The sequence below is a fragment of the Malurus melanocephalus genome, unplaced genomic scaffold (genome assembly GCF_030028575.1).
Source record: "Malurus melanocephalus ecotype Western Australia unplaced genomic scaffold, MMel_1.1 scaffold_512, whole genome shotgun sequence".
Taxonomy (NCBI): Eukaryota; Metazoa; Chordata; class Aves; order Passeriformes; family Maluridae; genus Malurus; species Malurus melanocephalus.
In genome coordinates this window covers 243,512-315,600 of record NW_026623744.1, presented here as the reverse complement: position 1 = coordinate 315,600, position 72,089 = coordinate 243,512, and the positions used below count along the sequence as shown (strand labels likewise).

The window sequence follows — 72,089 nt, the reverse complement described above, 5'->3', positions numbered from 1 at the left end:
TTATGCTARCTTCTGTTGACAAACTTTTCTGTCAACAGTATATTTAGTGTACTGAATTTTAATTGCCACTGATGGATCTTAGCTTGCCAACATCTCTTCAATTAAAAACCTTYAAAGAGTGCAATGAAATTTTAGTTGTGAAAGTATCACCCTGCCAGTTTTGCCATACGATTAATTGAAAACCACCCCATATATAAACAGAAGTTTATAGGCAGATCCCAACAATATAAACACTAATTACTTGCGTATTTTCACACTAGTCAAAAACCTATTTTTTTTCAGTAGCTATTCTGATTGTACTTAAATTGGATGAAGTCATGCATGTCTTAGACTTTATATGCATGTATCATATCAAAGCAAGTAAGTGTCAGCTAGAAGCATGCAATGGATTGTACATTCCATCCTTTGTCTGAAATTAAGTTGTTTTTCCAGGTAGACATAAAAGACCTTCCAGAAGCTTTTTCTGTTCTCTTATTTTGCCATTATAAATCTTACCTACCATAACTATCTCCCATAAATCTTTCTTCATTTGGACATCATGTTCTCTACTCAGTACTGTACATTCTCCTGTATTTGTCATCATTAAGAAGTTCATTTGCTTTATCACTCACAGATCATTAGCTTCCAAAAATAGCAATCATACATCAAAGCCTGTTTGATGCAGATACAAGGCTGTCCATCATTTTTGCATCAGAGTTRTTTCTCAGTGTTTATATCACCATGCCAATAAACACTGGGACAACAGTCCTTTTCCATGCAACATGATATGGATTGTTTTTATGTAAATTTTWAGTGGAACTGAGCTCTCATCAGCAGTTTCTACAGGGCAAAGATTAGATTACAGAAGAGAAAAAAAAAGTAACTTTATTACTGGCACTTGCCTTGTAGCTCTTTAATCATTGAAAGAAGGTGGTTTCAGGGTAGGAGTTGGCTTATCATTAAAGGAAAGGGAGCAGGTGCATTTAGGTTTATCCGGTGATGAGGTAGGAACTGTCTGTGGTTGTTTATAGTGGTGGGTAATTAGTTTGTCTATGTACAGACGTCAGAGTTTATAGACAGTAGAAGGTCATGCTTCTTTGCTTTCACAAAGACCTTGTGAACTTAATTTCTGATGTGTTTTTAATTAAAAATATGTTCTTTAGCATGTGCTTCTGGGTGTATACAGTCTAATTCTTCTCTTGGAAAAAAAAAACCAGCTAACTTGGCAGTGTTTCTTCTAAGGCAGTGTATGGAAGATGAGTGCTTGTTGCCTGCCACTGAGCTCTGAAGAGAAAAGGGTTCTGCTCACACTCAGCCTGTGGTGGTACTGACAGACTGCTGTCCTCTGTGTCATGCAGGACATTAACTGCTGTACAGTACTTGGCTGTCAGCCTTAGTATTTATAGTTGTGACAAAAGCAGAGCAAAAATGAGGAAAAAACTTAATAATGAGGACTGGCACTGAACTGTTACTAAAGAATTGAAAATAGGATCGAATTATGGAAATGTTTCAGGCAAATATTTATTGCAGTAGCAAAGCTGCATTTCAGATTTGTCAGGACAAAAGTGAAATCATCAATGTCTAACAACACATAGACCAGYTCTCCCTGTCTTGTGTGAAGATTTAATGAATGGTCATTGCCTCACAGCCCAGCTGTTCCACTCTTGGTTTCAGATGTGTGTTGCTGGCATAACCAGTCTTTGACTGGAGAATATAGCCAACACACATTGTAATAAGGACCTGCAGAGTTCTCACTGTGCRCAAAGTGAAGGTTGAAGTCTTTTGCTAGAGGAGTCACAGATCTCTTGTCCAGTGCCCTGCACAGCTGGAATGCATCAGTTCTCTTGTCCTCTGAGGTCCTGGTTCATAACAGCAAGCTCTGGCTTTGGCCTGTTAAATGTAGTATATATCCAGCAATGCACAGTTCGTTTTTGTTTCAGAAGCCTAGAACTGCCTTTCTGAAATTGTAGGTGCTAATGAACAGAATGTGTCCAGTTTGTTTAAGCCCAAAACACTAAAGGACATCCACTTGAACCMTGGAAATCTTTGTTGGAAGGCAGTAGAATGAAGGCTGTACATGCCAGAATTGTAACACACTCTTAGAAAAAGCTGCTTTGTTTGCCAACTATGCATACACTGGAAGAGAGTCTACAATCACAAGAAAGATGGAAATTCAGTCAAAAAATGTAATGTATCCAAAGTATTAAAGATACAGTCTTCTCTTTACTACAAGATTTATGGTTCTGTGTTATTAAAGAGAGGAGAGAGTTTATGCAAAAGRGTCAGGAAGGGAGACCATTTAATGACCCATTTTATTGCAGTGAAACATCCATTCATGGACTTTGTCACTTAAGGAAGATGGTTTTATCTGTACCAAAGCATTTCTTTGMATTGCTGCTCATCCTCAAGTCAGCAAATCTCCCTCAAGATTATATTTCTCCATCATTCAGCTTTGGGTTTTGGTAAGGTCAGGTCCTCTCAGTTTATGTGCCAATACTTGCACCAATTCCTTCCCAGTGCATTCTCAGTGTGGTACTGCAGCCTTTCTTGCTCCATTACTACCCATGAAGAGGATTAAGCTAAGACAGTTTATTAAATCATCTCATTTAGTAATTAATGGAAAGATCATCCTGATGCAGTATCAAATTTGATTAACTTTTTGGAGGTAGATGTGGCTAAACAGTGCAATATAAGAGGCAAGAGGATGTCTGGCTGCTCTGAAATAAGTTTAAAGTGGAAAGTTTTGAAATTAAACGTAAAAGTAAACAATGCAATCCGTACAGGAATTTTGGACTACTCCATTTTTTCTGGTGTCTATAAAGAGTGCACATAGTGGGTTGTAGAATTCTGAGTGTAAAATGCCTACATCTGTTTGATGAGTTATAACAGGATGAAACTAAAAGCCTTGGCAGCTTAAAGCCAGGCAACTGGATCTGTTGGCACCTGGGAAAATACAGACTGGTCTGGGAGAAGAGTGTAAATGTATTAGTAGATATTTCTGTGAAAATGATCAGCAGTGATGTTTCTAGTGAAGCTCAGACTTAAATAATCATTGTCTTAATTTCACGAGTGCCATTTTACTCTGTTCACACCTTTTTCAAGTCCTGTTACTCCTGATGCCTGTACTCTATATAGTCTCAGAGAGAGCCAACAGAATTCCTCTTGGCAGTAACAGCTTATCCAGTAGTTGCAGGAATTCAACAGGAAAGGGTCTTGGAACCCTTTAAACAGCAGATGGTGTATCTGCTTTTGTACAGCACTTTTGAAATGTATCTTGGGAGCAAATTCCACTGTACACATTGGTGATGCCCTAAATTCTGACAAATTTTGAAATAACTCAAGAGGAAGATTAAATCAATGACTTGGAGAAATGTGCATCAAAACAGGTATAAGAGCTGAGGTGGGACTTTTTAGCAGTTTATCACCGTTGACTCTTCGTGACCTTGAATGAATCTAGTCAAGTGCAATTACAAGAGTATTTACTTAGGGCAAATGGTTTTTTTTAGCCAGTCTGTTGATGTCCAAAGAGAATGAGATAAAACAGGACACTGATTTCTTTGGTATTTCTTCCAGTGTATTTTGTTTCTCGTAATTCTCAGGCACGTGGTTCTCCACACTCCCAGCTGCTTCAGAGCAGACTTCATCAGTCAGCTCCACAAGTATGGAAAACACACACATGTATAAGCTGGCACATACATTCAGTGCTGTCCTCTACCAGCTGGTTTTCTGGTGAAGTTTATTGCTAAGTTAAGACAAAGTAGCTTTGAAGAGTCCTTCAAGGAAAATTTCTCGACAGCACAGCAGCACAACTTTTTCTTTTATGGAAACATGATTTTAGGGATAAGGTCTGAGTTTATAGGCAAGACACTCCTGAGAGTACACAATTATAAAAAGTTCTTCAGCTTGCACTGCTRATCTACAGTCCCTGTAAACAGTTTGTTTGTTCTGTGGATAAAAATATATAATAGCTCTGCTTATATATTTTTTTAATAGCAAAGGAGTTCACTTTTAAAAAAATCAATTTATTTTTAATGGCATTGTTTAATATTGCATCCCTGAAAAGCAAAAAATTCAGTGTGTTTTGTTTTGTTTTGTTTGTTTTTTTATCTGCAACACATACAAATTCTTTGTATCTGAAAGTGGTGAGTGAGATGGGAAGATTACACAGTTCTTCATATCATTCTTCTTTTATCACATCAGCTTTGGCAACTCTGCTATTTAAAGAAAAGTAGAATAACAAAGGAACTGCTTCATCTTCTAACTCATTGTCTAATACAATGCAATCAGCTGCCTGTATTTTAGAATTATGGGTTTGTTTGATTCTACGCTTGAGTAGATTTCTTTCCTTCCTAAAATGGAAAATATTCTAGAACTGAACAAAGAAGCTATAAATACAACTTAACTCGGAACTTGAAGGACTCACGGCATTGTGTGCCATCAAAWTTAGTAGCTCCTTTAATCTTACTGCTGTGGCATTCTTTCCTTAATACTGGAATCAGTACCACTAAGGTTTTTTCAAGGTATTGGAGARCTGGGCAGGTGCAGGGGCTGCACTGTGTCAGCTGACTGTGGAAACATGCAARAGTTTCCATAGGTACTTGGACAAACTGGAGGTTAAGGAGGGACAGACATGTGGCCTGTCTATCTGTCCTTCCAACTAATTCCGTTCCTAGAAGAAGAACAAATTGCTAATTTCTGCAGCTACAGACATTTTGAGTTGGTGTAATGTTTAATACATCACCATTGAGTTGACGGTTTTATAGCTAGGAACGCTGTGCAAAACATCCCTATGGCTTAGGTCTGGRCTGGTAAGAATACAAAACAGAGGGGTTCCAGATTCACATCCCTTTTTGTGTTGCTCTGCAGTGAAAGGCATGTATGTCTGGTCTATTCGAGGTCTGATTTTTGTTTAATGATAGGTTAGCTTAAGAAAATTATAGTACAGAAAAACATTGTGGCAGGAAGAGAATTATTGTCACTGCTTAGTGGTCCTAATCAGAGGACAGAAGTAGAACATGAATGAAGTATATGTAGGAATATCTGCTGAGAGTTCTTCATTAGGCCTCAAATTTCAGATCTGGTTTCCATCMCTRCCTTCTGCACTGTAGGCTGGTTGTRTAGTGTGTTCATGCATGCTCTCTGGTGTTTGGAAGTAACCACTCCTGCTGGTTTGGTAGATGCTCATCTCAGAGTCATCCATTCATCTCAGATCTTCTGACAGCAGAGTTTTCATCAGAGAACATCAGAGCAGCCAAAGCTTGGGACATTTCTTAGTGTGGCTGGAAATCACAGAGGAACGATGGCAAAAGTGTATCTTCCCCAAATGTTTTATTTGATGTTTTTCTTGTTGGGTGGGGTAATGTTGAAAGTTTTACCAAAGAATAAAAAATGCAATTTTTAGAAATTTAAATGCAAATAAAAAATKTGCTGAGGTAGTGTGGTGTTCAGAAAGACTATAGGTGGCAGCATCATAATAAAATAGAGTTTACTTGATCTCTTAAGCCAGACAGAAATCAGCCCTTAGTTTCTTCAAMAGCATGTCATGAACAAATCTATAAGACATAAGAATCTATAAGTGGGAAACAAAAAAAGCAGATGAGAAACCAYGAGTTGATCATCATTTAAGCAAGCAGTTAAAATACATCTATCAGTCTCTTGAATCGGTGTGTTGTCAATTTTGTAAAAATGAGTGAACATGCAGACTTGCAGAGATCCTTTTTCATATCGTGCTTGGTGCTTTCAAGCTATCAGTGGTGGCTGGATTTTGCCACACTGGCAAATAATCCAAGCATGAAAAAGAAGGTGCTGTTCTCATCAGCACTGTTCTCTCAGGATTTTAAAAAGGAATATTTGAAGAAAGATGAGTTAGCCTATTTCAGTGAAGTGCCCTGAATTTTCCTAGGTGGCTAATGTCTTTGCAAAACTGAAGGTGGATGAACTAAAGGTTGATCTTTTATGGAGAGGAGTGCTCAACCATTTATGAAAATGGTACCCATTTCAGGGATTTTAGATTTAGCTTCTAAACATGAATACTTYCAAGTTAACTCTGAAAAAGACATCTCTTGTTTAAATAAGGATAACATTTTTTACTTTTGTCCTTCTTACTTGCTATTTCATAGTAAGTTTCATAGGAACAGTTAATGAGAGTATTTTCTTGCATTAGTGTGTGCTATAATTTTCTTCTAGTATCGGTTTATGGGAGGAATGAGAATCTTTTTCCCTGCAGTCCAGGGAGAACYGTCAGACCCACTTGGCAGGACACAGATTCACTTTCTTTCTTATTCCAATGCATTCMCCACAAATCACTCAGTCTAAAATTATTAAAGTCATTGACTCTATCTGGTTGATGGRTTTCTTGTTCCTCAGCAGCCTCCTTTACAAGATAAGGAAGAGGTTATTGCTCTTGAATATTCACTTAAATATATACCTCTATTAAAGCTATTCAATACCAAATCATGGGAGCACAGGTATAGATTTTTTTTTTTAAAAAAAATCTTGTAGCCTAGCTCTTTTTCAAAACTTACTGTGAGATGAAAATATGGTGCAGACTGTAAACTCAGTCTAATTGCTGCTGAACTGACTGATTAAGAGTGTTATGTTTTTTTACTGGCTTATTTTGTTAAAGTGAGGTGCTAACTGTRCACACTGTTTTAAATTGTGCAGATTACAGAGTTCTGGATAACTTGCATCAATAAAGGATTCGGGGGCAGGGGAGAAGTCAAGTGTCACTGTGAAAATTATTTGTTCTTTCTAATGATTTAAGGTTCCCTTTTTTCAATTACTTCCGTGAAACCTCTTTGATCAAATGCCAAACCACTGTGAATTAAACTACTTAACTATTTCTGCCTGTCTTGCRTCTACCAGGCAGTGTTGAAATTTACCTGCACAGCCTCCACACGACTTCAATTTATTTTCTCAGAGATAGACATGAAGCAAGATTGCAAAGCTGAAATATACAGGTGATTTTTTTTACCCAGGAGAAGAAAGAAAACACTTTCCTGTAGTATTGCTCCTGTATTTCTTTCATGAGCCAGTTAAATGGATTAGAGACATTGTATTTTCATATTAAGGGATAACAAAGGCATCACTCTCAACACAGAGGCTTTTAACATCTTCAGGAATATAATTCCAGTCAATTGCAAAAGGAATGCGGCACCTAGCCTGAAAATCCTACTGTGCATCTTATTGGATAATGGTTCCTGTTCACTGCAAGAAGTGATGGCTCCCATCTCATGCCCATTTAGGCATTTAATGACTATGAAAACTTGACCCTCTATAACCRCTTACAGAAAGAGTGTATGCTCACAGGCAACAATTCTGAACTTGTGAGCACTGGGTGTGCTATGTCTGTAGTATATCTCTGTCTGGGTAGTCTGTCTCTCAGTTGTGTGAGTGTCTCTTTCCTTGTTCAAATATCTTGATTTCAAGGAAAGGAAATTTGGTTCTGTGAGCAAAGAAGGCAGCTGTCATGTACCTTGGATATGCCTAAGATCAGAACACTTTGGGTAGCTGGACTGAGAAGATGCATCTAAACACTGGAAGTGCAGGAAATGTTCGTGGGTCAGGCTATCATTGATCTCGGGTTGTTGAAACAGCCCTGGACACAACCCTGGTTGGATAAGCTGGTGACGATTTTCAGCAAGCAGAGTGGATGTAGTCAGCCTCTTTTGACGAGCATGGGAGTTTAGCAGTCTGGTTACAAGTGTTGTCTCTGGTGCTACAGAACAGGCCTGAGAGTTTATMAGTGCAGATGCAGCCAGAGGCAGAGGTTCCTCTGTATGGGCTAGGCTGCATTAACACACTGAGCAAAGTGATTTTGTCCTTACCTGACACGTGTCAGTAGGAGAGCATTTAGATATGTTGAAGGGGAGGGAAAATTGCTTCTTCTGTTTTGATGATTCTTTTAAAGCACAGTTCTATTTTCTGTGCTAGTCTGTGGATTTTTTGAAGCATGGTATGAATGATTTGTGTTTGATCCTACAGCTAGAGAGAGCACTTCCAGCCTGTAGGGCAGAGGAGATCATTTATGTGTTGCTGAGAAAGGCTGTGGGAACAAATGCCGAGTTTCTCACAGTCACAGCTCACACTTTTCYTAACACTTCTGAGCTAGAGGTAAGGTCAGTGGGCAGCAGGGTGTTGATAAGAGTAGGAGTTTACTGGAACAATTGAGTATTCACCCAGCTAACACTTATTTCTGTCATTTTTTTTTGCCTTAAGATTATAGCCCCTAACTCAAAGATGGTCTCACACAATGCTGTCTCAACAGCTGCTGTAAGCAGAAGATATTCTGGGTATAATYGGGCTCTGTACACTGATGACTGATCACACAAATCTGATAAATTCTTATGACAGGATCTGTGGCTTTGAGGTTCATTGTAGAAGCCAGATTGTGCCTTATTTGCTGTTAAGGCTTAATAGAATTGCCCATTGATTTCTCTGCAGCCACGTCCCCCAAGGGATTTATTCATTCAGGGATTAAAATTGTTCCACGGTTGTCTGATTTGTTTAAAGCTCATGCGTTTCTCTTAATTGGAGACAGTGACCTCAAAAATAGCCAAAACCTTCCATTATCCTTATGTGGAAGAAAAAGGTGTACAAAACAAAAAGTCATATTCTAATTATTGAAGACTCCTATATCTCTACTTTTGTACCTCCCTAATTCTGCTTGCTTGAGTCAAAAATGAGTTGAAATATCTGTCTGATGAATTTGTTTGGAGTGGAAGGAAGCCAAGAATTATTTTAACAAATGTTTTAGCTTGACACTGAGTAGGAGGCTTAGTTTGCCAAGCTGAAAAAGTGAATAACTAGGCAGTTTTTGTGAGGCTTATATAGGGTGTGGGTCATCTTGAATGTCAGTTCCAATCTGTGTTACATATTTGTAGAAAAGCGTATATCATGAATGAATTGACACGTTCTCCTCATAAGTTTCATGTTTCTCTGAAACAGCAGATTAGTTTTGAGCTGTGGCACATAGTGGAGTCAGCTGAGAAGTTGAAAGAACTTCAGGAAATCATCTCCTGTGTGCTGGACAGAATTTCTGAGGTACCTGCTTCCCCTGCAAAYGTGTCTGAAGGAGCGTCGTGTTGGGTGCTGTGATGGGGTGAAGGTAACRTGTCTGGTAAGCTGGGATGCAGAATACTGTGAGGAACATTATGGCTTCTGTGAAAGGTGGATGGATTTCAGCACAGAGAAGGGAGCCTTCTAGCACAGCTCCTGTGAGTGTGTGATCCCATGGATTGGTGTGGTGTGTCCTGTCTGTGGCCTCTTGGCTGCAGAACAAGCTCATTTGCTTCTTTTGACAAGTGTGCCAGTGTTCATTCTTGCCACAGCTGTGAAGGAAATCAACAAAAGCTGCCTCAAATTTGATTTGATGCTACATCTTCCACTTCTACACGAGCATTTGAGATSAATGTAGTGTCTATGAATAAAAACCATATTTGCGCAAGACAAAATGAAGATCTGCCGCAAGGTCAGAATTGGGGTTGTGTCCCTGGGTTCACTTGAGATCCAAGGCTGTCAAAACTTAGGTTAGAGCCAGGCTTTCAGCTGWTGTTAATCTGGTGATGAAGACAGATCTAATCCTGGTAATTAAAAAAACCCCAAATAAATCTTGGTTCCATGGATGAAGTAGAATTCAATGAAGAGGAGGGAGGAYTCTCTGAGCATCACTCATTGCTTTGTTCTGCCACCAGTGAAGTGATGCTCTGTCATTAGACCTTTTTAGGAATATTTTTTCAATAACTGTTCTTGTTTTCCCTCAGACATTCTGCTGCCTTTACTACTGCTTTTCCTTCAGTAGTAGTTCTCCTTTCCCACAGAAATATCTCTGCCATACAGATATCTGCATTTATGATAGAAATCTTAAGAACATCTCTTCTGTCTCAGAAGAGATGCTTCTTTAGACTTGCCATGCATGTATGGGTTGATGGTTCTGTGCTCTTAATATGTTTTTGGATAAAGAAGCCCTGTTGCATTTTACATTGCCTTTGAATTGCTTCAGTAATGCTTAACTCAGTCACAATAACGGGTTATTAACTTGAAATTTAACAGTGGAAGATGATAGAAGAAAAAGAAATGTATTTCCTTCCYAGAAGCAAGTTGAAACCATGGGTTTGTAATAATATACTGCTGCATATCTGATGTTCTGGGATCCCCAAGTGGGCTTCAACCCTTGAACAGGCAAAGTTCAAGGTTTTATGGGACTGAAGGTTAGTCCATTTCAGAGATTACTGAATCAAGTAAATGGTCTGGCTCCTCTGACATTTGCATAGAATCTGCACTATACAGAGGGATAATTGTAGCTGGCCTGCTTTTTTGAGAAAATTACACTCTTTAAACTGGTTACCAACTCTTGTGTAACTCAACATTGTTAGCACAAGCGTGTGAGTGTTTCTATTTGGACTCTGATGGAGTGCTTTAAGGAAGTGGTATATGCCCTAGAGTAAAGAGGTTGTTTCCATGACCTTTCTCATGGTGAGAGGATTTTTTTAGTAAAAGCTAGTCCTGTGAGTCTGATATGAAATGGCTCTGTGAGCAGAGAGCACTGTAAATTGTCATGTRTATACAAAAGATTTTTGGTCAGTTTTCTTGCAAATTTCTGTGCAACTCTTGCAATGAGCCTGAGCAAATTTCTTATTCAAAGCAAAATACTGGCAATTAGACTGTAACTTTTACATCAAATTCTGAAGTTTTTACTTACGTTACTTCAACAGTCTGGTTTAATAACCAGTTCAGCTGCTTTGCTGTCTTACTCTGATTGAAAGTCATAAGCTGTAGCTCAATCACAACAAGATAAGAGGACTATGTGTGCAGGTAGGCACATCTCAACTTCCTGTTGGACTCATAGGTACTTTGGATCTGTGGATGATAGGGTGAGAATTCCCAGTAAGGGCTTCCTGGTTCCATCTCCACAAAACAAACTGGCAAATTCTGCCAAGTATTTGTGGGGTTTTTTTGTTTGTTTGTTTTTTGTTTTTTTTTTTCAATTACATCTGCTCCTACAGCACTGCATTTGTCAGCTGTATTTCCATAATATAAAGTCTTATTTCCTGCTAGCTTTTCTTATCTGACTAGTTGTTATTTTRATAGCCTGTATTTTGGAAGCATGGGGCAAAATAAAAGTGACCAATCTAGTTTTCTTCATAATGTTTTTAAGTGATTACACAATTTTGTTTTCTCYGACCACTCTACAGTATGGAATGTGGCTGGAATTTACAATATCACTGAGCATCATCCTAACTCTGTTTGTTTTGCCATTAGAATTAGACTAAAGCTGAGTGCTTGTATTAGCTCAGCCCAAGAGTCTGCTGTGATGTTATTAAAACTTTTTACTCCACAGCAGTCTATACAGTTTGTAGTGATCTGGAGACAATATCTGCTTTAAAAGGTTAGGGTAAGGAAGCAAAAGCCATTTGCTAGTGCAGGTAAGAGTGCTACTGTGATAGGAACATGCAAGCGGTGTACTTACATTAGAAGGTTTGTAATCAAAATGGTCATCAACTTTTARCTAGTTTTTGTGATGTTTCTTATTAAACTCTCAGCCACTTTGCTTAGGAACAGCAGATTGCTGTTCACCAGGTGAAACCAGTTCAGTTTTTAAATGTCTTAATGAATTATATTGAATGTGTAATGCCTGATAACATGCTGCGTGTTAAACCAGAACGCCCTGACAATTTTGTGCAGGCTGCTTGTAAAGAGCATTATTTACCTTGCTGAGTCAAAGCACAAGGTTGAGTGTGTCAGAACCAAAGTTCATTGTGCAGCTGTAACCTGCCTCTTGTATATGGGGTGGACTCCAATTACACCATCACGAGTTATTCATCCTTTTGGCCCCCCACCCAAAGGACCTAAAAGTTACACCACCTGCCAAAGTTATRAGTGAAGGAATATAGCGAAGGAAATTAATACAGGTATCACTGTTATCTCATCTCTAATAAAATATCACTGACTTACAGTGAAAGCCTGAAGGGTAGTTAATCAAGAAATAAAGACATTGTGCGCTGCATAAATCAATGATGATCTCATGTAGCTGTAAAMGTGAAGGTATAAATTGTTTACATGCAGCTGTCAATTCTAAGACTTTCAAAACCAACTAAAATAGAGAGAAAATTAGTTTTTCCTGGGCTTACATGTAATTGGAAAAAATAAAAGTTATTTAAACCCCATTTTCTTCAAGGCACTGTAGAATTTCAGATCTTATTCCAGACTAGGAAAGTACTTTGCTCTACTGTGTAATTATCAAATCATATAATATTTAGTAACTAGATCATGCCAAACTTATTTTTAAAAGAACTATTAAAAACATACCATGTAGTTAGTATAGCATGGAAACAGAATATATATTTAAAAAGAAGGAGCTTTTTTGCTCTTATTTGGATGTTCAGATGACTTTTGGGGTATGGTAAGGCTTGATTTTCCTCAGTTTTCTTTCTATCCCCCATTSTTTTTGATATCACCTCTGGTAAAATCCAGGGAAAACCTGGACCAGAAATAAACCAGAGAATTGGACATGGGCAGAGAGTTGCCAGACTCACATATCTAAAACTAAAAACCATAGCAGGGGCAGAAGAATAAGAAAAGGAGATTATTAAAAGAAACTGTATTTGTAGTAATTTTTCATTCTTTTGCTTCAGAGGTTACATACAGTGGAACATGGAAAATGGTGCCTATTTCTTCTGTTGTGTCTGACTTCCTGCCTGGCAGCTCAGCATGCAGGCACCCGGAATCCAGTCCAGATGGGCTCAGCTCATGCCAGTGGTAGCACTGCCCTCCTGCCTCAAAAATGGCTGTAAGGAAACAGAGAGAGGTGGTGGTTCTGTGACTGCTGTTTGGGGAACACAGAGCAGTTGGGCACTCAAGGGGCTGCCCTTTGAATCATTAGAGTAATGGAGTAGGCATATGTGTGAGGACAGTGGCATCACTCTGTGTTGCATGGAGTTTTTAACTTTTTAAATATTTCTGAAATCACTCATACTTTCTCTGAACATTGTCCTTCAATAGTAATAGGACTTTTATGASTAGTCATGAAACAGTAAAGATTGTTAAAGCGGGCCTAGAGCGGATGCAACTGCATCATCATAAATGTATTCAGAACATACTCATACATACAGAGAGAAATGAGCTRCACTGGTACTTCCCAGTCCTAGGTTAAAGGTTGAACTTGGTGGCCTGAAAGATGTTTGCARCCTAAATGGTTCTATGATTTGTGCCTAAGTACTGTACACTGAGAGCTGCATAGAAGGCCATTGTTTCTTAAGCCTGCACGTCCCAACCAGTCAGTGTATGTCTTGGGTACTGTGCTGTATTATGTATACTATAATGGGTCGTTTGTAAGGCCACTGGGTGTGTTTGCATCAACTTCAGCCTAGGTGGAACAAGGGCTGTGAACGTGCAGAGACATGGACTGCAGTGCAAGCTAGACAAGCCCCCTGAGGACTGAAGATGCCATATTGTTCTCTTTTCCTTGTTGCTTTTATAATCCAGACATGCACACCTTCCCAGCCTAAATAACCTCACTAGATAGGGTGAGCTATTTAGCCCTCAAAGGGGAAAAGAATAAAGCCCCTTTGTTCCCCATCTCACAGCTTCTTTTCTCAGGAGATCCTCTCTTAGTTACCATGGATATGCAAACTGGTGGTAGAGTTTTTTGTCCTTTATCTGTACACCTACTAACATCTGCACCAGTGCAGCTTTCARATATAGACCTGGCTTGTGCTGGATCTGGCTAAATCTGGAGCTGTTTTACACATTTCTTCGACACATTGGTTTTGGCTKGTTGTTCTACCTTTTTGAGCAGATGTAGCATTTCATAACTTGTCACTGAATTTTTATCCTTCCATTCATGATGGTGACAACCAGAAATCTGATTGTGAACTACCAACATGAAGCACATAAAGCAGCTTGGGAATTTCAAGAAATCTGTTTCTCAGCACCACTCCCTTGAATGCTGGGTGGTGTATGAACTGTCAGATTACATGAAGACCTGGGGCAGGTGGGTCAGTTCCATACAGTTCAGCAGCAAAGGAATTTGCATTGCAAAATAATTTATACATCTTGTTCTTCTGTGGCACTTGAGCCTAATTGTGCTTGATTTGACACTAACTGACTAATTAAGGAATATTTCTTTTGGCTTCAGTGGGCATTGGATCAGAGCTGCAGAGACCAAGGACACTACTGGGTTACGTTTATCAACTTCATAACTGAGGTAGGAAGCTCGGGAAAACTAGCACCAGCTCTGTAGTATCAGCATTTCTCTAAACATTAAGAGATCAAGACACTGCAAACCTCTCGCTGTTCTCACTTACTTGACCACTAATGCATGGAGGGGGTGGAGAGCAGGCAGGCTATTGGATGTCAGCTGAGCCACCAAAACCACAGGAGAAACAGAAAAAGGCAAATGTATGTGCACATTTCARTATATGGAGAAACATTGAAGTAAGAGTTCTCAAGCTTTTGTTCCCTTGGACTGTTTGGATAGACTGTTAGTCTTTTGTGGCATTCAAATATGAAATGTAGTTACTATTTTTTTCATGACTTTTTTTCTGTCTTTAGAATGCCTTTAAAAGAAAGCCACAGTATTAATGAGAGGATTAGAAAATGTGTTTGTTGAGAGTGTGTGTTGCTGTGGCTATGATTTGTCCAGAGCCATRTGAGATCTTCTCGAGTATGAATAGCATCAAGGTTTTTACTGCTCTTACTATTTAATTTATTCTTCAGCATTCAAAGGACTCAGCCAGCACAAGAAGCTATTGTGCTTGTAAGTGTGCAAACACTCGAGAGACAGAATAGTCTCTAAAAAATTCTGAGTTTAACATAACAAGACAGGTAAAACAGACACATTCAGGCCACTCAGTAATACCTGGCTGTTAGGTATTTAGGTGGGGTCATAACAAGACTTTTTGGCATCTTTCTCTTCCTCCTCCTCCTCTTGTGCTGCTTCTGTCCTCCTCCTGACACYGTTCCCAGGCAGCTGCTGTTGCAGTTTTGCAAGCCCTTGCTCTGGCACTGCCCCTGCAGCGCTGCCCAGGCTGAGTTCCCTGCAGGGCACAAGCATGGTCCCATATCCACATCAGCTATTTCACAAGTCTCCTCATACACTTTCACTGAAAAGAGCAAGCCAGTTGCTGAAGACTGAAAAATGATTTGAAGGTTTCAAGTGAAGATTTTTTTTCCTCTCAGCATTTGTTTCTTTTGGAAGTCCACATGCAATTCTCTGCCATTAGCTGCTGCACAACTTGCTGTCTTCTCTTTGTACAAGAACATACAATGACAGTTGCTGGGCTGCAAGCCCTGCTTCCAAGAAATAACCACACACAGACCACTTTCTGTCATTGAGACAACACGATTCACTTGTTCTTGGTACCTGTCTTTCACTCTGTCATTGTACTTTGTTACCTCTTAAAAACTTTGCTCCTCAGTAATGGCTCTCAAAGGGACGAGGAGAAAATTCCTGTTGGTGGAGCAAGGCCTTACCCAGACCTGCCAGTCTGCCTGCCATACTATGCTGGATGCCAAGTTGACAGCAAGAATGAATTAATGCCATGAGATTGAAGAGGAAGTGTATCATTCAGCTGTTTGAACCAGCAGATGGCAAATGTAAAGGGAAAAAAAAACCTAAGAGCCAATCCAGAGAACAGACATTAAATAAAGCCATCTGGCAAACATATGAGGGGAAAGAAAAGGATGAGACCAAGTTATGCTTTAAATATCTGCTCACACTGAGAGGAAGCTGGTGGGAACTCATAGCATGGGAGAGCAGACTTGGAGCCTATAAGGAGTMGTGTAGTGTTAAAGCCTGTGTCAGTGTTGAGAACTTACAAGAAGGAGTCGAAACTATCAAGCAGACAGAGCCTAAGCAGCAGCATTCCTGCCTGTGTGAGATCCTGGTGATACTCCAGACAGAATAGTGAATACAGGGCTGCTTGATCCCCCATGATGGGATTGGGAAGACCACACCCAGGAACTTGGTTTGTGGAGAAAGACTAGAAAAAAGAGCATGGAAGTATGCAAAGAGGACGTTCTAATATAAGTTGTGGATGGATACCCAATCAAAGCCAGGTTGGATGGGGTTTTGATCAGCCTGGTCTCATGGAAGGTGACCCTCCCCATGGCAGGGGGGTTGGAACAGGATGATTTTTAGGGTCCTTTCTAACCCAAGCCATCCCATGATTCTGTGATATCACAGATTCTGAAAGACATTAATAAATCTATTTTTATGCCAATGCCATGGCATTTTGTTAGTTTGCCCTACCACAATAATTCCTGGAGAAGAAAGATGTTTGTGGTTTTGCAGGCTTTAAAGTAAAATTTAAAAAGAGAAGCACAATCCACTGAAAAGGGAATTGGTATCTTACATAAGTGCCCAGCCTTTCTTTTGGAAACTTGCTCTCAGGGAATGTGATTTSAGAGCCCAGAAGTCTAGCAGATGTTATTACTATTTCTGTTTTACAGGTCAGTGCTTTTGGTTTTTATGAGCAATGCCTACAGCTGCTAGCCAGTCTTTTATGTTATAAAAACAAGTCAATTCTGTATCTTATTCTTAATTTATACTTCTTTTTTCCTGGTGAAATGGGGATACTGTTGATCACAAAAACATCTAGTAACCAACAGTTTTGCTGCCAGACTGTATAGTCTTGTTGTTTCCATAAAGGGCAACAATGGATAATTTTGCAGTGAATTTTGTTCTTGATATCAAGACCCAGGGCACTTAATAGAACAAATGATCCCACCACTCAGACTTAACTGCAATGAAAGAAAAAGATTTCTGTATGATAACCTAATTTTTTATTGCCTCTGTTGATTATAAGGTTCACATGAATGGTGACGTGGTAGCAGTATTTTGTGCATTAACTGTTGATTTCAGATATTTACATGGGAAAAGGTTGCCAGTTCTCACTGAACAAAATTTCCAAATGTCTACTTCCTTTCCATCTTATCTGTGTTGTTACTGGTCAGTTACTGTATYTGAGAAAGTTTTCTTTAGTTTCCCTCAGCATCTAATAGCCAGACTAAATAAAAGGCAGTATTTCTGTCCTGCTCAGATGAATAATTCATTGCCCTGCATTTTTTGTGTAAATTTCAACTTTTTCTTTGTAGAGATGATTTACAAGAGGTCCTGGGCACACAGAAATTAATTTGCTATCTTCAGACGTGTCAATATCTTTTTACTGAGAGGAAAGTAACAGTTTATTTCTGCTGAATTTTGGTTAAAGAATTTACTATACCTAGTGTTAGAGGGATGGTATCCTTTAATTGAAGTCAGAGTTTGGCAGGTTTTCAGTGCTGTTCTGCTGCTATTCTCCCCAGCTCAGTTGAACAATGGGCTGGAGAGATGCTGGCAGTGTTGCTTGGTTACAATTCATCAGCATGAATCAGTGCTTCACGCAGCTCCTTCTGCGGCTGAACAACCGGGACACTTCTCGGCACTGTGTTACTGATATGCACGGAGATGAGAGCGGATTGTGGACCATCTCAATTACTGAAATACTACACCTTTGCAAAGAGATTTGGACAGCAGTGTTTGACTTTCAGTGATTGAAGTCAAGCGATTTGGAGCTGTCTGTTTTACATGGCTTTACAAATTTATAGCCAAGTAAAGCAAATTTTTAACAGTGTGTGTTTTGTTGCAAGGCGTGTTTGACAAGTTTGGTACTTTGGCATCCTTCTGTATTCATCAGGAAGATTAAATCCTTCATTTAATGTCTTCCCCTGGAATAGACAGGTGCTCTGCTGAAATCTGCCTGCAGGCAAAGTGAAACATGTAAGAGGAACTGCTACCTTCTTCTTATTGCATTGGACCAAGTCTTACACTGGCATAGCTGAAGCTGGTGGAGTTACGCCAGTTTAGACGTTAGGAAGATGTGACAGGTTGTTTTCAACACTATGGAGTAGGTTTTCTGTACCCCACATAGATCCATTTTGCTACTTACCTGTTCTTGCTCTTTAAGACATGACTGGAGGAAATGTTAAAAYAGAGGTGTCCAGTCTCTTGTCTCCCCAGGAGTAGCATTTCAGACGGCATTGTTCCCATCCACATATTTTTCCTAACTTTTATATGGATCATGAAAGGATTTCCTTCTTCCTCTCTCTTGTGGGCCCACCAATTCTCCATTTCTTCTCAAATCTACCCCACTTGTGTCTTTTAATTTTTCTTTGTCTCTGTTAAGTGCCTTACTAGTAGAAGCTTATATTTGCCACACCTTTCATCTTGCCAAAGCTTTCTCAGTTATTTCTAATATCTGCTATTTAATGCAGCTTGTTGCATGGCTGAACATTAAGACATTTGGAAGAATTTGTAGGAAAAGATGCACTGAAGTGCCATCCATTTCACTTGGTTTGCAAAGCTGAATCTAAAGTAAAAAAATTAGTCTAGAGCTATCTAAAACACAAATATTTCTATGAATAGATTCTCTGCRCTGTTTTGCCTCCTGGTGATGGTATCTGTAAGATGGCCTTTCATCAGAAAATTGTTTCAGACTATCTGCACTGCTTAAAAATCAGATGCACTGCACAGAGCTGTGATTTGGTTTGTGCTGTGTTGTTACATGATCAGATTTTCTTTAGCAGAAGGTGACTATATATTTAATACCTTAAATTTTCAGTATGTTTCCTCCAAACGTCTACTGGTTATYTATAGGGTTTTTATATTTTTATTCTATTTAAAACCTGGATTAATTTAGCCTGCTGAATTCAGATCGTGACATCCGTAACTGTTTTATCTGGAAATTTAAGTGTTTATGGGATGGGACTTAACTCTGAGCTTTTCCTGTTCCTGAAAWAAAATGAGAAAGGGAAATGAAAAAAAGAACTGTAATTTTCCTATCAATATGATGAGCTTTGGCTCTTGTTGAGAAGGGTACTTGAAGCACCGTATGCTCATGTGGTTTTGGGCAGTTATAATTGCTGCAGTGATAGACTGATTCCCTGGATAAATAGGGACRTTTATGGGGAGGGAGAGATCTCAAGCGTGGCTAAGAGACTGCTTACTGACCTTGATCCTGTGCTGAACACAGATTTATTGGGCCTCTGAACCTCGCTACATTGAAAGGAGAGCCTTTTTCAGATACACTACATGCATTAGCAGTAAGCATCAGGTGTGCCATTRCACAGCTGAGCTGGGCTGATATTCTGCAAAGACACTTGTGTGCCTTTCCCTTCCAGTAAAGCATTGCTTTGTTTCTACCAGATAAAAGGCTGTTGTGGAGTAATTCCCTTTTAAGGTCATAGCTGGACTTCTCTAGACATGACAGGCCAGTTGTCCTGTCCCTGAAAGCCTTMTTTAAATGAGCTGTTGCCTGCATGGTGGTTGGGTGGTAGATATGCCTGCTGCAAACCTCTCATGCAGAGATATGGGAGCTGCTGGCCTGGCTGAGCTGGAGTCCTCACAGATATTCCTGTCTGGGACTGGCAGAATCTACTTGAGCAGGGAGGGAGCTGCTCACATGTGAGAATGTGCTCAGATGTGAAGGGGAAGCAGCTGGCTGGAATGAAAGGATCTGCTTCTGCCCCGATACCTCTCAGCCCTCCTGGCCTCGTGAGCCTCTCCAGCCTGTGGGAACCATGCCACACGTGGTGTGCACAGCATTGCTTTCATGCCATTTTCCCAAGATGTTCCTTGGAGCCAGTAGAAAGCAAACAGGCATCTTTTCCAGATAATTGGGTTTTTGACATTCATGTTATGCTGCATATGAGGAGGCATTATTTCCTTTTGCTATACGGATGATAGTGTTGGATATACCCCATCTGAGGGATGCAGAGGTAYTTTAGCTCTTCAGGTCTGGCTCAGCTCTTACTTTTAATCTTTTAGAAAATGCATCCTGAGGAATCAGCAAGCTAAATAGAGTAATTAATAATGGCATGGCAATAACTTAAAATATATGCATGTCTAGAAAATGCGGAGTTCTTGTTCATCATAAACTTCCCTGATGTGCTTCCTTTCAGTTTTCTGTGTTGAGTTTGACTTTTGATTATGCTTCATAGCATATGTGTATGGGATAACATTTTTAAAATTTTCATATGCTTAATATTCTCTTGTGGCATTTGTTCATGTTGAGGCTGTGCATGTGGTGGTTGGTTTCTTCTGCTTTATTTAATGGCCAGATTTGAAATAGAACTTATTTTAAGGTTAATAACTTTCTGGTTTCATTGGTTTGGAGAGCAGAAAATTCACTYTCCATTTTCGTTTATGTGCTTCCTATTTTCACAACAGGTGCCTTTTTATCATAAAAATAGMTCAGCAGCTGTCCCTTTGTCCTGGGTGCTACGCAGTGGCCTTAAAAAAAACAGGAGTAACTTTTTGGCATGGCCCTCCTATTCCAGGAAGGACCCAGCTAAGCTTCCTGAGTAACATCAGCCTCTGCTATGAATTCAGGTCAGGATCTCCCTGCTTGTTACCTAGCAACTGGGGGATACTGGTGCTTTCTCCTCTGACCGACTCCTTCCGCGTTAGATACAGGGATCACTTGGTGAAAGGAGCAGGGCAGTGCTAATAACTCATGCTTCGGGCAGGCAGAGTAGCCCCATGCTGGGTAACTGATGAGACCTAGGGTGCACTGTTCAAGTCGAACCGAATCGAGACTTTCAGAATTCTCTGCGCAAACTTGAAAGTGCCTCTGCTGGTTTTGCTACCACTTAAATGTCTGGCAAGGTGACAGATCCCTTTTGAAACACCAGTAGCCTTTTGTGGTGCATTGAATCTGACAAATAAGAACCTGCGCAGGTAAGCAGCTGAAGAAAGTTTATGTCTGAGGTGCTTTAAAAGTTGTTTTCCTACTGGTGAAATGTGTTTCTTGGTTGCACAGGTGCACAATATTCAATTCTGGGACTATTGACCTGCCTTTGTACTTATTAAAGTTTCATCGGATGGTAAGTAAAAAAGTTAAGTAGAAAGATGAACTGTCTTCCCTTGATCTTTGCGGTGTGTGTTTATAAATTGTTGAAAACAACCTTTAAACTTCTCTAGTTAATTTATTGTAGAATTGGCTAATGAAAAATCTTTAAGTGATCAAGAGTTATTGGTTGCCATGCTCTCGCTGCAGCTCACTCCTTGTAGCATATTTACAAAACAGAAAGCAGCAAGTCCCTCTGGCTTTGTATTGTTTGTAGAGGCCAGCAATCRTTGCCTCTGGTTGGTAACACAATGGGATTTGTTACTGCTTTTTGTTTTCCTTTGGTAGACTACGAATGGAAGCCCTCTGTCAAATGTAAAAATTAAAGCGACTCTAAGAAATTCTAAGAAAAGTACTTAAAAAAAATTGTCTTTCTTGTGCTGTATCTTCTCTACTCACACATAGTAGGGATGGTGGGAATCAAACCAGAGTATATTTGTATCTAGTGCTGGTACAGGGCTGGCATGATAATTTTCTGAAGGGCCACTCCTCACAGAAAATTTGGGGTTTGTATTTTGAAAAACATGGAAATTAATGTCTCCAGGTGCACACAAGCTGTTTAACTTGCCTTTTTTCAGAACTCTATAAGCGGTACATTCCTTCTGTTCAGAAATATGAATTGGTACAGCTCCAATTAACTTGAGCAAAGGCCTGCCAAGTGACATCAGCCAAAGATCTGGCTGCACATCTCTAGGACAGGTTTACTGCAAGCATGTTTGTATGGTTTTTGCACCTAAGGTTGTAATGGTGGATTCTGAATAAGGACATAAAAGACCAGATTATTTTTAAGCAATATATTTTACTTATCTCTATTATGAAACTGTTTAATTTGAGTGCCCACTCTAAGGCATTCAAAAGCTGATTTCTTCAGAGGGACTAAGTGCAGCTTCAATTGATATTTTCCACATTTAGTATTCAGAAAAACAATTCCCAGGGTCTCACATTGCATACCTGATACAGCAGCTGCTTTTCAAGTGTGCGTGTACAATCTGGTWTCCCAGACTTTTTGTCTCTATCATACTTATGGGAGAGCTCATACATTCATTCCTAGGACTCACAGGGTGTGTGTCCACGTAAGAAAAGAGAAGAAATATATGTCGGGTCAGTATCTTCCTGCAGTTCAGGATGTTCTTTATTACAAAAAGCTCTCCCAAGTGTGTAACTTCATACTACTGTGTGATTAGGTGATGTAGGACAGAGAAGGAAAAAATATCTGTTTGAGGAGGTGCTTCACATTTCATTTAATTGTTCTGGTCCCTTGGTCAACAAMTTTCAGGAGACAGTTAACAGCAGAAACCTCTTTAGTAGCTTCAATCTAGCTATTTCAGGAAAACAGCACCCTCARAGCATACTGTGGGACATGAGAGATTAAGTCACCCAGCACCTCCTGATCTTTCCTCCGTTCACAAAGCCAAATGGTGTCCTCTTAGTAATGCTCCTCTAGCAGAGATGGGAGCTCTGCTAGACRTCTCATTCCCTACCCACTGCTGTGACTCACAAATATTTTTAAAATGTTTAAAAAAAGGAGGCCCTTAAGCAATGAGAATCAGAATTTCCTCAGGCCTGAGCTAGTATATTTGCCAACTGCATGTAAAAGGCTAAATATTTTCCCATTACATCTACACCAGAGACACTCTGCAGATACRCAGATGGCTGGGCCCTTGCAAACCCAGCCAAGGGAGCGTATGCTGGCACTTTGGKGTTTGAAAAGAAGCTGGAATGGGTCCTGTAGTCTGATATTGGCAGCCAGCATCAGCATCTGGGTGGTTGGACATAGGAAAGAGCCAAGTCTGGAAAGGTTATTGAAACACTGGCCTTGCACGAATACTGTTTCTTGATAGTAAATAGCTCAAATGTGTCCTTGGACTCTGCAGTAGAGAGCAGGCTAGAGGAGGCAGTTGACCTTTGTCTCTGCTGCCRACATGTGCAAGCCTAGCTAGGAGCTGGGAAGGTTAAATCCAAGAGTCATCTTTGCATCATGTAGCTATAGAGGCTGCCTGGTTTCCAGTGTCTGGTTCTGGACATCTGGCTGGCAGAAGGGGTGAGCTTCGAGTAGGRCAGGTGCAGAGAAGAGTTAGTGAGATGCCAGGATAATAGAGAGCTTATCTCTGTGAGAAAATTAAGGTGCCATGGCTTGTTTGGCTTAGCAGATGTAGGCTGAAAGGGGAGATGGACATTTTCTCTAAATACCTGTGGCAAAAGGAAAAAGCTGCTTCAAGGAAGGTATTACATTAGCACAAAAATAAACAGTACAGACCAGTCATTTAGTCTGGGATTTTCTAACCATCAGTCATGTTCTGGAATAGCATTTGAATTGTTTTCAAAATAAGACTTTATTSAGCCTGTCAGGGATTATATGGAGTTTGCCAGCAACAGCAAGGGACTGAATACTCAGTTAAGTCCCTCTGGTAGTATGTTCCCAAGTTTTATTCTGAAACACCTGTATGAAGCTCAGTGATATAAGTATACCAAAATATTCCTCAAGATTTCCCTAAGGAAAACATGAGAGAACTGAAAAAGTCCAGGCAATACAYAGACCTCCTGCATTGAGAAGGGCCTGATAGGTGGGATGCATCTGATAGTGATAGATATTGCAAAASCAGAGAGCTAAAGAGCCTTTGTGAGCAAAGTGGCTCATGTGACTGACTTTGGATCTTCCCAAGGGATCAGCGAAGGCTAAGAAATGCTGTGACTCTTCTGAGGTGCCACAGACTGGTTACTTTGGATGTGAGCTTTGGTCTGTTACTAGCTCTGTACACACAGAATTTTCACCTGCATCCCTGTGAAAGCAAGCAAAGCTCAGCAGTTTGAAGCAGGGAGTTTTCCCTCCCCAGGAGTGATGGGATGACCCTGGAGATCTGTGCCATGCCTGAGAGACAAGTTGTTCCTGATTTAAACCATTTCAGTGGTTTTACTCTGCACCACCTGCCTTGGTAGGAATTATTGCAGATCCACAGGAGGTGGGAGAAAAGCCCACACAAGTAGGTTTTGTTTGCACTGATTTACTTTTTGAGTTTTGATTAGGAATACCACTCTGCCACCCTCTCTCTCAATGGTGTCCCTTTTGCTGCCCATGGGGATATTGTCTGCTTCTCTGTTTCTCTTCCTACTTCTGGGCTCTTTCTAGTGTTTCAATGCCAATGGCATTTAATGTATGAATGCTGCAGTACATTTTATTGTGCTCATTTAAATCAGGCAGAGCCCAAGCATTGTACAATCACGTGTAAAGGTGATGGAAGATGAGTACTCTTTATGTCATGCCAGATTTCTGCTGCACACTTGCATTTATATTTGCCAAATTACAGGCAGGAAATTTTTGAATTAATGACAAATATTTCCCAACAGTAGTTACTTAAGTGCCTGCACATGTTAAATTAACCATAATGATCTTGTCATAGTCATGAATTAATAACCTGCATCTCATTGGGCTTTTGAGAATTGAAGTAAAACATTTGTGGTATATTCAAGAASGGAGCCTGGGGACAAATGGGATTTSTCTAAATGGCTTTACATTCCCATCCCCACCATCCTATCCCCCATGCCAAGTAAGCCCCAAAGGCTATGCAGAAACCTGAAAATTAGGTTTAGAAGGGGCAGAAAGGAAGAGATCTCTGCAGAGGGGTGTCTCCTTCTGGTGAAGTGATTGAGACTTATTAACTCCTGAAACGTCTTCCTCTCTCCATTGCTGAGAGGGAGATAGTGCCTCCTGCATTGAGACAAATGTGCATGCAAAGACATTTCTGACAGAGATCTTAAGTCAGCGAGGATTTCACAAGGAAGGTGTTTATCAGGTCAGAGTGGGATAGGGAGAACTTCTGTCCCAGTGGCAGAAAGGAGAAGAGACTGAGGGCAAGAGGTGATATGGGAAAAGGGAGGCATTTCTCACGGTATATTCCCCACCAGTGGTCCATGGAACCCCTTCCAGCGGATACCCAGGGAGATGATCAAGTTCCCTTTGCCTCCTGAGTTCCACTACGCCACAAGGTGCCATGGGCAGCTGTGCCCTAGGCCAGAGAGGGCATCTCTGTCTACACCTTGGGCTCCAGYAAAGCTGGACCAAGGGACAGGCCTGGAGCTGAGCACTGCTGCTGCATAACAGACTCACTCTGGACCCTGCTCTGAGAGCTGCTGCTTGAACTTCGAGAGAAGTGTTTAATCTCTCTTGTGAGGAGAGGCTGCTGGAGCTGGGCCTGTTTAGTCTAGAGAAGAGAAGACTGAGAGGGGATCTCATTRATGCATACAAATGTCTCAAAGGCAGGTGTCAGGAGGATGGTGCCAGACCCCTTCCAGTGGTGCCCAGTGACAGGACGAGGAGCAATGGCTATAAACTAAATCACAAGAAGTTTCACCTCAACATGAAGAACTTCTTTACGATTGAGAATGACAGTGCAGTGGAACAGGTTGCCCAGGTATTGCCCAGGTTGTGGAGTTTCTCTCTCTGGAGACATTCAAAARCCCACATGGACATGTTCTTATGCCAYCTGCTCCAGGTGACCCTGCCTGGGCAGGGGGGTTGGGCCAGATGATCTCCAGAGGTCCCTTCCAGCACTAACAATTCTGTGATTCTGTGATACGCTTTCTACCCTAGTCCAAGGGAATGAGTGGGCTTGTGCAGGTGATGTAGGGCACACTACAGGCTTGGCTCTGGATGTCTGACAAGGTGGCAGGCAGAACTATTAAGCTGCATTCAAGGTTTTGACTTTCAAAAGTCTGCAAGTCTGAAGCRGCAACTGGAGGTGATACATGCAGAATGACTCGCCAGAGGTTATATTTGCTGAGATTATTGCTGCAGGGAAGGAGTGCAGGAGAAAATGAGAATCTGAGCAAGTGGCAGTTATTTCCATTTCCTAATATCCTTGCTTTGGAGCACAGACCTGCAAGTAAATGAAGTAAGAGCTACAGAAAAATATTTCCTCTCTTTCAAACACAAAATAACAATTATGTCCTGAATAGATAGCGAGAATGAAAAGTTTTCAAGTTCATGTCATGAAGGGAGTCAATCACAAAAAAATTAGGGCACTTGTATTTGTGAAATCCTGACTCTTTCTTATAKGCTGTGGAGAAAGATTCCAAGAAAAGATGAAAAGACTCAGCCATGATGTTTATTGCTGTATGGACAGAAAGCAACATTTCAGTCTTCATGTCGGAAGTTATTTGGAAATTATGAAGTCCAACATAACTGGACTCCTACCTGAAACCTCTAAGGAAGTCATGTTTAAAGTGACCTTGTGTTAAAAATCTCATGCTCTTTTCTCTGGAAGTGATATGAATGTCACTGTTGTGGGGGAAAGATAAAGGAGCCCATGGCTCATCTGTCTCCYATCAGGGCTCAAGAAAATAATTATCATTTGAAGGCTGAGAGGGCCTAAATTAGAAAGGGTCGAAAGAGGCTAAATAAGGTCCTTTCCAAATAAAAGCCTGCCACATGTACTACCTCAGAGCAAGCCTTGTACAACAGTTAGACAAGAGGCTGTTCAGCTTTGCATTTGACCTGTGGGGTTTAATGCAACAGGAATGTGGAATGTGTTTACAAGGTAGCAGTTATTGCTGAAATATGTGAGCGCTGTTGCCCGGGGAAATTTCAGAAGATTGTGACTGTGCTGACASTGGCTGTACCTCTTGGACGGACCCTGTGGATGTTGGGGAGGAAATCAGCCTCAGAGTCTGCAATCTGCAGAGGGAATGCAGGGGGATGATGCTCCCSTTCCCCACCATGTCCCGCTGCCATCCCGTGGCTTCAGCTGGATCTCGCTCCATCCTCACAGCTCCTTTGTGCTAGGATGACCCAGGAGGGTGAACTGATCCTTGTGCTGGAGACATGGCTTCCTGTTATCCCTGCATCCGAGGGGACTCCAGGTTAGCACACAGCTGCAGCYGGTTCAGCAGAGCGGTGTGGGCTGAAATGAGGTAGAGCTGAGGACTGAGGGCTCCTGATGGCACCKTTCCATGAGGTTCTGGAAGTCARCCTGCTTATGTTCTGGCTAGTCTCRGCTGGTAGGCTGGTGTATCRCTGCCTGAAAGGGCTCAGTGCTCTCTTAGAAATATCTATTTCATTCTTCTTGCATTTCCTACTTCCTTTTTTTCCTCTCTGTTTTGAATCTCCATTTAAAACCATTCTGCACATGGTTCATGGACGATCTCAWTTATTTCATCCTTCCAGTGCAGGAATTCCCAAGGAAGATGGTAAAGCCCAGCTTATTTCATTTATTTTCCTTATTACTTAAGTTTGCTTAATTTTCATTGCACTAATGGGAAAATATTTGGAAGTAGGCCTAGGATATGACTATATTCTGTGTTCAGTTGGACCCAACATTTTAGAAGGTTTGTCATTCACTTTTAAAGAAACATGGTAAATCTGTTAAAATGATGCTTTTGACTATACCACACATTATGGACCTGTGAAAATTGGGCCAAATTCAGCTCTAGATGTTACCAACTGACTTCCTTGTCTGGTTAACTTGGCCCACTGAGTCTTCTTCAGAAAGGCAGATAAAGCTGAATACGGATCTCATTCCAGGTACTGCTAAACACTTTCTGCATCTTAAACTCCCATTAACCTCTGCACTGTACAAAACCATCCTTACATTAGGCTAATTAATGGGGCAGCAGGTGTCAGTGAGCTGTTGCTCAGGGCTTGCTGGGCTTCCARGGGAGTCTTAATCTTTCTTTACCACAAAATCAGTGTATGTGTGTGTGAGAGTGTAGGTAGGTGAATAGACAATTTATTGTATTCATGGTTCCAAAAAAGCAAGGAAGGATCAATGAAAGCCCTGCTATATTTTCTTGAATTTAAAGGCACWGAGACCTTACAATAACATTGATATTTCTACTAAATTTGAATACCAAAAGACCTGGTATAATTATTTTTGTGAAATAGCTTCAGGAATGTTCCCAGTRCTGAATTCAACAGTAATTGCAATTGCGACACGTAGAATCAAATGTAATTTTGTTCTGACGAAAGGAAGTAATTTGACTTTATTTTCTATTGCTTTTCAAGGACAGGCACAGTGAAATTTTAATACTTCACTGACCCTTGACTCTGAGCGATGTTAGCCTGCTATTGTAAAAAAAATATGGACTTCTTCAGAACATTATTAGCAAAGTACTTTATGTGAACACTTGGTATTGTTTAAGTTAAAAATACAGATTGTGCTTCTATTTGCAAAGATGGCTGGTACAAACCTAAAAATCTGKTAGTGTGTTGAGCTGTTTGTCCTTGTAAATACAGCAGAGGATCTCTGGTAGGGAGCTAGCCGGGGGAGGCCTTGTGTCTTTGTGTAAAACAGCTATGCCTTTATTATCCCTGCATGCTGAGGAAGAAGGAGAGCCAATATGGCTTTTTTACTTTAGCAGTACTCTTAATAATAATGTTTTCTATGTTGGTAGAATAGATCTCCTGCCCCCTCTATTAAATCATGAAGAAAAAAAAAAAAAAAGACTGAAAGCAAGAAGGAAAGGGTTACTGCATAGGAATAAGACATTTCACATGAGTTTGCTTTATTCCTTTGCCAATGCAGACTCCTCCCCTCACCCCCCTTAGTGTAATTYTTTTATATGGTTGTTTGCTTTGCTTTGGTTTTGGTTCGTTGGAGTTTTTTGCTTGTTTAAAGAAAGCATGCAAGTCAAGCTGCGGCTTTCCCTTTGAACAAAATATGACCTTTGTAAAGGTGTATACCCTCAAATTACTGAGCTTTATCGGGGGGGAAAGTTCCCTTCACCCTTCTGGAGCAGTTTGTTCCCTGCACTATCCAGGACATCAGACTGGGCAGTCCTAGTTATGCCTTCTGACCTCACATTTGTGTGTTCTGTAGCAATGCAGTGTTTTAAAAAACAAAAAGTTCACTCCTCAAAAGGTGTTTGGGAGGAAAGTTTATTTTATGGAGTGCTTCTGTCTTSTCTCAGAAATGCTGAGGGAAGGAAGGGCTGTTAATTCTTGRGGGGRRRAAAAARGKWAAAWKKRARGKTTTYCCYYYTYCCYYCCCCSCCCATCCCTTGGAAATGCATTGTGCTTGTAATATAGAAAGGAATGTGCTGTTGGCAGGGGCATGACAGAAGGGCTGGTAAGGATCTGATGAGAATCTGCACAATGTAACAGGGACAAATGCACCAGAGAGCAGTTTGGGCTGGTTAAGCAGAGGAAAACATACGCTGCCCAACACCAGTGAAAGACTGAAACCAGCTGAATACCCAGAAAACACTGAAAAGCTTGGGAAGATTTTCCTGTTGTACCCCACAAAGCCTCACGTGTATTCATGGCAAGCCTTGCCCTGTTTGTACAAAGGCTCAGGCTCAAAGCCCAGGAGCAAACTCTATCCTACCTCCCCTCCCCAATCTTCCTTTTAGCAGGTATTTTATTACTTGACATCCCTTGATGTCTCTTCTCAGTGATCACAGGGACAGCCAGCACCGCCTTATGTTTATGTCATGTGCAACAGGAGTTTGAGTGATAGATGCAAGTACTGCAAAGGCAGGGGCTGATGCAAAGAGGCAACAGTGTGCCAGTGGTTTTATGTAGCAGGTCCATGTGCCATAGCTTGGTGTTCTTCCACCTCCACCCATATTAGAGGTGGAGGAATAGCAAACTCTGGCACAAGGAACAGGATTGGAAGAGATATGTGCTGGTGCAGTTGAATTTTATTATTTATTTGTGAGAGAAAGGGCAAATCACACACAGCTAGCTCTATTCATTTTGACCGTCAGGGGGACGAGGATCAAAGGATCCCTAACTGGCAGAGTTTTAAAAGAGAAGGACATTGTGTTGGGGCTYGGTGTTCTCACCTGGATGCTGGCCCAGGACCAGTGCAGCCATGGAGAGTGTGCTGGCAGCAAAGACAGTGAGCCAGCCTTGCTCTGAGCTCAAGGAGTGGCTCACAAGCTCTCACCACACCAATGTCCTTGTGCAATATGCAAATGTCCTTTTAACGTAAGAGCATGCCACAAGCAAAGCGTTGGCTAGAGAAAAATGTTAGCCACAAGCAAAGGAACAGAAACTTTTATTGGCCAACAATGCAGATAAGAAAAGATGGGAAGGGGTACCAGCTTCAGTATGAGACATGAAAATGGAGAGCAAACTATCATTTAGACAGCCAACCATTTGTGAAAATACCRCATTTTGATGTTCCCATGGACATCACTCAGCATAAACAAGTAGGTGTTAACAGCATYTGCACTAAATTATTAAAACAAGCAAAGAACACATGAAGTCATAGACTTTGCAAAATAATACTTTTTGTTTACAGATTCAGATTTGAACACAAGGGAAGGAGATGCTTGTGTGCCGAACTTTGAAAACAAAAGCACAGTTGTATACAAAAAGTGAAAGGCTGGTTTTCTTCCTGATTTGGCATGAAATTGATTATGGATATTTTATATAGATTTGGTAATAGAAACCAGTGCTGTTTTCTCAGAAAATGTTATCTCTGGGTGAACTATTTTTAATAATTCAAAATGGATGAGGATGGAGCTAGAATATGTACAGATGCTGGCATATGGTGGAAAGGCAGAGTGACCCTTCAGTCCCTTCTGCTGGGACTCTGGATAAAGCTTCTAGGATGGCTCTGAGTRTGCAAGTATACACTTAAGTGCATTTGTTCACTTGATTTAAAAATWAGAGGCTGAATAAAAATGAAAAGTGAAGCTCTTTTGACCTAAAGAGAGGTTTGGAGCAGGAAGATGCATGGCTTTGGAAATAGGGTTGCAATTGTTATGAAATTCTCCTGTCCTTTTTGTAAACTTTTTGGATGTGTTTATACAGACTAATCAGATTCCCARAGACCTGCACCTCACTCATGTGGACACTCCCAAAAGCTGTGCTCGTGTGTGCTGTGCTAGCTCAGGGGGAACACTTCACTGTGCTTCTCAGACCTCCTGTTGCAGGTGGTTTATCTTAGAAACATAAACTCAAGATAATGGATGCCTTTTGGAAATGATTTTATAATTGGACATACTGTGAGARATTTAGTTGTGGCTAGGCTCAAGCATTATCTCTTGGGAGCACTGAAAGTTGTTTGAGTGTTTGAAAGGAGGGGACAATGATCTCTGTTAGCAGGAGGTGATCTGAGCAGAGAGGTGTGTTGAACAGCAGGGTTTCTTGAGCTGTGTGAACACCTGCCCGCTGCCCTACACTTCCTCCTGCCACACCCCATTGCGCAATGTTTYCAGCACAAGGTCTCACCTGGCTGCAGGGACAGACCTTTGCTTGGGGGCCAGCTGATCACAGCACACTTTTGAACCTGTGCTATGCCAAGGCATGGCACCCTGGGRCTGTGCCCAGGTTGGGCTCTTTGCTGATTGCCAGAGAGCTGGGGCATCTCCAGGGTTGTGAAAGCTCTGCTGATGTGCCTGGGATGGAGGGGATCATGGCAGGCACCCCGGGCTTGCTGCCTCTGGAAACTTTGAGATGTCCTTTTTCTGCAATCCAAGTGACAGGAGAAGAGGCTGTGTGACCTCTGGATGGCGTCTTTATTTCAAGTCTGAGCTCTCATAAAGTGGGATAAAGAGAAAAAGCTGCCTCAGTTGTTACCTCTGGTAGTTAGGATSGTTTTGGTTTGGTTACTGTCTCAGCTGGAGGAGTCTCTCTGAGTATTTGCAGTTTCTTTATACCCCCAGAATTCCTGTTTTGTTTTGTTTGGGTTTTTTTTTCACCAAATCTTCCAGGCTGTGTAATATCAGTGTGAATTTTAGTGTTTATCATGATATTGRGAGAAAAGGGCWGCTCYCCCTTTCATGTGAAATAATTTTCCTAAATTCAGATTTTTTAAACTCCTCATGTTTCTTTATCTACYAGAAAAGGAGTATTCTTATACAAAAGAGAAATGAAAGGTCTAAATTGCTGTTATTTGTTTTTTGGATACAGACTCTTGAGTGTACTGGCATTTGGAAGTGAYAGGAAGGGGAATAAAACCCCCATTGTGCTGCTATATTCCATCTCTATTCTCTGCAGTGACAYAGACTCAGATGTATTTCTTCTATCATAGCTTATCTAGAAAGGACCGAGGAAGGAAGAMGGAAAGTGAAAAATGTCTCTGCTGGGGAAAGTCCAATATAGCAAAAATACTGTTATGAACAGGTAATATTTAGCATTTTGTCATCAGGCATTCTTGGCTGATAAAATCTCATAATAAATTGATAAACCAGGTACCTCTAGTATTCCATTGTCAAAGGAACCACTCATAAAATGTGGGAAAAAAAAGAAGAAAGTGCAAAGGATGTGACTACCAGTGGTGTGGTAAATCTTGCCCTTGCTAACAAGGGAGAACTGATGCAGGTTGCTTCTCTAGGATGCAAATCCTGCTGAGTTTTCAGATCACAGAATGATTTAATTAAGTGATGGACTTCGGTAAATCCTTGGGGAAACTGGAAAATAGAAAGCTCAGCAGCTGAGCCTCTAGATCCAAGCATAAGTGCACAATGATTACCACCCATCCCAGTGGGTGCTGATTCAAAGCTGCTGGATTTTATCAGTATTTTGTTGCACAGCTCTTGAACTTGTAGGCCACTRTAGATTTTAAAGAAAGCTTTGAGGAAGAAAAAATTCAGCTCCAAAGCAAAAGCTCAAATCTCTGTTTACATCAGAGAAATGACAAGCAATTATAGTCATATCAAGGGTAACTCTGAATTTTTTCTSCTTCTCCTCTTAAGTATCATGTTTTAATCAAATCTTTGCTATGATGAATGTATTGATACTGGAGGGTCTGTTACAGATGTGGAGCAAAAAGCTTGAAAGGTTGAAAACCTTCCTAAAAGTACCGTTAAAATACGTCATACTGAAGGAGGAAAGGGAAGGTATAGACAGAATGGTTCTCCAAATTTATATATTTGGGAAAGAAAATAGGATTATCTCCTGGTGGTGAAAAGCAATGTTTCTCTGATAGTGAAAAGGCAGCATTTAAAAGGAAAACCAGCTTCCCCCGTGTTATTAAAAACTTCACAGTAAAATTTAAGGTAGAAWTTAATGTGATTGTCTACAGTTAGCTTTGATGAGACACTAAGCCAGGCAGTGCCTGGGTGGCAGAGCATCACAGAGGGGTGTCTGGCAGCCACTGGATGCTCAGTGTGGACCAGTATCTCTTCACACGGGCTTGGGATGTTGCTCCAATGGAAGCCATCACTCTTGGCAAAACGCTCAATAARCGGCTAAGTCTCAGCTTCAGCGTTTGCCCAAAACCAAGGTTTGCAAAAAATGAATCTATTGACTTTTGAGCATGTTTCTGAAAACCTGAACACCAGCATACTGCCCAGAAACATTTTGCAAGTTCTTTCAGTCCYCTCTGCTGCCCTGCTGGTTCCCTCCCCATGCCATTCTCAGGTTAAGGAATCATGCCTATTCATCCCTTGATGCAAACAAATCTCCCCTTGGTAATAGCAGGCACAAAATTCTTCCTGCATCCTTGGTATGGGGCGAGCGGCTGCACCTCACTGCCCTTGTCATAGTGTATGTTTGAACAACATAGTGACTGCTGCCAGGGCTGCTGTCACCTCGTCCTCCATGTCAGCCACCATTGGCCTGGGAGAGTCACACCAAACCCTGGCTTTGGGCTGGAAACATGTCGTTTGAGATGAAAACCAAATCCTTATAAATACATGATGAGTTGATGGGCAGGTTTTATAAAAGCTTTTCAGTCATCCCACTGCAAACCCGATGTTGCTTACCTGACCCAAACTTACAGGATTTTTTGGCCATAATTTAAAATAACCATTTCCTTGCTGAGAATAAGTGTTTGGGCTCCTGCACATGAGGTAGAGGCCACTGGTACTCGTGCCTGGTGTCTCCTGCRCCCAGGTGCCACTGACCCACACCTTGAATTGCTTTCTGCCTCACTCCAAAGTTAYCTGACCTGGACAATTCCTGCCTGCACACAGCCTGGGTCTCTCACAGCAAATCAGACAGCTTTTGCCCCAGGTGACACTGAGCTGTCTAGGGATGATTCTTACAGTGGTGGTGGGACCTGGTGTTATGGAAATGATGCTTGCCAGCCACAATAACTGGGTTCTGCCAGGTTTCTGCTGAATCAATAAGCTGAAAGAGATTCCTCTATAAAAGTACTTTTTATTAATAACATTACAGCCTGAGTTGAGCATCTCCCAAGAGGGTCCTTGAACAAAGAAATCYCTGGATGGCCTGCTAAAGCAGTACATGGACAAATAGTATCTTTCAAACAATCTTTGTGTATTTTGCTGGCAAGTAACAAATCCTTTCTTTTCATTGTACAAGTCTAGAATGTCCAGGTAATACAGTATCTTTCTAATTTTCTCTTAGTCACTTCAGCATGTGATCCTTGAAATAGTTGCAGATGTCAGAGGCAGCTGGATCCATAAATGCAGTTGCTACTATATTTAATTATAATAAATAATTAAATACTATTAAGATTCTGGAGAGTCATTCCCCTCTACCTCAACAGAACCTGTTACAATCTTTTCTAGTAGTCATTGTGTGTTACTCTGGTCTCTGTGTACATTCCTATACTTTAGTTCAATTTACTCATCTCCTCACAAGCTGTATCACACCTTGGCAATTATCTCTGTGTGATTATTACAATCCCAACCAGGATCAATCTGAGGCCCAACTTCCGCTTGTCAGCAGGGTCAGCTCCACGTGTTTTTTAAGATTGTTTTATCTTGCTCATGTGGATGGAACAACTTCTTCAGCAGCAGGCCAACACTGGCCCAGGACAGGTCATACTCAGAACGAATAATATAAAATAATAAGGCACATTGACCTGCATTTTCCCTTAACCTAGGAATCTGATTTCCTCACATAACCAAATCCCCAGGATTCGAGGGTAGATGGAATGTCAGTACCACACACACACACACAGAGTTGCCATGCACCTCATTCTTTCTCACAAGCCAGGGCTCCAGCCCTGTGCCCTTGCAAGACATATGCCCAAAAGGGCAGCAGTGGAAAGCTGCCTTCCTTGAGTTTTGGGAGCAAAAATATGACAGGCCTGAAGAATTGCTGCGTGAGGACAGAACGGGAGTGAGGATCTTGTTCCAAGATGCACAGCTAACAAGGAGAGAACCCATCAGGGTTGAGTGTCCTGTTTCTCTAAGTGAGGAGATTTATGCTGCACCCCTGGTCACATATCAGTGTCCCTCAATGCTTGGGGCATCCAGTGGAAACACTTTTTGTGACCTCAGATATTACAAAATAAGTCACACAAATCTTTGCACACATTATGGTGGAGCTAACTTTCTTTAAAAATGAGTTTTATTCCCCAGAAATTTGGCTGTCAAGGTTTGSGATAGGATGGTACAGCAAGACTGTTCTGGTTTGTCAGTAATATGTAACCTGATTGAATTTTGCCAGAGGGAACATGTTCATACTTGCCTGCATGTTTCAAACCAGCATTGTCATTGTGCGGGTATTTAACCCCTAGTGGCTTTGCTATTGAGAACTAGTGAAGTATGGCATACAAACATTTGGATWAAAAAATATACCCTCACCTGAGTGCAGCTGGACGCAGCAGCACGATGCCAGTGGGCCACAGATGGGGATGTGCGTTATGTCATCCATAATATAGAGAGAGACTGTAGCATCCCAATTCTGGATGTGTGTAGCTTATAGATGCTGCAGGGCATGCATATAACAGCTGAAGCTTTGAAGGTATTGATTTACATTCCTGCCACTGCTACTGCAACGTGACAGCAGGAATCTGAGACACCCTGTTTAACAATTGACTAGATATGCCACAGCCCACAATACATATTTATCTGCCACCTCCAAGTGGCATTTACTTTGAAAAGAAAGGTATCCTGGACTCACAGAATGGTTTGTGTTGGAATGGACCTTAAAGACCACATAGTTCCAAACTCTCTGCTAGAGGCAGTTACACCATCTACTAGACCAGGTTGCTCAAACGCTCATTCAGCCTGAGCTTGAACACTTCCAGAGGTGGGGTATCCACAGCTTCTCTGGGCAACTTGTTCCAGTACCTCACTACCCTCACCTATGCCTGTTTTTTCTAGGGTAGGTTCCTTATTAATTCTCTATACTTAAGGCAGATTGCCTTGACCAAAAGTTGCTGATTCTGGTGTTTGTGTTATTTCTGGTTTGGTTTCCTGGTGGGTGGTGGCAGGGGGTGTTTTACAGCCAAGGTGTGGGTCCAAGCGGTGCAGAAGCCCCAGAGCTGCCAAGCAGTAAGGTGCCTTTGTGATGGCTGCTCTGCAGCTGTTCACTGGGACCCAGCTCAARTGGCTGCTGGTGGTTCAGACAATGTGTTGTATTTTAGATTTGAGTAATAAATGTTTCRTTTCCATTTCACTAGCTCTTTGAATTTATGAACCTTGTTTCTTGAGTCTCCTGGTACTTCAATGGATCAAAACAACCACAATCTACTCACCCTTCCATCCAGGTTGTAGCATGAGCATCTGTCACCATTACAGCCTAAACAGTGACTGCACAGCATTTACCTCACTATCCAGTCAATGGCATCCATGGCTTTATTCTCCCTTGACCATGAAATTATGTCTCTCCAGATGAAGAAAAGAGAGCATAGATTACTGCCCCAGAAATATGGTTTAAATTACAGAGACGCAGTCTTCAGACTTGGGACACATACAGTTTTGCAAATGTTTTTTAATTTGGGAATCTCAATGAGCAAAGGAATATTTTGCTTCAAAGAAGTAAAGGAGAGAAGAGAAAATAAGAAAATACGTTGTTTTATTTTTACTTGTATTTCTCTGTTAGCAATTCTCCCTAACTTGGTTGTCTATTAAAAAAAAAAAAAAAAAAAAGGAATAGAATCATTATCATTTCCCAAAGTTTCTTCAGAAACAAGAAAAACTACAAGCTGTAAAATACTTCAAATTGGATATGAATAAGTGGGAAATTTATGGAGTTCTTCATTATTGTTGCTTGTACATTTACTCAAATGCTGTAATTATAATTTGTCTCGGATCCTAAATAGGCCCAGAAAGTGAGAAACAAAGCCCATCTCCTCTGATGCATGTTTTCAGAAGTGTCCAAGAATTCACCAAACTCAATTTTCAGTCAGAAGAGGCCAGTTGCCTAAAATGTTATGTACAATTGTCTTATGAAAGTGAAAATAGTCTGTGGAATCTAATCTAACTCAGCCTGATGAGTACATATGGGATATTTTTATATTTTACATGTATTTTATACACACACACACACACACACACACACATATATATCTTTAGATATGTATGTAGATATGTATTATGTAAGCATATACATAATAACTTTTTTTTATATTTCTGTAACTTGCTTGTACGTATGAGTACACGTATATAGTGAAGTACTGTTATTTGGTTGATAGGACTAACACTTTTTCTATCTCCTTTAGTGACTGCCACATGAGTTCCTCAAGGATAATGGACCCTAAGATGAGAGAGGCTGAGGGAGATGGAGAGGACAATTCAGGTAGAATTGCTGCCTTCCCCTGTGAATGAAAAGTTCCTTGACTTCTTGAGCTTCTATGCCTTAGCTCTATCATAGAAGTGCATTTGCTTGTTTAGGAAATGCATTYTGCCTTTCTCTTCACATGTTTCAAAGAGCTATTTTATGTTTTCAGCATTWTCAGAGGCTTGAAATAAGATTTTTGTAGCATCTTGTGACCAAGCTAACTTTTTTACCCAGCAGGATCCAAGAGTAATTGAAATACTGACAGGGATGCCTCACAGGGCTGTCATGCCAACTTAAACAGGACAGGCACAAGTTCTTAGAATTCTTGTGCAAAACACTGATTTAATTTTAAATAGTTTTCTTCACGGAGCTTGCAACTGATCCTGATATAGGYTTTTCCTCACTGAGCAGACTAGAATTGCTTTTCAAGGTTATTGCCTGATTCGTAAATGAATACTTTGTAATCCATTGAATCTTGTAATTAGTATTCAAAATATTTTTGATGTATTACAAACCCAACRTTTTAAAAGCATTAGCCTCCTGACACTGTGCATTCACCTGCGTATGCCTTTTCTACATTTAAATTGGTTTTGGCAGCATTGCTCTTATCATCACTCTTTAGCTGGCTGAACAAAAGCAGTGCRTTTCCAAGTAATAATTTTTTTCATATCCCAGGCAGTTAAGACCAAACTTTTCCTTCACAGTTTAATTACCCTCAAAAGACAAAACTCAGTTAAGAATGATTCTACTATTTTTTTCTTGCGTCTCATAAACATTGCAATTCATTCTCTAAGATAACAGTAATTTCATACTATCAGTATAGTCTTGAAAGACATTAATACAAGAGTGGACTGTGTTGCATTTTCCAGGAAAAAAAACCCCACTTTTGCAAAAAAAAAAAAAGAAAGAAAGAAATCGTTATTGTTCAAAAATTTGCACATGCTGCTGGTTGCATCTTCTTTATGTTTCTTCACATAGGAAAGAAAAAATCAAAGTTCAAATCCTTCAAAAAGTTTTTTGGTAAAAAGAAAAGGAAAGAGACATCATCTTCTGTGAGCAGCAGCCTGAAGTTGTGCCAATCAACAAGTGATGTTGCAGCCTCTCATGACACACACATTAGTTATGATTCTGAAGATGAACTTGAGTAAGTCTTTGGACTCTGGCTGGTGAACAAATACAAAACTATTAGTGTTTGTAGATTAAAGACACACCAAAATTGCTTGCTCCCCTCATTTATAATCCTGTATTTTCAAACAGTTGCTTTATCCRGGAAAGTATGAAATTAAAATGGCTGATGCAAGACAAATCAGAAGGGAATTGGATGGGGTGCAACAAGAAATATTAACAAAAAAAGCTTTAATTTAATCATAAATAAGCCTTGGGTTATMATTTCAAAAGAATGTAATTCCCATCTTCAAAAATAAATTAGATACTCAGCTTATATCCTACCAGGATTGTCTTATTCCCCAAAAATAACTCCTAAGGATTGTTACGTAAATTTAGATGCCTGACCATTTATGCCAGGTTTTGAAAGCAAGGAGGAATAATGGGATGACTGCAACTGAAATCAGCAGGATCCAGAGGCTCTGAAGCAGTTTTTCCTCTGTATACTTGGAATTCTGACCTAAGGACAAATATCTGCATCTGAGTTATACAACCACAGATTCATAGAATGGTTGCAGTTGGAAGGATCTTTAGAGATCATCCATTACAACCTTCTACTTTAGTCAGGCATAGTTAGTTACCAGCTGCCTTCTATAATCCGAGAGAAGTCAGCATTACTAACAAAGCTTGTATCATCCTTATGTATGAAATAACCTCTGGATGTGCCTGTRTCTTCCCACTGAGTGCAAACAGGAGCCTGGGATAACCAACTCCAATGTAAATAGCTGTGATYTGATGTCTGAAGTTAGACCAGATGAGTCCCATCCTGTGTATCTATTTGCCTCTGAAAACCCTGTCTCCACTGAGACATTGCAARAACATTATGCATTATATGAAAGGTTACCATGAGAGACCTGGTGTAAACATTCAGATATGTCTCTGTATGGACAGACGGACTGAAGAGCCCCTTGGCTAACTAAAAAGCCAGTCCTTGCACTGGTGGATGTTGTGCCTTTCAGATCTTGCCCTCCTGGTCCTCARGCGAGAGGGGCTGTTATGCCCAGGAATGGGAAAGGGAACCATCCCGGCCATTTAAACCGACATTATTCATTGCGGCCACCAGGCAGCGCCAAACAACCAAAAGAAATTATTTACAAATCATTTTTTTTTTTTGCTTTGGTGTTTTGTTTTGGTTGTTTTTTTCATTATTATTATTTTTTTTCCCTCTCATGGCATTGGTAACAGTAATGTTAGTCTAGCTTGAAGCCCTAGGAGTTCTGGGCTGGCAGCACCAGGTGGTGTGTAATGTTGTTCGAAAACTTATTTACAAGATGTGGATGGCTAGATTTTCTTTCCTCCATGTACGGCTCAACAAGGTCATGTCTGAGTGGGTGCCATCTCTGGCTGTTCTGGCCATATTCCTGTGTTGTAATTGGAAGGGTTGTTACATCAATGTTCCTTAATATTTATTTAGACAGAGAGCAGGAAATTCTTTGAAAGGGAGAAAAATTAATTTGAACACTCTAAATCTGAGGAGATATGTGGGGTACCACCATTATGTGTCTGGGAGGGATGCATCTGCTAGAATGAGGAAATGAGGATGGAATGCYGGGATAAATGTGTGCGTGCAACAGCACTGCCCCGGTGGCTGCCACCCTTGTTAAATGTTGGTGTGTTGGGCACCACTGCAGCCCTGACTGGCACCTACTCCACAAATTGCTATAGATGTGTCTGACCTTGGATACATGGCAGAGATCACATTTTCACTTAGGTAAATTGTTCTTCTAATATCTCTAATGCATTAAGCAGAAGTGGCAGGCTTTCCTTCCTTCTGCAGCAAGAATGCAGATCAACTCTTTCCTGCTATTGTTTTATCAAATATATTTATAGCAGCCATTATGAGGAAAATGTTACTTTCTGCCATGTTTGTTTATGTTTGTCCTCAATGTCCCTATGACAGCAACTAGGAAACCCAGAAATCCAGTTCTTTTTTCTTTTCTGCTCAATTAACTTGATAGTTACATGAATTCAAACAATTCTGTATTCTGCTCACTTGATTGCCATTTCCTATCTCCCTGATTAAAAAAAAAAAAAAATTAAAAGGTACTCTTACCAAAAATGCTGTGTGCACACATTTCTCATCCCTGCTCAGTTAGGGTATGAGCTAAGCTGAGGAAAATGAGCACAAGAAACCTCCCAGCAGCTAGCTGTCTGTCTGTGGGCCTCCTCTACCATTCCCATAAGGAAACAAGGTTCTCATATCCCACATKCACCATTTGCAAAAGAAGTTACATAACATATGCATCAAAAGTAGGAAGCAGAATATGACAGAAACTGCCCACAAAGCATCTCCCACTTCCTCTAACTAGACCACAAAGATTGTCCATGAAAAAATGTGTCCCACAGGCTCGTAAGAGAAAATCTGAGGGATCTTGATATAAAGCACAGCACCTTTTAAGGATTTATGCATATGATTCCATGCAAGGACTACATTACCTGAAAAGTTTTTGCTAATGATCTGTATGGCAGAGATACATTATATGCTGTACCACATTTAGATAGTAAAATGTACTTGTTCTTCCCATAGTAATGGTCAGTTATTTGCAAGACATGTTCTTACATTAGGAAGAAGTCTCAGTACAGGCTCTTTTATGTGAACTCCCTTTATTTTGCACCTGGGCTTGCCTGTGGCACTGTGACACCACTCAGATGCTGGCTGCCACCCAAAGGGCAGTAGCTTTTTCCATAAGATGTAATTAATTTTCTGGGGTTAAACTGTCTTTAACCATGATTCAGTTTGTTACCATGACATATAAGAGCATTTAAAAAAATGGGTTGTTACTTAGATTACCCTGAATGACTGTATTGTATTCATGGAGAAATCTGGAATATTGTTTGTCATGTATGCTGTGCACATCTATCTCCCATTCCACATTCAATAGACCACTTGAGTTAAGATAAATGGCAAAAAATTTGTATGTTTTCACTCATTTATTATATTATTCTAGGACACATAAAGGCATTATGGGAAGCAGAGCTTTRTCACATGATAGCATTTTCATCCTTGAGACTGGGCAAGAGCCTGCAAGGCCAGTAAGAGTGTTTTCTCAAGAAAACATTTCTGATCGGATTAGAGCTTTACAGGTAATTTAATTTTTTTTTTTCAAATGCAAGGGATGGAATGTCTTTCCAGGCTTGATTTCTTTTGGGTAGTGTTTGTGGTTGAACATTTGATTAGTAATTTGTAATATCTGTCTGCAGCTTACATTAAATGTTGCATTTGTTAATTAGACAGGAGTATCCTGTCTTGGTTCGACTAAAATGATAGCAGAAAAACGGGTAGTTTATTTGGCTGCTTAAGAGAACATGTAAAATCAGATGTCCTGCGCCCTGAATCATTCAGTTGTGAAGTTAAAATAATGGTAACTCATTGACCTGAGCTARAAAATGGTCTGGGGAAACCTCCATCACTATCATGCTAATGTATTTTATACCATGCTGAAGATGAAACTCCAGCCTACCATGAAATTGGGACCTCCACCTCCATTTGGACTTCATGCAAAGCGAACAGAGGATGCTGGGACCAGTTCTGAAGATGATGGATTACCCAGGAGCCCTCCAGAAATGTCTTTGCTTCATGAAAGCCTAAACTCAGGCATGAGAACAAGAGTGAGTAGTTCCAGTATTGAAAAAAAACAAGTGTTTAATAATTGTTTTACTTATATGTGGAAGGCAGAATAAATTATTTGGTTTATGTATCACTATTTTACATCTGAACAATTCAGAAATACCTTACTCAAATTGGGAAAATGCTCTCTCTCTCTGTGTAAACAGCTACTTAGAACCTCGGTTCCTGCTACAGTATAAATATCACACCAGAAAATGCAGAACTAGGAAGACGAGTATGTGTTTGTGTGTATGCATGGTAATGCTGTGTTTTTTATAGAGACTACAGAGAGCTGACAGGCATTAAAAAAAATAAGGCTGAAAAATCTGTATTCCCCCTTGAGTATCTTAAGTGATAAGAGAGCTCTCTAATGTTCTTCTAGGTTGTCACTGGGAAAAGAAAYATAAAATAATCTGAAAGTGGATTTTTTAATGATAGTTTTKTTAGACATTATTTCATTCTTTATCTGCACGTCTTACACTTTATGTTTGCAGTGTCCTTGCTAATCCTTGACTATAGAGAAAAACAACTTACATTGTCAGTACCTTTGCGCACTTTGTGTAGATGGTTTCTGCGATTATATCCACCTTGTTTGTCATCTTTTACTGAATCTCTTCCTCATTCCATCCCACAGTTCTCTGACTCTCACAAGCACCTTAGCTCTTTGAGTTTAGCTGGAACAGGCAGTGAAGAAGAAGAACAGGTAACTTCTGCCAAATGTATTAAGGGATGAGCAATTATCCATAGTAGTTTTTAAAAGAAATATAAGAAATATTATTTTGTTGCCTGTCTTCTGCACAAAACAACTTCATATGTATGTAATTGCATGCCTGTGTGTTTGCTGTTTTAATGCCTGTCGGTCTAACATAAAAATTATGATTGCTTATCAATACAATTCTGATGCAAAGTACTCTCCCATTCATGATAATTAAGGTAACAGAAACTATCATATAAGGTAACTAGAAAATATCATATCCTTTAACAAGCTTTATGGACATGATGTAATCTCCAAGCACAACCAACCAGATTTAGTCACTGACAGTGTCTTTTTTTTAAAAAAGATGGGAAGGTGCTATAAAGGCTGTTTGAGTTGCATGCATAGGATAAGGGAGAAAGMTTCTTGAAGAGAAATCTGAAATCTGCCTGTGCTCTGGTTTAAGTGCAAAGTTACCTCACACTGACACAGAAAGTGTTTGCCTAATGACGTGGCTGACATCACTGCTTAGGAGTCTGAGTTCAGCCTTCAGTCGGATTCTGGCTGTGAATGTTGCTGAAATGATGTTTTTCAGAGCTTGAATATAGGCACATGGATGGCTTTCTTCAATCAGCAGCCAGCCGTTCTGGCTGATTAAAGGGCTGTTTTGAAAAGTTCTGAAGAGTCCCTTTTAGCTGTCCGCAGCTGGAGTCGTGGTGGAAACAACACAGGGGGTAGAGGAAAAAGCAGTTCCTAGAAATAGGAGGAGGGGTGGGGGGAATTGCAGAAATGAAATAGAGAAACTAGTCCTGAGCTGACCATTTCTTGGTAATTATGCAAAACACATTTCAAGACCAGCTGCACTAGGGCTCAGCAAAGATTTCTGGCCRTCTTAGATTCCACATGAAGCTGTTTGAAAAAACTGCTTATATGCAGTGCAATTTTAATACTTGAAAGCTGGCATGGGCTCACTGTAATTGTGTCCAGTCCAGATCCATGTTTGCTAAAAGAGAATTTATGTCTCCCTGTTGTTCTATTAACATTACTTTCTGACTCACTTGCTGCCTTCTGAGTCGTGGTGGTGACTACACAGTTGCTTAGCTTTTTCCACATGCTCCATTATTTATCTCAGAGTTCTCTTCATCCCGTGCCAGTTTGAGAGTGCAGCCAGAATGTAGCTCCATCTGAAGGTTTCCTCCCAAACCACAGGATCCACTACCTGGCATTTCAGAGAGATTAGCCCTGCTTCTAGAAATCAGAGGAGACAGGTCACAGGGCTGAGGAATTTTGCACAACACAACCCTGAGGTTTTGGGCAGCAGTGACACCTTGCTGCATCTTGGGAGCTTTCCTGGACTGAAGAAAGGAATCACAACTGTCCTGTCTGGACTTTAGGGATGGGGTTTCCTCATTGCCCTCCACCTTGTGCCACCCAGCATGGCCAGCTGAAGGACAACTGAGCCATGTGCACATGGCATTTAGAGAAAGGGGTCTGCCAGCTGTTTCCTTCTCCAGTAGGCTTYGTCAAAACCAGACTTCATGGGACAAACAACTTCTGCAGCTGGCTCAGAGCTGGCATTCACTCAGGCTGCTGAAACTTAAGTAAGAAACCAGATTTTGTATTTTCCAGAGTAATGGCCAACACAGAGCACTGCCAACGAGAAGACAAGCAAAGTTCTCGAGGAAAAGTAGGAGCCAGAAGAAAGGCAGGCAAATAATGWCGTGCCTTGAAAGAGAATAAGTGCTGTGTCATTATCATGGAGCTGAAATGTCAATGTATTCACTGTTAGGTGCTAATGTRTAATGCAGACACCTATCGTTTGTTGTACATTAGTCATGTTTGACTACTAGACTGCAGATATTGTAGAGTTAAAATTAATGAGGGCATCCATTATTCAGCATGTCTGAGCTACCTTCTTTYTCTTAAGTAGAAGGTACGATTAGAAGGTGTGGATCCAGCCTCTGCTAAAATCAATGGGAGTTCTACCCTGGCCATTGAGGAAGCTATAGCAGGCCCTCACTACACTACAGTGTACCTTTTGGCTGCACTGCAGATTGCAGAATTCTAATTGCAGAAAATGCCAATGCTTTTTCCCTCTCCCAAAATAAAATGAACACCAACCAGCATTCTGCTTCTCCCATCCAACCTCACTTCCAGAAAAAAAAAAAATAAAAAAAGAAGAAGAATGCCCACAGAAGAAAGAAAGAAAGAAAGAAAGAGAGAAAGAAAGAAAGAAAGAAAGAAAGAAAGAAAGAAAGAAAGAAAGAAAGAAAGAAAGAAAGAAAGAAAGAGAAAGAAAGAAAGAAAGAAAGAAAGAAAGAAAGAAAAAGAAAGAAAGAAAGAAAGAAAGAAAGAAAGAAAGAAAGAAAAAAAGAAAAAAAGAAAGAAAGAAAGAAAGAAAGAAAGAAAGNAAAGAAAGAAAGAAAGAAAGAAAGAAAGAAAGAAAGAAAGAAAGAAAGAAAGAAAGAAAGAAAGAAAGAAAGAAAGAAAGAAAGAAAGAAAGAAAAGAAAGAGAGAAAGAAAAGAAAGAGAGAAAGAAAGAAAGAATTACAAAGGAGGAAATCTCCTCCAAAGAAATGAACTGGAATTTGAAGCCTATCAAGGGAGCACTGTTAAGAGTTGTCAGAGGTCATGTTAACGCTTGACAAATAGTTTGGAAATAACATTTTGCCTATTTGCTAAACTGAATCCAAGAGAAAGGAGGAACTTTTCTAAGAGTCATTTTTAATAAATTTTTCAATGTCCTTTTTGCATCATTCCTGGGACTAGGGTAGTTTTTGGTGAAGCTCAYAGGTAAGCTGAATTCCAGCTTCCTTAGAGTACTACACCCCTTGCAGCATTCAGGACCTGTTTCTGGATGGGTTATTGGCCTCTAGTAGGAATTATCCATCACTTCTTTCCCCAGAATAATCTACTAATGAAATGTTACATTTCCATTAAATGCAGACATAAATTCATGAGGTAAAAACATAAGCTTACTTAAGTGTCAATGCCACTAATACTTGATTCTTTTCTCTTTAGGAAAGTATTGTAGAGTTGGAAGGGACCTGTTGACATATAGGAAGTTAAAGATGCTCAGCACAAAACAGCTGTGGGTAGGAGTCTAGACAAAGATGCTGGAGGACAGAACCAGAAAGGAAAATGGCTCTTTAGGTTCTGTAACTGACTGTTCTTTATAAGTCTGTCTTTTAAATTATGSTGGCCATGTATTTGTGTATTTTAGGTCTTCCAGATAGATGTGATTTGCTCCTGTCCACTGSACTGTATATCATGATATTCAAGCAGCTAAAAATGCAGAATTGCTAACACCAGCACATAAAAGAAATCAAAATTCTAATAAACATGGCTTCTAGAATTGTTATTTTCATGTCTTTCTTTTTCTGTTTGATTCTCMATTTGGGGATTTTTATTTTATTTTYCAGATTACATTGAGTTCTTCTAGATCTCGCTCTACAGATGGTCATCTGTTCACCAGGCATGGAAGTACCMAAACAGAATCGCCCCGAACATCTGAGAGCACCATTTCCCCTACAGCCAATTTTGACACTCCACCTGAACTTTCTGCTTTCTTGGATAATTCAGCTGCTAAACATAAGCTTTTAGTAAAACCCCGGAAGCAGAGATCCAGTAGAAYGAGAAATTTTTCTCAGGTATGTGTGAAAATAAAGATTCACTTYTGTTACAAACCCAGGAAGTTCTTGYTGGACTTTGTACTGCAAACTCAGATATGATAAAGTCAGTTTGCAGCATGGATATTCCATTGGGTTTTAACAGCTGTTATCTGATCCGTATCTGAAGTAGMCCCTAGGAGTGGATTAAATAATATGAGTTTACCTGTTAGCTCTTGATACAGCTGTTTACATAACTATTTCTTCTTAAATTCACCAATTTAATGTCCTGTTTGTGATGCAGAAATTGGACTGACTGCTTCATTTCTTACTTAAAAGATGTTTTTCAAGTGTTATGATAAACTTGCGTGCTTTTCCTAGTCTGGAATACCTTGTAAAATCTTGAGTTTTTGGGAGACTATTCATGGAGGAGCTGTTTTAAATTCCAAGGTATAAATAAACTTATATTTTCAAAAAGTGCAGAAAGAGTAAGTTTTTGGCCTATTAATTGGAGCCAAATGCTGTACATTGGGACTGTTCTAAATTCACACCTCTTCCAGCCCCAAAACTTGTAAATCCTTTGCATGCTCTACAGAGGTTTAAAATAAGTCTTAACAGAAACTCCCTCCCTGGCAAAATCAAAATGAAAGTGTATTATTGTTAAAAGGCTATTAACAAGTGCATACTATTAAAAAAAAAAACAAACCATTTAAAAAAAAAAAAATCCTTTAAAAATCCATTTATCTGATTCTTTGTCAAATCTTATGAAGGGCATAGCTTAGCTTTTATTCTTTCTTTCATTCCTTCCTCTCTTTTAGCACTAAAGTTTTCAGCATTTACTACAGTATTTTTATCTTATTGTTCGGGGCTTTTTTCCAATACAGTAAAACCATTAATTTGTCTTGCTTATTACCAGAAATATGATTGCCTCTGTCTCAAAATAGTTCTCAGCTGATATTCTGTAATTCCCCAATCTGTGAGTGACCTTTCAGYTCAGTAGAGCACCACTGTGAACAGCACAGTGATGAGGCCAGTTATTTAGAAAAACATGTAAAGCAATAATTCACTGATCAATCCTCCTCTTCCATTCTAACCTTGTTACTGAAATACGATTGCTTTGTCCAGGCTGCCTGTAAACTGCCAGCTGACTTAGCCCTTCTGAATTCCTACAGAGAKTGTTCACATATTTTGATAATACAATTTTTTGTATTTTTTTTTACCTGACTCTGCCTGTGCACCTTGCTTCTGGCTAACTGATATATTTTGCTTTTATGTTCCTGTGTAAATGGATTATGAATGCAGGTGGCATTGCAGCTCTGGGTTTGTTTTTTTTTTTTTTTTGCCATTGCATTTGCAAAACAAGAATTGCAAAAACCCTAAAATATCTTCAAAGTGAAGGTTTTGTGTTATTAGAATTAGGGCCTTCATCCAAAATATATATTTACCTAGCAAACTACGGTGAAACAGTGAGCTAATGCAGTCTCCAAATGAAAAGGCATATTCAGCAACTCAGTACTGTGCTTTCAAATAATCCTGTGTATTTAGCCTCACACCAAGTTTAGTTCCAAGACCTCACAGGTAACTTATGAATTTATAAACTTTTTAACTACATATGAATTTAGAAACTTTCATCAAATRGTTTAACTCCTGAAAGAAAAAGAAGACTTTTACACAAAGGAGGCAAGGCTGCAATGCTGTGTAACGGTGGGATTAGACACAAGACTGCCATACAGGGCAGATACTCRGCTGGAATGGAGTGTCAAAACTGGCTGGATTTGTTAGGCTTTTGCTCTTCCTTCCATGTACCCTTCCCTCTTCAGAGTAATGCTTTAGGGAGAATGAGTTGTTTTATTTTTAATGCTTGTGTGGAGTAGCAAAACACAAAGGGACATATTTTTCTCTTTCAAATGCTGCTTTTTGCCTAAGAGCAGCACAACGTAGGCAGTATGCTCTGGAGAATCAATTGCCAAGGACAGTCCAATGGCCATTGTTCTGCTRAACTTCCCATCTACAAAGGCATGAAAGCACTAGTTGTGCAGAAGGGAATGTCACTCATTGCTTTTATATTGGTTAAATGCATTATTCTGGGATCTACTTAATTAAGAAAGCATCCAATCTGTAGGTTGAATAAACTGCTAGCTCAGCATTGGAGACAAGTATTGTCTTCCTCTCTAAGATCTCAGTTGTAAATGTAATGATGAATAAGAAAAAAAAAATGAAGCACATGGTGATGGGACTTTCTGAATTTCTTTCTTACAGAGGACCCAGTCTGAATCTCTGACTGATTTGAGCTGTACCCCAGAGGAAGAAGAAGAGGATGATGCTGTATTCAAACCCAGCAATCAAGAACTGCCATGCAGCACAGCTGTAATGCAGAATGTGGCTTCCCAGCCAAAGCCCAGAACGCCTGAGGACCATCCCCCTGCTTTGAGAGCAGTGATGACTCAGCCTGCTTCTGAGTCTGCTGTTGTACAGGAAGCCCTGCTACCAGAGAATAAGCCAGAGGACTGCCAGCCAACACTGGAAATGACATSTGAGGAGTCTGAGTCCTCCTTGCTGACAGAAGGCAAAGACTTTGCAACTTCTTCCTACTCCAGCTCAGACAGAGAARTACAAAAACAAGAAGATTCTTCAGAAACACAGGTTCTGTTGTCTGGGGATGTGTCAATTAATACTTTAAATCAAGAAAATAAGGAGCTTCCTCCTGTTTTTCCAGTAAATAAATTACCATCTGAAGAAAATATTTCAGTCAGTGACAATAGTATTGTTTGCTTGAAAAGGTCAGAAGAAAATAAGCAGAAGGATGATCAGGTAGCTGTGGAAGTGCCCTGTAAAAAAGGGGCAAAGAAAGAGTTTGCTCTATTGTCAGAGTCCAGCAAGGAGTTTTTCATGGGTTCTTCCCAGCCCACAGACTCATTCCATGTTTTACATCCTGCTTCCCCAGGGCAGATGGGAACATCTACTTTTTGCTCTCTAGAGAAAATACAGACTGCACAGGAGGCAGCTGCTTCTGATAAGGRGAATAGTCAGTCACTGCTCCACAAGGAGGAGCAACGGGGGAAGGAGGCTGAAAAAGCAGTCAATGAACTCAATGCCTTCAGAAAGTTTTCTGTTTCCTCTGCACGGGAGAGACCAAGCACCAGAAGCCTACATTTCCCAGAAAGATCAGAGCTGGAAAGCCCATTAAATTCGGGATTCTTCCTGTCCAAAGCAAAGGTCTCCCTAAGAAATGAGAAGTGGCAAGAAGATTTTCAGAAGGGATCAGATCTGGATGAGGAAAAAAGTRGCAAGAAAAAGCAGACTTTGATGCCAGAGTCCTACACTGAGAACACAGGCCAGCCTTCAGAAATCTTGKCTGGTTGTGTTTCTCCAGCTGTTGATGCAGTACCAACGCCAAGCAATYCTTTGGTGGTATCTCAGAATCAACCAGTTTCTAAAGACAGAAGTCCTTTTCAAGTGAAACTTAGATCCACCTCACTGTCCTTGAAATATGGAGACAACTCTCCACCAGAATCAAAAGGGATTAAAAGATATAGTGCAGAATTTAATTTAGAAAATGAGGGATTTACTTCCTTTCTAAAAGGTGATAAGGCAGAGTTCAGAAAAACAGCCAATACAAATATTGGTGATTCTTTAAATGAAAAGATCAAACCCAAAGCAAAGTCCTCAGAACAGCTTAGTAGCAAACCTCCTTTGCCTAAAAAGCCAGTGTTGCAAAACATAACTATTCCAAACACTACTGCAAGCAAGGAGAAGCAGGACAAAGCTGTTCACTCTCCTGAATCCAGAAGTGAAGACAGAGACCTGGAGAAACAGTCCACTGTTTGTAAAGTGCCTGGTAAGTCACCCAAAACTTTATAAAAGTTACCTTCACTTGCAAAGAGTGACCTTACCCATGAGACAGTGTGAGGCAGCACTGTGGTGTCCATCTGGTGAGCATGAGCTGATGGCTCTGCCTTCACTGATGTTGCTCCCTTATTTTCCCTTTCTGAAAAGATTATCAGAAAGACAGCAGGGAAGAAATAGCAGTCAGAATAAGATATTTTAACCTCTGATTTTTGAACTTCGGGGCATTGTTTAAAGGATGTTCAAAGCGACACTCAAAAAATAAAGTACATTAGCAACTATTGGAAAACAGAAATATCAAGCCACTAAGTGTCCCCATTTAGAGCTGCTGCAAGGCAATTCAAAAGCCAAGAGAACATATTAAGTGTAGTGCCTTATGTGGGACAAGTGACTCAGAACCCTAGACCTTCATTTTCACCATTGTATTGAGGCAGAAATGCAGTGAGGCCTGTCACTGCCTGCCATGGTAAACACACCATTTATTTATTGCCTTCTGTGAGCTTTTCTTATTAATTTATCCATCTTTATCATTACTCATTCTTTATTTAAAATAAAAATTAACCCTGCAGCTTTTTGGAGTTTAAAGCCAGGAGAGATCATAGGATCATGTCTACTGCAGATTGCTAAATTTCACCTGGTTGTCTGTATTACATAATTGGGTTAGACCTTTGGAGACTAATATATTGTGGGCTACAGGCAGAAAACAGAAGAGACTGGAAGTGGCACCATTGTCTGAGGTCTTTGCATAACAGTAAACAAGTTAGGTGAAGCATGCTGAAGCRATTCTATCAGGAGACCTCTGCTCTTCGCTTCAGAGAACAGCCAAGAGGGGAAAAAAAAAAACCTTTAGGTCTTCTGATACGTGGAAGAAAAGCCTCCCCTGTCTTGGACCTGTCTGGGCAYGGGTTTGATGTTAAGAATGAGAGAAGATGCTGGCCAAGCAAATTATAAGGTTTCTCTGTGCCACTGCAGAGCTTTCCCCCATCTGATTCTGACRATGACCCCAATCTTCTCTGACTGGGGTCAGTCTCTGAGCTCTGGAGTGGGGAAACAYCAAGCCAGAAGAAGATCTCAGGGCACAGGAGGTCACCTGTCCTCCAGGGGCCCCAGAGGCAACTTGCTGGAAGTGCAGAGGGGAAAATGTCTTTAAAAGGACCTGGTTCATTATTTGTAATGATGCCCAAATCTCTGATGGATTGAGATTTTGGAGAGGGTCATACTGGGACAAGAAAGGAGGAGAGCTAGCATAGTAGGGTTGTTCTGGCAGGATACTGAGGAAAGCAGTGGGAGTGCCAGTGCTCCTGAACACAGCCCTTTATCACATCCCTCTTACCAAGTCCCAGAGTGCCTGCAGATGGAGTTGGGTGAAGGACAATGAGTGGTGGAGAAGGAAGAAGGGGAAGAAATGAAGCCAGGGAGCACATCTCTCCTCCAGGCTTTTCCTGTGGCWCCTCAGCCCGTGGGGTGAAGGAGACTCCTGCTCTGTGATGCAGGACTRCCCTCTGCAAAACAGGATCTGTGGGTGAGAGCTGTGCCTCARTCTCCCTGGTAGGGATGCATGCACCTAGAATTTGAAATACAATTAAGAAGCCCTGTTGTTCCCCTCCACTTGAGAGTATTACACCAAGKCTGTATGGCCTGAGGTTGTTTAAAATGATGGGTTCAGATTGGTCTGTGATTGGAAATTGTTTTCATCCTTATCTATTGCCCCATTTATTAGATCAGCTGAAGCTAAAAGTTTTGCTGTGACAACTTCCCATCTATTTCCAGCTTTGGCCCACCTCTTCTGAGTTACAGCAGCTTTAGCGGGAGAAATTGSACAGTGACCCCAAATGTGATGTTGCTCTGTGAGGTATAGGAGAGCCATGGGATGCCATGAGGACTTAGCAGGGCAATAGCCCTGCCCAAACATTATTTTAAGCTCTTTCAAAAGTTTCCTTCAGCTTGGTGAGTCAGTTGGGTTTGCAGCTGCAAACAGGAGAAATCTGACAAGCATGATCAACACAGCCCTTCATGGATCATGTGTCTTATCAGGCATCTCTGGCCTCCTGATCTGCCTGGACATCCAGTTTTTTTTTTTTTTTTTTTTTTTTTTTTTTTTTTCCTTACACCCACGCAACCTTCTCTTAGCCCTTGAGTTCATCAGCCCTTTCAAAGAGCTGTGGTCACCATCAGCAGACACTTTATCCTGTCAGGAAGTTTCTTCCCACTGCATGTTAGGAAAGTCCTGTGCACTGAACAAGAAGAAAAGCTGTGAAATGGCGATGTAAGGAGAGGCAGTTCCCTTCTCATGTACACTCATTTCAAAAAAGTCAAGTTTGCTGTGTCATAAAGTCAGCGGGAGTAACGTGGTTCATTCAGTTCAAATTTTGGCTTTTCAAAACTCTTGGTACCAAAGGAACAGGAGGGCTGGTGGGATGCCAGCTTACCACCCCAGGTGAAAGCAGCACTCCTGCTCCCCAGAGCTTTCTGGGGAACTTGTGAGGGATTGCTTTGCCTCTGTTGGGCTGTGAGGAGGCACTTTAAGGTCTGTGTGAAATTAGTCACCCCAGGAGGAGTAATTTTTAAGTTTCTGGAGCTAAAAGCACAAGTCCTTGCAAGATTTAAAAGGTTGAGCTGTGTTGTTTGGAGTTGATACACTTTGCTATAAATCCTGTAAAGGGCAGGAACAATTACCATATGCTAACAGGTTATTACAAGAGCAAAACCATAAGCAATTCTTCTGTGAATCTGCATCTTAGGATATACAGAAATCAGTGACTGAGGAGCTGTGTTGGGGAGACATCCTCTAAAAAGAGAAAAAGAGTTCAGGGAAGAATGATGGATTTATTGGTGAATGAAATTGGTGTGTATTGTCTGGCAAATACAGACTCTGAAATGACAAGAAAAATGTTTCTCTCTACATCAAAAAGTCATTGCTTTAATGCTGTCCTGGTCAGAGCTAAAAAACAAGCTGTCTTCTTTTGTTCTTTTTTTTTTTTTTTCCAAATGAAGTTGCTTTTTCAGTTGTGTCAGGCTATTTTGAAACATAGCTGCTTTTCAGCGGTGAAATAGACTTTGATGCAAACAGCAGTTTCTTGTGTAAAAAAGACTCTTCTGGTATCAGTGATATAGATCCAATCAAAAGTCAAATACCTCACAGAGCAGCTTAGGGAAAAAAGAAATGTAGGAAATACTTAACTGGATCTTTTAGAACAGCTTTGTCTAAAATTAAGGAATTGGGTATGCATACTGACATGAATGCATGTAGTGCTTTAATAAACAAAGGAAAGTATGTAGGCCAGAAYATTCTAAATGCTATATGCATTTGTAAAGACCTTCTTAAAATAACTGGAGTTTTATAAATGAGCAAAGATACAACAGTGTGGAATTAAATATGCATACGTAAGCAGTGTTATAAAAAATGACACTTACATACAGAGGGTGTTACCTCCCTGTGTAAGTTGTTTGGATTAGTTTTGGGTATGTTTGCTTTTAAAACACTCAGGGAATCCACAAGCTAGTTGCTGTTAGTGCTTGCTGTTAGTGGTTTGACTTTCAAAGGACTCTAATATTCTGGCTCTGACCTTTTGCCTGCACAGATGTACGGCAACAATAACCACTCTTTGCMGTCCTTGCAGGCAGAAGATGTTCTTTTCCAGGTACGAGACTTACATATCATAAATAACCTCTGCTACAATTTGTGTGCACAGAAGCTTTTAGATTTAAAGAAAACAGATCTCAGACTTAAAGAAATCTGAGGCCATCTCTAAAAAAGATGAAGTTAATCCCTAAATCTCAGGGTAAGGGCTCAATATGTCTTTGCTGTGTTTATCCATATAAGCAGCACACACAGAGAGATAGATTTGAATACATGAAGTGTATCTGYCTGTCAATAGATAGAAATAGGTGTGTTTTTCTCTTTCACTTTCTGTGTGTGTRTGTATAAACGCATGCACAATAACAAGTCAGTCATAGCTCCCTTTGTACATAAAGATTAATGCTTTATCTTCATCTTATTGTTCACACAGTCTAACACACATTACAGGATAATATCCAAATATCAATGAGAAGTGTACACATTTATTTCCAGAATATTTAGGCAGAAGAAATTTCATTTTTAAGATCAGAGCTGTAATCTGAAGGAAAAAAAAAAAAAGAAAGCTGTTTTAGTAAGATACTAAGGGAAACAAATGGCTGCATTAAATGGGGTTGCAGAAGGGGAATGTCCCCCCTCTACAGGACCACTGAGTCAGCCAGTCCTGCTGCTGTCAGACCCAGTGGAGGAGAGCTCAGGGGATTCTGACCTGCAGGAGGGAATTGAGAAGGTGGCTGTGGTTCACTTGGCTTCAGAGCCTGCCCTCTGGTTGGTCTGGAAGCAGTGTAAGTGGTGAAAAATGCAGACAGAACAGATGACCTTGTGACTGTCCCGTGTGTGTTTGGTGGCTTTGGGGAAGACATGAAGGGAAGGCTTCAGCAGCCTCTGGGTGTGGTTTCARGTGGCAGCAAAAGACCTCAGCAGCCTGCATTAATTGCTGGTTTTAATACATGGTGACATTATGCACAGACTGGTTTGACRAGTTCTGACCTGCAATCTTTCCATTGTTGGTAGCTTATCCCAATGGGAAGAAGGGTCTCTTCTCTTTCAAAAAAGCCCAAGGCCAAGCCAGCTCTAAGGAAACCAGTGAAAGATGCAATCACGAGGTTCACTGTGAATGAATGAGAGACAAATTGCTGCCAGCAATATCCTTTATTAGCTTATGAAGTTATTAAGTAATGAGTTGAATAGTACATTGTTTAAAAAATACATGTTGTAATATGAAATGAAGAATATGATTTAGATTTCAGTTTTATTSAGAAAATCTCCCAAGAGTAACATGGAAGGAAGAGGCTCAGCCCTGCTTTGACAAAGGAGAAATGAAACACAGGGCATTTGTGGTGGCTGCGGTCTGTCAAACCTGGCTCAGCTTCGGACACAGGATGCCACTGCTTGCATTTTGTATGGTTATCTCCCTAGGAGGGGCATTTACCAGTTGGAAGTTTCTGTGCCAGTTGCTGTGCATGTGACATGCAGCAGAAGCAGGATTTAAAATCATCCTTTTGAGTACTTTTGGTTCCACTCCAGCTACACAGTTCCTTAAATGCTGTGCCTTGCCACGTGGTGAACCATAAAACCACGTGGACTATCCCATGACTAGAAAAGACAGAGTTTGTTCAAGGAAATCAGTCACAAACTAAGGAAGATGTGTGACCAGCACTTCCCTTGAGAACAGTCACTTCCTGAGAAAGCTTTTTGCCTCTTTATGTCCCTTAGGGTACCAAGAGCTTCGTAGGACAGTCTCAGGCCACCTTAAACTGCCAGCTCACTTCACCATATGATCTCCTGGATTACTTCACCACCTTTCATCCTTCTGGCTGGAACAATGGTGCATGTATAATGCCAAGAAACCTTATCTAATTGGAGGTGGGAGGATGTAAAGGACCTCTGGGCAATGGGAGAGATAATAAATAGTGAATATGCCTCTTCCACCCCTTACARTAATTCTGGCTGACAGAAGAGGTAGCAAGTCCTGTGTGGGTTGCATCTGATGTTTTTTTTCTGAAGATAAGGCATTTCCCCTGCCTCAACTGCCTGTCTGGCTTTCTGCAGCAAAGACTCTCAAAGGAACAAGGGCAGAAYGTAATTGCTTAAAGATGCAAGAAAGCCTCTCAGAACCAGATCAGCTCTTGATCCTCTGTAGGTGATACTACTCTGCTGTCCCAAGTTGCCCTGCACAGATATATATAAAATCTTCAAGATTATCRTAAAGAGCTTTTGTTCCTTACTATCAAAGGGACATTTGGATACCATCTCTTATGGAATGGTACTTGGCTCTAATTTAGCTGCCTTATAATTGGCATGACTAGGATGTCTGGTATCTCATCAGGGAGAACTGTCTGTAGAGTAAGGGTGCTTGATACCTTCATTAAAGTGTCTGCTTTATGAAAAATATTGTAATAATATCAGCCTCCAGACATATCACTGCAGGACTGGGAACCCTCTTGTACCAGACAATGCACAGTGAAATAACAGCAAGATGAATCCTAAATTCATGAGGATGATAGAGAAATGCAAGCACAGGTAGCAATAAGACCATAACATGTAGTGCAGTAAACAGAGCCTGGGCATTGYAGTCATTTTGTCAGTGTGGATTTAAAGCTCCTGTGGTGTGACAGGGAAAATGGGAGAAAACACAAAGGGGGATTTGGAATCACAGCAACTAAGGTGTGCATCTCTAGCAGCATCAAGGCAGAAGCCAGGTTCTCAGTATCATCAAAAAGTGTGGGTGGATTGAAAAGGACCTTTAGAATAAAGGCTTTAGAGTTTTTGAGCAGCAAGACATTACAGATGGTGAAAGAAGGTAAGGATGTGGTGGAAGAGGGTKCCAGTGGTGGTGTGTCTGCAGTTGTACAGCCAGAGAGCTGTTCCTCAGCTCTGAGGAACACTGGACATCACCTTTAGTGGTGGCAGCTGATCTGTACCRCAGGAATGCTTTGGGAACAGATGAAGGGTAGCACCTGGTTTTACTGGGAATGCACTAATAGGTCCTTCCCAAACAGTCCACCACAGTGGTGTGGATGGGTGCAGATGGGTTTAGGAGCATGGCTTACAAGCAAAGGAGAGAGTGTGATGGCAGATGCATTAGCAGACTTCACATAATTTCAACATTGTGGGTTTACTTATGAAGATCCTAATGAAATTTGTCCTAAGATACTTAGAGAAGATGGGCTAGTAATCCTTGACTTGCTGGCTTATCTTGGAGAGCTGTGGAAGTTAAGGGGCACTGACTGATGTGTACAGTAAACCGCTCCCGGTGAGGTGATGCAGTCCTTCCATGTCAGCTGATGCTAACTCCATGTCATCTCAAATGCCAGTTCTGAGCATCATATTTGAAGAAGATTTGAACCAAACTAGGACAATTCCTACAAGAGTGATAGAGAGAATACAATTAATCAGAAAAGTATAAAAAAAATAGGGAAACATGGTCTTCAAATGCATAACAGGCTGTTGCAAGGAGACTATGAGTAATCTGCTCGTGTCCATAGTGTGTAGGAGAAGTAGTTAAGGATTTAAATTAGAGCAAGGAAGATTTAACTTACCCAACAGGCTAAAAAAAACATAGAAAAAAAAGAGCTGTGCCATGGATATGTTGCCTAGGGAGACTCTCAGGCCTCTCCTGTCTTTGGAGAGTTAGATAGATACTTTGTGAGGAAACAGTTTCCTTTGTGAGGAAACAGTTTCTATGAAATTGATCTTTCAGCTGATCTTGCCTTGCAGTTGAAGGATAGACTACATGACATACTGAGATCTCTCTCAGCCTTATTCTTTATCATCCTGTAAAATGAGATAAAAATGAAGCAAGGAGAGCCAGTGGAAAGCAAAAAAAGACAGTGATGGGAAAAAGATGGGAGGAACAACTGTTGTCATATGAAGATGGGGGTTAGGTGGGATGCAGAGAATTGGAGTAAGATGCTGTGCAGAAGGGAGGGAAGCTCCTTAAGTGTTCAGGAGCCCTGTTTTAGCTGTGCATTTGCACAGCTGGACTTCTGGCTTGTTTCTTCTAGAGGTTTTCCTGCAAGATTGCATGAGGTGAATGTGAAGGAAAATGCAGGCATCAGCTGACAAAACATCTTGCTTTGGCATTACTGCAGGGGGTTTTTCTCTTTTTCATTTTTTAGCTGACATTGGCTTTACAATATTTTCTAGTTCAAATAACTACTGTCTCTCTGGTGAGGTATAAAATGACTTGAGAAGATCCCTGAGCAAAGTAAGTTTGTTGGCTTTCATAATACGCCTGTGTTGGCAGACTCCAGCTCTTGAGAGAGCATCATCCCTTTCATCTCCTATGTCTTCATGAGGCACCTGAAATGGGGCCTCAGAGACATTTGCCTGCTTTCCTGATCAGGGCCACATTCTGCTGAACTAGACCACAGCTCTCCAGAAATGTGTCTGAGAGCTCCACAGGGTCCTGTGCCTGGCTCTACATCAGCAGAGCAGCTGAGCCCCGAAAGAACTCTAGGGCAGTAACCCTTTCTGGCTGAGTCTTCCTCCTCCCAGGTCCCTGACCAGGATGCTGACTAGATAGCAAACTTCTCCTAAGAGCAGGACCACACTTGATTTGAGCATGAGAAGCTTAACTTCTGCTCTGAAAGAGCCTTCTGTAAATTTTGATATATCAGTGGCCAGAAATGGTTGGGAAAGGTAAAATCAAACTTCCTGTGTCTGAGATTGTTAGTCCTGTTCTTATTCCTCTTAAACTACACAGAAATATTGGATTAGYTTGAAAACTCAGTTTTGCGTTCAGTGTGAGTCAAAAATTGAGAACTGGGGGAAGATGGAGCCAACAGAGCTGCTGATGCACTTCTCTTGACCGAGTTCTGTTCAGTGACTAGATAGGATTTCCCATCACAGAATATTTGAATACAGGGTATTTCTCTTGCCCATAACCCTTGATACTGCATGTTGTTAGGTAGCAGTTGTGAGGTCAGCAGGGTTGCACTTTTGACTTTCTTCTCCAGAAATTGTTTTTTGTGWCACTGAAGTCTCAGTTCTGGTTAAGCACGATGGAAGTTCTTGGCCCCAGTGAAGAGCATGCTCAGTGTCAGCAGGCCTAAGTCAATGTAAATGTCACATCAGAAGACCAGGAAGTCATTCTGTGGTTTTAGCAGGATTCTGTGTGCTCAGACACCACAGACTGCACAGGCACCCATGGCACTTGCACAGTGCTGGGAGCAGGGGTAGGGGGTGGCTGGAAGGCAGGAACCAGACTAAGGCACGGGCTGCTGCTCCATGGGCATAAGGAGAGCAGGAGCCAAGGGCAGCCACACTGGGGAACAGGCTGCCTTTGCAACACCACAGTCCCTCTGTGTCCACCTTTGATTTGGCTGCTGCTTGTCTCTAAGATACCAAGGAAGAGGGAGCAGAAGGGGCAGACCTTGGGAAATTGGTAGATTAATGAGGTTTGATTCATGTTTCTRCATCTGCCTCATGTGAGGGCAGTGACACTGTGACTCCAGCTGAACCAAGATGCAAAGCATTTCCCCACCAGTAGAATGATAACTTAAACCTGTGAGCACAGGAAAATTGCTTTCTGGAGACCAGACTAAACAGAATTCCTATTTATCCAGGCTGGTTTCATATCCTGGGACCAATCAGCATATTGAGGAAGTATGAGCTGAAGCTGATTACAACTCTTTTTCCTATAACCATGTACATAAATAATCTGTCAACAGAGAAAAGTGTGCCTTCTCCCGTGGCTGCTGGAGACTCTGGAAGAGATCCCGACACTCCTACAGAACCAGCCTGGATTTCCATTGCAAGGCAAAAGCAGAGGGGCATGCAGCAGGAGAAGGAACTCGACAGAGAAAAGCTTGTGGCTCCAGATAATAAGTCAAACACAGAGAAACAGAATAAAGGAAAGGAACAAACAGAGGTACTTGCAGTACAAATCTCTGATGCTTTCGTATCACCTCCTGTAATATTCTTTGGATCTACTGCTGTGTTACCAGTCATGCCATAATGACTACAGATACTTAATSAGTGTAACTATAAGTAACAAGGACACTGCTCTCATATATTTAGATTCAGAGTTCTCTGTTCAAATATGTGATTTCGTATTTCAAAAAAATCCTGGAACTATGTGAGATGTGTAAAACTTCTTGGCATGCCTACCAGATCTAACATGTGGATTGCATGCTAAAATATCCAAAATGAGGTGCTAAACTGTAGTCTCTGCTCTTTCTCAATGCAGAGGAAGTATGTTCTCTTTAACTACCCTTCTAAGCACAGCCTTTCATTGAACCTCTTACACCTCCTGACTGATTTAACACTGAATGAACAGCTTGGTCCCAGAAGCTTCTAGGTAACAATTTTTAGAGCCTTGAGAAGTGAAATAGAATAAAAATAACTTCTGCATTTGCAGAGAGTGCCAAGATATAAATTCTAGTTCCCTGTATATGGATAATTCAGAAGACCATGTGGTGCCGTGGAATATGGGCTGACACTGCCTCTTCAGAGATCCCATGCAAAACCTGTAGCAAATGATCTTCCCAGATGACAAAGCTGTGACAGCAGAAGTGCTTGGCATGAATCCAGAACACTGTCCTGCTGCCTGCTTTGCATCCTGCACAAATAAGAACCATGCTCTGATGCAGGTGCATGTGTGTCCTACACCAGTATACCATTCCCAGGGCAAATGGCCTATTTTCTTGCTTCAGGTGGTATTGCTAGAACTCCTGACAAGTGTATTATATCCTGGAATAACGGAAGATTTCTAAATGACGAGAAAATAGCAGTGGTTAAATTAACAAGAAATAACACCTAATGAGATATGTAGGCAAACTTCTGAACTGCAGTAATGCCCAACATAATCCTAAAATACAGTTTCTATGTCAGAACAGGAAACTCCAGATTTTAGCTGGCAATAATCCCTGAAAATCCTGCCATGCGTTTTATTTCCCTATAGCAGCTAACAGAGAAACATGCCAAGATGCTTCTGACTGCAGCATGTGAGGCTTGGTGCCACTGTACTACTCCCACTTTCTCTTTCTCCCACATGGTGCCAGGCACTATCACTTCAGGGTAGTTTTTGATACTGGCAAGAAAATCTATTGGAGGATGTGTTTGATTTCTCTTTATAAAAAAAAAAAATCCATTTACCATCAACTGTCCAAAAATACAGTGCCCTAGCCCACAAAATTTGGGAGACGGATGAGAGAATGAGGCTGTTTCCAAATCCTATGTGTGCTAGTAGAGATGAGCAAAGGACTTCAAATACATTTTGCCGTGGAGACTATAATTATCTTCTCGTACCATTATGAATAARAGATAGAGAGGGATAGTTTTAATTTGTAAAATTGAGTAGTATCATGGATGTTAACATGAAAACACCTGAACTTTCTGAACAGGTATCAGCTCAAGGGAGAGGATTGGGATCAATGTCTGCTGAACTGTGGCAGGCACCCCATCCACTACCTTTGCTCAGGTTCTTCCAAACTGAACTCAATCTCCCTGCATTACTTGGATTTTCTCCCTCTCTGTGTCTAGGGGTCAGTGAAGCAACAATGGAGCAAACCTTCACACTTGGCACCTAAAACCGCCTCTGAAGAGCAGAAGAAAGACACGAAGTCTGAAGTGAAGCCCCTGCTGAGAACYAATTCACTGTCACAATATGTCCCCGGTAAGAAAAAAAATCCTTAAAATGTAGGCTGTTACCTCATAACCTTGTCAGAAGAAATCCTGATTGAGTGTGCTGCAAAAGGAGTAGGGACTAGATCTTAATCTGTTCCTTAGCCCCACATCAGCCAGGGCAAACAGTTTTCTCAGCACTCACATGTGGGGTTTTATTTGGTGCCATGTTCTTTTGATCAGTTTAATTACAAACAAAAGATTAACAAGGGGTAGCCAAAAACTAATGTTGAAAGAACACTAGTTGAAAGAAATGTGAATCAAGAATTCCTGGCTCTTTCACAGGATGGAGGCCCAAAAGCACTATTCCAGTGTAAAATGTAAGCAAAAATATTTCCAATAGCATTTAATTTAAATGTGGCTTCCTCAGCAAGCTGGAATGATGTGATCACAAACTGTCTGACCATCAGTCCTCCCACAGTGAGTTTGCTGTAAATCTCTTTGGTAAATTAAAATTTGAAAGAAGGGCAGAAGTTTTTAAGTAAAAAAAAATCCTGTGAGTTGGGGGCTGAGTAAAGGAGGAATTCACAAGTGAATACTTTGGCTAATGAAAAGACTCTCTCTTCTTTGGCCTGGGTGTTAACTTAGGGCACAGTAAGGAATCCAGGCCATCATGTTGAGTTTTGGTAAATTTAGGGATCAAAAGATATTAGTGATGAGAAAAACATTGTATTATTTAGAGCAGAGTGGTAATTTCCTCACTGACTTACTGCAGAAGAAGGTTCCATGTGAAATGTGAAGATTTCCTACCACAGAGCCAGGCATGGGAAGATTTTAATAAAAGAGGGTGTTTAGTTGCACAGCAAGTAAGTGTTAAATGTCTATGTGTTTTATTCACAGTAGCTCCATCACCTGCACTGGTGGATAAGGAGGAAATAAGCCACTTGAAAAAAGCCAGCAATGTTGCTCCAGACCAGCCATCATGGATGGAGCTGGCCAAAAAGAAATCTCAAGCTTGGAGTGATATGCCACAGATTATAAAATAGAATGATGCAAACAAGTAGCATCTTTCATTATTAAGTCAACTACTTAACTGAACTCCTGCAGACCAGCTAATCACAGTGAAGAATCTCTTGATACAGAAGGGTTTTATTGTACAGCTGTGGAGAAAGAAAGTGTGCAATAGGTGCAGTCAAAAAGTTTACCTTCAATTTTGTAGCAATCAGAATTGYAATGGCAATGGATTACTTAAATTATGCTAAGGGTATACTTACACTTTGGAAAATAAAACTTTTGCCTTACATATTTCGTGCATTTTCTGCTTTTAATGATGTTTGCATCCAAACAGGATCTTTGCTAAACTTTACTGARCTTCCGTTGTTGCTGGAAAATTCTATTTGTTATGGTTTTCTCTGTTTACATTTATAAATTGTGCACTTACATCCTGATTCTGTTGATGTGTTTCACTGGAACCATGTGACACACTTTCTACCAAACTGTTAGGTCCACAGAGATATTTGTGAATAGCTGCTAGTGGGTAATCCATTAAAATGTTTGCCTAGCTGAGCCACTGGTACAGTTTCTGGGTTAGATTGCATTTCAGGAGGCACAAATATTCACATTTATGTGTGACCATGAAAAAAAATTCTTCAGTTCTTTCTGGAAGCAGCCTTGGTTGCACAATGCTTGCAAGCAGGCAAAGGAAGRAAGGAGCAATATGGAAACTGAACTGCAGTTGGAAACTCATCAATGCATTCACAGTTGCTTTCCTGCCTGAATTCATCTGGCTGCAGCTGGCTTTCCTTTCTGTGAATCCTCATGCCCAGTCACGAGGGTGGCATTAGTAACAATGAAGTATGAATTATTATGAATTTAATTAAAAACTAAGAACTGTAAATCCTGGAGCTAAAGTCCAAATTGAAATGCTGGGGAAAACTGCAAATTTCATCACAGCATCAGCTTCACATATCACCCCCCACATAATCTTAATTCTTCTCATTAAAAACCAGTAACATACAGACAGCACGTCTGWACTTGACTGCCTTTACATAACGTCCTCATGCTCATTGGCCTGAGTCTCCCCCACCAGTTTGTGACTCCCACTCATGAAGTCTCCTAGGCTCTTCACCTTCGCTTGTTTAACAAGATTGACAAGATAAATTATTTGCTGCTGATTGACTGAAACGACTCTGAACATATTTTAAGACCTTCCTACGAGTTACAGAAGCAAAGGACCTGTCATGTCCCACTGCCAAGACAAGCATTTTGTWTTGTGTGTGCACAGGTGAAGCACTACTCTAGCACTGCAATCCCTAGRTTTATTTATGTTTATATTTGTGATTTTGTTTTTCTTGTCACATTACATTCCCTTTGGAAAAATGTAGAGASACTTCAGAAAACATAGGATTTTCTAGCACCTGTGTTTGCAATTTTGAAACTTTGTCTTCTCTACAAAGGTGGGAAGGAAAACCCAAGCCCTCTTGGTAATGATAACTGCATTCAGTAATGAAAAAAGAAACAGAGTTGAGGACGTGAATATGCAACACACTGCTAAAGGTTTTCAGTTGGGTTGTCTTTCATTGTTAAAAACAGGAGGAGGGAAAACTAATTTTATGTTTGTCAAAGCCTAAGGACAGAGCCAGCCAGCCTGCACTGCTGTGGGGATCAGCCTGCACGGCTGCTGGGGCACAGACTTGCTGCAGCCCATCACAGAGCTCCAGTAGTCCCAACCCAAACAGGGTTCTGCCAGCTGTCCCAGGGTTTTCTCCATCCTGCAGACAGGCAGTGTGAGATACCCGCTGAAATCACAGGTGGCAAGACAGATCTCTGTGCAACAGATCCACACCAGAAATAGAAACTTAATTACAGGGCACACAACCTTGGGCTCAATTGCCCGAAGGTTGGTTGTGCAAAAATCTTTCACACTTCTCCCCCAACAGCAAGCATGCACAATCCTTAATCTCAAGTGATATTTTTTCTTTTTCTGGTGTTCATATTCTAGGACCTACAGTAGAAATAGGCGCATTTTTCAGATACAATAAAAACCATCTTAACTCACTCTCTTTTCTAAACACCCWTTCTGAAATAAATAGCTAATTAGCATAAAGTGTAATTTTAAGACATGCTATTACCTTTTGTAGCAATCTTGAAAAAGCCCCAGTTCCTCTATTAAAGGAATATAACATGCAAAAAAAGGACCAAATTTGTACCCTCTAATTATTGCTACCCCATGAAAAGGTTTTCAGGAAATGTAGTTAAAGGTACATTCTGCCTCCTTACAATTCCCTCCCTGTTTAAAACAATCAAAATTGTGTTGAATCATGACTGAATTCCTGGAGCATGATCTGTGCTGCTCTGTGGGGAAGAGTACAAAATCTATTGGACTATCTCCTGTTTTCATAGACAGATGCTCAGGAATCATGGAGATGAAAGGCAGAGGAACATCTTTGCCTTTTACAGAGATGAAAGGCAAGACCTGTAAAGGGGAACAAGCCCTGTGTCTAACTCCCTTGCAGACATGTCAGGGAGAGAAGGTGAGCTCTTCATGGGGCGCAGACCTACTCCTGCTGTGGCATTTGTGGTCTAGATTTGAGAGCACACCAAGGTGAGAAGCATTGGCTGCACATCAGCCTGTGTTTGCCAGTGACTGTGACATGATCCAGGTATTGCCACCTTACAGTTTCTGCTGGTTCCATGTGCTTTCAGGTTTCCAGGGCCAAGTGGGTGACAATGACTGCTGTGCATGGTGACAGCCAGTGTTGTGGATTCCTACGAGCCCATAAGCAACTTTCATCTGACCTTTGGATAGACTGCAACCCCACAGGCTGCTCAGACCTACCTGAAACAAATTCAGGATCTTGATCAATTCTGCCATAATTACAGACCAATTTAAGTGTCTCAAAATATTCTTCAGAGTAACACTAATATTATGTGCTTCTTTTCATATAATGTATAATTACACTGGAACTGATTGCCACAGGATGTTGTAGACACCAAAGATTTAGTTGGCTCCAAAAATCAAATCAGTGGAAGAAAAATCCATTAAGTGCAGCTCAACACAAAAGCTAGGGCCTTGGTTTGGGAGATTGTGAAAGTCTTTGGGAGGCGGTATCAGTGATCTTCTTCATATTGTYTTACCACTGCAATAGCCTTGGCCTTTGTGCAAGAGAAGGCATTTGTCTACTCAGACCTCTATTTTCTAGGCAGAAAATAGTTTTGGAACTCGTGTAYTTTTCTTTGGTGAAATGGCTCATTTGTGGCGATAGAAAGATGCAAATACAAATAGAGTTCTTCCCTCTGTATGAACTGTGAGTTAYGTTTCACACTCGATGCCACCAGAAAAGCCTTTCAGATCTGATCACCTTTCCTGAGGACATCATTATACTTTTCCAGCTGAGAAGCAATATGACTAACTCAGGCTGATCCATTTTGCTCAGGCAGCTGCAATATATACTGCTGGAATGGAACATCTAACAGGGAAATAAAATGTAAAAATTCACCTTTTGTTCATGACTCATGCACATAAACTAATGGAGTTGGAATTACAGTCAAACAACAACAAAATGGACTTGAAAAATAGAAGTTTTCTCTCCCAAAAGTGCTGCATGAGACATCTTTGGCTTTCTCTTTAATGGGAGAGGTGCCCTCCCAACAGTAAATGACCTTACATAATGCAAATGAAATAGTCTTATCAGGCATCTTTCAGTGCAAAACCCCTAAATTTGATGATTTATGCAGTTTACTAGTTGGATTACCCTAATCAGCTACCTCCCAATGTTTAGTAATTTTATGTAAAAAAATTGCAACTAAATGTTTTCAAATGGACAGTGAAGTGCAATTTTTTAAGGCCAAAATACCGCCTTAGTCTTTACTTTGATATGCTGTTCGGCACTGTGCTGCCTTTGACAGTAAATACTGTTGCATTTTTTTTCAAAATGAAGAGGAACATAAACTCCTGTTGCCAGTGAAAATATCCAGCAGCAGTGTAGCAAGCAGCTTGCTGCAATTTTGCAATGTTATTAATTCCCTCTTAGTCTCAAGGAGCACAATAAACTTGCCAAAATGTTTGCTTTGTATACATGATGAGCCCTCTGCTGTGGGTAACAAAGGTTTAATTACAGGATTTTGTGTTTGTGGCTAGAAGATAACTTTTGCACTGTTACAGAGTCAAAAAGAAAAAAAAAAGGCAATGTGAACAATGAGCAGTGCTGMGTGTCTGTAAAAACCCCAGGGGGGATTGTAACCTTGTGTGATCCTGCACAATGGGGGCTGCATGGGATTAACTCTTGTAGGAGAAGACACTTCAGCTCCAGTGGGACGCTGAGCTCAGGCTCACTCCCAGTGTTTGCCAAGATGCTCAACAAGTGACAGAAACCATGGAGTTTKTATAGTATGGGATCTTTTATTGTCTGATTTCACAAAATAAAAGCCACGTATAGATTTTTTATGGATTATTAGTCCCAGATAATTCTCTGCATCATGTTTCACTTTGAAGCTGGGGACTGATGGGACACATATTCACAGATCATTCTGATCTTCTTCCTTTGCARTATCATGCAGCACCTTTGCTGCAGATTCTAACTCTCTGTGTACACTGGCTGTATTCCCAGAAGAAAACCACTCTAGCTCACTTAAGGCAGCTTAAATGGAGATCATTCTGGGAAATGCTGAACTATATCCCTCTCCGGGATCCCAAATCTCTCTCTTAAGAATTGTTCAGAATGCAGCTAAGAGYGTATAAGATATTGCTGAAGCAAAGTGATTGAGGTCAATTTTCCTTCCTTCCATCTCACACACCATCACACCAAGTATTTTCATTGTTGATTTCTTTTTGCTTTGCCTATTTACCTATGCAAATAAGTATGAAATAATGTATTTTGCAGGTTCATAATTCTATCGAAGTCTATTCAAGGTTGCTGAGCCCAGTACTGTGGTATTTTAACTCATTGTAACATGTAGTCCCCATTTTTTTTCCCAAATATGGTTTGATTTCTCAAGTTTAGAATTGACATGTAAATTATTACCCTGCCTTTGAGAGTCAGCTCTTCCTGAGAACCCTCTAATTAAAAAAAGGAAAAAGAAAGAATTCTCTGTTCACCGTCTACTGAAAAATGACACTTTGCACCAGTGGGTCCTGCAACAATTTCCAGCACATGGCTTTTACATTGTCACTTGTCACCCATGCTGGTAGCTCTGGAACAACAAGGCAAATGGGCCATCCATGCTGCTCTTGGGACAAACAGGTGGAAAACCATGGCCCCGTCAAAGATGGTGAGGAGGTAGAGAAATCTGGCAAGACCCTCCAATTGCCCGCCACGGTCTGTGCTGCCCTCCCCAACCAGCAGCTGGTAACAGACTACGTTGAGATGAGGCCAACAGTGTTTACRCATCTCTGGGCTCCAGTTCCAGTCATGGGACTGTTTGTGCAGGTGGCAGTCCAAGGTGTTGTGAAGATTCCAGCACACTGCCCCAAATTTAACAAGACACGAGGTCTTTGCCTACACTGAAGGACCAAGAAGAACTGTCTGGAAAAAGCAGAGGAAAACAACCAGAGTTATGACAAGAGAAGATTTCAGTTAATAACCCTTCAGGAAAATAAAAGCCATTTTCTCAGCAGAAATAACAGAGACTCCTATTTAATAAGCTGTTGGCTCATCCTCTGTGCACTCAGCACCGGAGATAATTTTGATGGGCAGGCTGCCTGCAGACAAGGCAGCAGAATAAGGTCCTGAGCCTGTCCAGGCAAAACAGACATCATCTTCCCCATCTAGCCACTCCTTTAAACAAGACTTGCCTTCTTTTAACTCCTCTGCCTCTTCCTGCAGCACTTACTTCAAGCAGAAGGGATTGCTTTTTACTCAATGAAGCCTKTAGATTTGTCATGCCTTTCTGTTGAACCACAACAATGAGACTCCCAAGTGAGACAGGTCACAGCACCGGTCACTCCCTGACCCCCAAACTTGTGGCACTGCAAAGCTCCTTCAGTAAATCCAGCTCCAGCACTCACAAGACCGCTCCAACACCCGATGTGCTGCCTGTACTTTTGTGCAGCAAGGCTATGTGGTGGGCACAGCCTGGCTACAGCGGCGCTGCAATCTCAGAAGGAAGAAAAGCAACAAAGAAAAGTAGTTTGAGCTACAGATAACAGAGGGACTATTTCTACCTCAGCTGGGAATTCCCACTGCCCAGTTTCTTTGCTGCTTCCTCCTCGGTGATTTTCACTTTGTTTTCTGTGTGTGCTGCAGCAGCCCACAGTGAGTTGTTTGCCTGCTGCCCAAGGGTGCCTGTGTTTCTGCAATCCAGCTCCTGGGTCTGGTCCACCAGCGGTGTGCAGGGCACGGGGTAGCTGTTTGCAAGGTACTTTTGATGGTGCTGTCAGCTGCTCACCAGAGAGCTTTTGAATTGTCTTTTCACACTCCAACTTCCCCATTAGTGTGGTGATATGTTTTATCTTACCTTGTGGTTGTGGGCAAGAGAGCGGGGAGGCAGATTTTATCATGACTTGCTTCCCTAAAGCGGATGGGAAGTGAGGGCTTTGCTTTGGCTTAGGAAAAATGCAGCATTTGCTCTCAGACCCTGTTAATGGGGGCCCTGGTTTTCATGCAGGGAAAGCAGAGGGTGGTAATTCCAGCAGGTAGACTTGTGCTGCTTTGCCTGATTGCTTTATCCTTCTGCACAAACACCACCCCAAATTCACCTACCAAAGCAAGCCATCCCCTCACCAGGTCCTGGGTGACGCGACCCCTGGCATTGTGCCACAAAACAGTAATGCTCAGACTGAGTCCTGGCAGTTATGACAAGGGTATTGGAGAAGACGTGGTTTCCTTGGCTGCTTTTATGTAATTGAGGGACAAAAAGGGAGCCTCTTAAACTACATGCATCTCAGAAATTGGCTTGAGTAATTGCAGTTCTTGTCAGCAAGTAACAGATAAGTTTCAGAAAGGGCAGAAGGACACAAGTTTAATTTCTTGCATAACATTATTGAGATACAACCGATGTAYAAAGTCAAGTTTAAAAGAGAATAAAAACCTCAATCTTGCCTAAATAACATAATCCTTTAATTTTATGCTTCCCTTATATGCAAGCTCATAATTTTAAATTATTAAAATATTTCATTTTAGAGGTGAATGCTTGTTCCCAGAACTTAAGATATACTTCCTCCTAATTTATCAGGCATTTGTTCCTTAAATTGAGAAACAGTTTCTAGTCCTGAATTCTGCCTTCCTTTCAAAYAGCATAGTATAATTTGGAGCTTTTATACTTGGGCAAAAGAAACTATTTTGAGAAAAATGGAAGTCCACTAGGTGACAGCCAGTGTCTGTCTCTGCAGCATGTGAATTTTACTTGCTTGAAAAATCTCTGGKTCTTGCCTGGCGCTGGGAGATCCCATCACATTCGTCAACTTCAGCCCCTACTCTGACCACTCATTTTAGGGGAATTTTTGTATTGACACACCAAAATGACTGAGGTCAAAGCTGGTTCCTCTTCCCTCTCAGCAAGCAATGGGGCAGAAATGCCGCAGAAGGAACCCCCTTTTCCGTGGTGTCAAGACAGATGTTTTTATTCTGTGCCTCTAGCTACTTTTCTAGATCCTGCTTTACTTTTTTCCAGCCTGTTAGGCAACTGCCTAGAGGAGCCCTGTGAAGAACCACCCCTTCTCCCAGGTCCCACACAAGGGGTACAAATATGGGCCTGTTACCTGGTGCATGGGCCCTGGCACCTTGCAGTGGGCAGTGTGTCTGAGCAGGAGTTTGCAGATGCTTTTCCCAGGCTACAGCACCATGTRTGGGCCTCCAGCTGACCCCAGATTTTACCTTTCATAGACAAAAGGCTCACTTCAGCTGGCTCAATAGAATTGAACCAGTCTTCTCAAAATGTTATATATTGATTAAAGAGTGAATTAAGCCATTGAATTCTGGCTCCCTGACCCYTCCAAGTTACAGCTGCTGAACTGTTACGCTTTTAATTGCCTTCTGCTTGGTTGCCCGCAGGAGTTCATGCTGGTGTTTGCCATGCTTGGGGACCTGCTTTTGAACGGCATATTTTGATTACTGTTGATGAAGCTACTTGCTTTTTCTGACTAATACATTTCATGAATCTTCCCTGCTRTTAATAAACATAGTGGTGTTTAATTATTGAGACATTTCACAAAAAATGCTTTTGAGAGGAAAACAAATTGTATGTTCTGACTAAATAATTTAACATCATGCAAATGTTTGCAACCCCAACATTCTGGTTATGCAAAACAATACTTGGATGATGGCCTTGTTTGCACACTGAGTTAGTATTGTTGGGCTGTAATTAGCAGCAGATACACTATTAAAAACATAAACAAGTTCTAATGAAACAGGATGGGCACAATGGTAAGACAGAGTCAGGCTGCAGCCACTCTCTGTGAGAAGAAAGTGAGATGTGTTTCCCCCAAGGACCACATACCATCTCATAGTTGTATTCCCTGGGAAGCAAGGCCAGCCCTGGGCTCACTCTCTTGCACTTGGCAACCTTCCCTAAATGCAGAGAGATAAGGAGATACAGCCTCCAGCATGGGAGAAACAGTGAGGAAAGCCACTGCTCTCCAGACAAGTCCACTTCACCTGTGCCCAATATGAAGCTTTCTGTTTTGTCCTCGCATTTCCCCCCTTCAGCTCAGGCAGTCAGGGACAACACTCAGTCCTTCATGGTTTTAAAGTTTAATTATCCGTTAACAGGAGTCATCCTTGGAACATGTTGCTACACATGTGCCCTAACTCTGTTGCCTGTAATCACCTTAAAAACGAAAGGACTCTGCATGTGTCAGTCTTGTCATTTGTTACAGCTCTGTTTCTCTCAGGATMGGGATAACAACAGTATTATGCATGAATGCAATATGACAGTGATACAGCTGTTGCTGTTATCAAACTCGTCATCACTGAYGTGGTATCAACCTCAGAAAGGGTTTATTAATTGCTCAGTGTGCTCCATCTRCCAGTGGTACTCAACAGCTTTGATTGGAGTCTGCTCCTGACCCCTGTCCCATTTGCTCTCATTACCTGCACATTTGGTGGGTGGAATTAGCATTTGCCACGTGGCTGCACAGCCCGTGGGATCACACTAGGAGCTGTCATTATGAAAAGCACTTTTTGGGAATAAAATACAATATCAACACATTGTTCTTAAACTGCTGTTTTCCCTTTGTGTGCCAGGAGAGTAATCTGCATGCAATTGAGTGCAGGCTGAACACCTACTTTGCAAGTGGAGATGGGAATCAAAAGCTTCTTTTAAATCAGTGAAGAAAAGGATTCATTAAAAAATTTATGTCCTCAGTGTCCTTCCTGGGGGAGGGAGCTGCCTGGTAGACTCAAATCTCTTACGTTATTACTATAATTTTTGTTGCCTGTTGGAGCTGCAGCAGCACCTAGCTTGTTGCTACTTGCATGTTATTACAGCTATATGGCCAGGGCTTCTGCCTGAGGTTCACTTCTCCTTTTCCTAAAATCCTGGTCTAAAAAGTCCTAAGACCTGGGAAAYTGCACTCATTATTTCTAAATGCCAYGAAGAATGCTCCTGTGCTATCTATGTTTTCGTTGCCACCTACCATACTCCACTACTGCTTGGATAACTACAGGTTTGCTTTGTGGGGAGGAGATGGGATTCTAAATTGGCAGAAAGATAATGGTCAAATGAAAGAAACATCACTAAAGCCTTTAAGGCCGGTAAGAATGACTAAATACAGCCTGGATCCCTGCAGTGATAAGGGTAAAGCATGAGATCTTTACAGCAGAGCAACAGCTCTGCTAGTTTAAATAGAGAGTGGTT

At 40.9% G+C, this 72,089-nt stretch overlaps 1 protein-coding gene across 1 annotated transcript; it reads left to right on the top strand.

Moving 5' to 3' along the window:
* The first annotated feature begins 20,779 nt into the window (after positions 1-20,779).
* On the top strand, positions 20,780-62,858 carry CRACDL (CRACD like). Its single transcript, XM_057381508.1, has 11 exons — positions 20,780-20,841; positions 37,172-37,248; positions 38,209-38,374; positions 41,343-41,478; positions 41,839-42,003; positions 42,636-42,704; positions 46,118-46,345; positions 48,563-50,141; positions 59,402-59,601; positions 61,215-61,347; positions 62,196-62,858. The coding sequence occupies exons 2-11, from the start codon at positions 37,182-37,184 to the stop codon at positions 62,339-62,341; spliced, it is 2,889 nt and encodes a 962-aa protein (XP_057237491.1). The 5' UTR covers positions 20,780-20,841; positions 37,172-37,181; the 3' UTR covers positions 62,342-62,858.
* Positions 62,859-72,089: the final 9,231 nt, after the last annotated feature.